Source organism: Equus caballus, chromosome 19, assembly GCF_041296265.1.
Source record: "Equus caballus isolate H_3958 breed thoroughbred chromosome 19, TB-T2T, whole genome shotgun sequence".
Lineage (NCBI taxonomy): Eukaryota > Metazoa > Chordata > Mammalia > Perissodactyla > Equidae > Equus > Equus caballus.
The window spans coordinates 40,988,247-41,053,358 of record NC_091702.1 but is presented as its reverse complement, the minus strand read 5'-3'; the positions used below and the strand labels follow the sequence as shown (position 1 = coordinate 41,053,358).

Here is a 65,112-nt window from a genome sequence, read left to right as displayed (position 1 = left end):
ATTTCATGGTGACTCTCTGGGTAACCCCAGGACCAGCCTTCTCCCTTCTCCATCTCGGTTTCCTCTCCTGAGCAGGATGATGACTAGGATTGGAGAACCTTGCCTCTAGGAGGGTAGGGATTCCTCTCTGCTTTGTTTTCTGCTCACTTCCTAGAGCTACAACAGTGCCTGGCACAGACTGGGTGCGTGCTGACTGACTGAATGAAAGTAGGAAGTGAAATGGCAAATTCGAGTTTTCCTTTCTAGGTGAGTATTAGACTCATCAAGGTATCAGGACTTGGGGTCTCTAGAGATGGTAGGATGCCTCAGACTATGAAGCTAAGACTCAGAATGCAGGAATGACTTCCCTGAGGTCTCTCAGGGGTGTTGATGGCAGAACCAGGACCACCTCCAGTTTCTTCATTCCTACAACCAAAGAACACCATCCAGAAAAAAGACTGCTACAAATTAGCATCTGCTCTTGGTAATGTCTGCCGCAAAGCAGTCTGGCCTTGGCACCCTCCTTCTTCCCCTTGACCTGTCTTCAGAGTGTGGGATGACATTTCCTGCTCCCGTGAGGCAGAAGGGCTGAGGAAGAATGGGATCAAGAGGGACTCACTCAGAACCAAGGGCTCAGCGGTTTCCAACGACCTTCAGACAGAAGGGCCTTGCTCCGGCATGAATCCCCAGGCGGAGGCCCTGTCATCTGCCCTGGCCTCCTGGCCCCAGGGCGCTAGCCTGGAGAAGCTGGAGTCCAGCCCTGAGGCCGTGAGGAGCCAGCAGGCAGTGATCAGCAGCCAGAAAACAGCCTCTAAATCATTCCTGCTTGGGTGGGAGGGGCCTCGAGGCAGTGCAGGGGATTTTCATAGATTATATTGAAAGAATTACAATGGGGAGGGAAAGGAGCTGAGTTCCCAGAGTGTCCGGTCACTCCTGTGGGGGGCTGTGGGAGCCCGGCCCGGCTGCCTTTTTCTCTCTGGGCAGCAGCACACACAGTTTTTAATAATTAAGTAACTTTAATTGTCCTGGGAAAGCTGAGCTTGCCTTGGGGCATGCCGCACAAACTCATAATTAATGTTACCAAGAGAGATTAGCAAAGGAGAACTGAGAAATGATTCACTTTTTAAAAAGCACCTCACTGTGAAGCCTTATTATCCTAAGTTTAGAACCTCATTTATCTGCTTTGAGGGGGGGAAAAGAAAAAAAGACCTGAGACCCAGAAATGAATGCATGTGAAATGAAAACTCCATGTCTTTGTAATCTGGCTTAAAAACATCAGACGGGAAAATGTTGCCATTTATTGATTCCATTCTGGTGACTGAGGGAAAATTTAAGACAGAGGAAGATAATTAATAAATAATAATGCCTTAGTAAAAACTCAAAGCTTTTTACTGCTATCCCTGTTCCTCAGAAATTACTTCATTTCAGGATTTTTTTGGAACAGCTTTTTTCTCTCTGGCTGTCTATGAAAGACATACCAAATTCTGTGTCATTTTTCTATGATTATTCGTATCAAATGGTCTAGTGGAGTGTCTGGCATTTCAGTGTTTGGTACATATTTGATGAATTAATGAGTGAGTGAGCACGTTAATGAAAGATGGGAGGACCCCAAAAAGGAGAGCTCTGTGCACAGACATCCTTAGTCAATATGAAGGGCAAGCTCAGCCCGTGCCTGGGGAAGACGTTTGTGATGGTGACGAAAGGAGGGTGCACGGAGAAAGAGGGGACAATGTGGCTGTGATGCAACAGCTGGGGTGAGAGGGGGAGGAGAGAGAAGCCATGAAAGTTGGGATGGGTGTAAGAGCAAGGACATAGGACTAAGTGGGGCAGAGAACTCGGGGCCTCATGTGGTCCTCATGCATAATCAGTAGTCCATAGATAGTTCGTGACCGAGGGCCCTAGAGTAGTGAGTGTGAATCCTTCCAAAGTCCTAGTGTCGCCACAGCACTGCCCTGCTTTCTTCTTCCATTCAGACAACAAACATTTGTGTTATAAATGATGGGGGTCCCACCCTTTCACAGCGCCATTGTGGGTTTTTCTTCCATTTAGTCAATTAACAGTGACCGAATGTCTGCTGTGTCCCAGGCACCATTTTACGTGGACATAGATGGAAATGGGTGGAAGGCAGGTGGGGGCCTTTGGCTCTAAAACTAGATATATGATTCCCTTCTTCTCTCTGAGCCTCAGTTTCCTCATCCACAAGATGGGAACAATAGTAGGGGCTGCCTTGAGGCTCTCCTGAGAGTGTGGATGGCAGCTCCTTGCGGGGTGGGAAGATGATCCTAGCAATTCTTGGAGCCACTCTTCCAGGAACTGTGGAGGAGTTTCCCTGATGGGTGCTTCTTTCCTTCTGGCTTCTCGGCAGCCTTGGTCCTACCCCGGGGTACTGTTCCCACCACATGCCCACCAGATCGGGCTCCCATGGCCCCTCCTCCCTTGTCCTAGAGTGGAGCTGCAGGTGATTCGTCCCATGGGGCCACCTGCGAGGGCGCTCGGGCTGTCTCCTGGATGTCAGTTAATCCCCACCAAGAGGCTGGTGGGTAGATAATGAGATGGTGGCTGATTCTGCTCAAGGTGTGACTCGTCTCAAGGTTTCTCCATGTGACCAGACAACTTACAAAAAATGAAAGCTTTTCAGACATGAAGGAAGGAAGCCATTCTCTTCCTGGTGCTACCCCTTTGTGACCTCAGGCAAATTGTGACTGGGCCTGGGTTCCCTGAGGGGAATGGGTAGAAGGGGCATCAAAGAGGCCCCCCCAGAGCTTTTCCTGAGCACATAGAAACTCAGGCACCAGGTGCTGAGGTGGCAGAGGCTGGGGAGGGCATTCAGACCTGTAGGTGGAGAGGAGAGGCGTAGGGGGAACAGGGTTTGCCAGGCTCGGTGGCCGTGAATAGAAGTCATTCTTGGAAACTTGACTAATTAAGGGCGCTGATCGGAGAAAGTACACTCTGAAAATAATTAGTATTTCTAACGATGAGCACGATCCCTCAACCTGTTCCGAACATTAGACATTGTGACGTGCTTTCCCATCCTTATCTCATCTGATCCACACACAAATTCCAGGAAGGAGATATTGCTCATGTTGCAGATGAGGAAGCTGAGGTTTCTGAGGTTTTAGTTGACCAAGAACTTGAGCCCAGGTTCTCAGACGCCTACCACTCTGCCTGTCATGAAGCTGCCATGATAATCCTAACACTTCCTTCCAGCTCTTAAGTACTGTGACACATTCCTGGTCTTTTCCAAAATGTGATGCCATATGTTTCATCATTACCTTGGAGCTCAGGAAATTTTTGTTCATTTGCTCATCTTCCAATCACCGATTCATTGTTCATTCAGCTTCTATTTCTTGAGAACCTACTGTGTGTTGTAGCTAATCAGGATCCCTGATGCCCAGTCTTGGGCTGGGTGCGATTTTTGGATTTTACATAGGTCACACGGGTCCATGTTAACCGATCCAAATTGTAAGAGAAAAAAGGAAAAAGTAAGCCCCTCCCCTCTTATTCTTGATTCCCTGTCCCTCAGGGCTTCTCCTGACACAACCACCATTGCCAGTTTCCTGTGCATCCTTAAGAAGTAGTCTATGCGTGTGCAAGCACACACACATGCGTGTGTGTGTGTCTTTCCCTTCTTCCAAAATAGCAGCGAGCTGTCTGTACTGTTCCTACATCTTGTTTTCTTGCTTGTAAAACTATGTGAGGGAGATAGCTCCATATCAGAACACGTGCCAAGCATTCTAAATGGTGGATTAGCATTTCATTTTGTTTAACCGACATTTCGTTTTCTAAACTACGTATTTGCCTACTGGTGGACATTTGGGTGGTTTTCATTGTTTTGCCATTCACGTTTGCTTAATCCAAGCCTTCACGTTATCTTGGAGTAATTTGGTGTAGTAGAAGTTGCTAGGGATGGAGAATTGAGAGAGAAGAGTTCTATCCTGAGTCTTTATTAATTAGCTCTTTGACTTTTGGCAAGTCCACTGTCTCCCTGGGCCTCAGTTTTACCATCTGTCAAATGAGGACATGGGGCTCTAGCTAGTATCTAGCATCCTTCCCAGCCTGTCTGTCTCTGAGCCCTTGAGTCTCCCCAAACTCCAGAAGCAGCAGAGCGTCCCACCGAGGGTCAGCCCCTGTGGCTTTGGGTGGGGTCTGCTGGGCCTGGTGACCTGGGAGCCTCTCCCGTAGCTGATCCCGGTGATGCAATATTGAACTTGGGCAAGTTCGGCCCTGCTCTCCCCTGGATCCGGCGTGATTCAGGGCCTGTAGCGTGGCTTCCTCACCAGCAAATGAGCTGCGAGACACCTTTCTTGGCAATGGGCTTAACGCCGGCTCTGGGAATGTCTGATTACTCATCTGTTGCAGCAGCAAACTCCCGGCTGAGAAGAGCAGGCAGCAGCGTGGCTTCCTTCCTGAATTAGTGACTTAAGCGCTATGGATGACTAATCAGTTCAACACCAAGGAGAACTGGGTGGTCGAGGCGGGGCTGGGGGTGGCAGCGAGGCAGATGGTGCCGCGTGATGAGTGGGATTTCGCCTCTCCAGCCCTCCACTGGAATGCCTTTGGGTCTCCACGCTCTCCTTCTAGTGGGCAGAAGAGGGGTCAGAAGAGGGGTCAGACTGCCTCCCCAGACGCCAGTCTCCACCGTCTCCTAGAGCCTGTTTACCTGGGACGTCGTTGCTATCAGCCGGTGACAAGCTTCCCCTCCAGCCTCAGCTTTGGTCCTGCAGAGGGAAAGCTAACTGCTTACAGAGACACCCAGTAGTGAAATCCAAAATGGATCATTTTGTATGATGTATTCTACTGTGTACAAGAAGGATTTTTTCTTTTCTTTTTTTTTTTTGAAATTAATCTGCTACTGGAAGAAGGCCTGAAGGTGGTGGGGAGTGTTCTTTTTGCCACATGTCTGGGGCGAGAACCACAGATGGAGAAATACTTCCCTGGCTGGTTCCCTGGCCTCTCTTATCTCAGGCAGTAGGATCTAGATTAATGGGGACACAAGGGGCTATTTCTCCTGTAAAGCGAGGTCCCCAGCTTCACAGTCCACCCCTCCTTTCTTTCTTCAAGTTTCTCCCGTCAGGCATGCCCGGGCCCAGCCCTCTGCTTTCCAGCAGGGATTAGGCAACCTCCCTTTGCGGTGGCCCGAGGGCATGCCTGGACTGTCGCTGTGCAGCACAATCCAGGTGGCACCTCCTGCCCTGGCCTCACTTGGTCCAGTCCCAGAAGTGCTGACATAAGCTCCTTGGGTCTGGGCACTGTGTCCTGCCGGGAGTCTCTCTCTTCTTCTCCCAGGCCAGGTTGAGCTCTCTCCATCAGCCCCCTGACTCCTTGGAGAAGAGGGGTCCTTTCCTTCTGGCTCCTCCCCTTTGACTTTATTTTGAAATTGCTGTCCTGACTGATACACAAGACGCGTGGCCTCAGTCTATGCCCTTTTGGGCCCAGGCCACGGGAAATCTCCGAGCCTGTGTGTGTTGGGCCACCTGTCTCCAGCAACATGTGCTGGGCCCTGACTCTGGGGTTTGTATTCAGATGTTTCTCCTCGCCCTTCCACAGTCGACCAACTCATTGGGGGTTCTCTAAATTTCCTGTTCTTCCCACCCTCTCTTCTTTCCTGGGCTTGGTGGGCCCACATGCCCTCTTGAGGTTGAAAGGAATCACCATTTAACACAGAGCTCTGCCCAACGTAGATGCTCAATTGTTGAATGACTAGATGGGTGGGTAGTTGTTATCCTGGGCAGAGACACATTTCCTTTGCCTTCAAAACTCTAAAATTGCCTTTTGCTACATGTACCTGGACCAAGCGCTTAGTCCTCCATCACTTTCTTGGGTACAACTCCACCTTCCTTGTAACAATGGCATCAAAGTTCATCACGTTAGAGCGGCCCTGTTGCTTACAAGTCCATCACCTTCGCAACCCAAGTGAGAGGAGTTGGGCTTCGTGGAAATCATCTTCAGCGAAAATCTTTAATAATTTAGGATGAGTCACTCTACTTGCCCTTTTTCTAGAAATCCCCCCACGAAGTCACTTTATATGCTCCGAGTAGGCCACAGAGGACCTCCCCAAGAGGGAGGCACATCCTGGAGAAGTAGGACTTCACAAATGTGAGGTGAATTTTATCCTTTCTCACCGCAATTCAGAGCCTTTTAACATGTGGATAAGCCTAAAGCTTAGTGTAAAAATGCCCCCGGGAGTGCTCCCTCTCACTCCTTCCTCTGCCCAGTGCCTCTGGGCTCCAGGCCTTGGGTTTCCACCCCTTCTTCCATGGATTGCTCGTCAGTCGTCCCCAGCCCCTTTCCAGACCCTGGTCCTCAGCAAAGAGGTAAATGCCTAGGGATGAAACACACACCCACGCTGGGAAGGGGCAGAAACCGACGTGTGTATTTCCTGAGACCAGAGACGAAAGCTCACACATTGCCTGCTTTCAGATTAACAAGCTATTTGACTAAAGAGATTCTTTTCTTTCTGTTCTTCACCCTATCCCCATCCTTTCGGGTACTTTTCACACCAGAACACTGAAATCAGAGGGTATGGGAGGTATTTTTCTCTTTAGAAATCCTTTTTCAGGCAGCTATGTCAAGAATGTTTTCATACTTTGGGTTGGATGGGGAGGAAGGGGAAAAAAAAGTCTTAATCCCTCGAGATGGGTATTTCTCTGAAAACAGACATGCAAATGTTGGGCTTGTCAAACCATAAAATGTTTTCTTTATTCTTGAGAATTATGGTGTGCTGCCTGCTGAGCCTGGGTGATGTGACAAGTGAAGGAGGGAGTGCTGGTGGCAGAGCAGGCAAAGTGTGGGAAAGGGCTGGTGGCAGAGGCACGCGCCAGATAAGCGGGGACCAGGGGCAACTGCCCTGCACATGAGGCCATCCCTCCCCGGCCCCTTGGGCGCTGTTAGATTGGAGCTCGCCTTCTAGGAAACTGGAGAAAGCCAGATGCATGCTCTCAGACATCCTCATGCTGCTCTGCAGGTGGGGGCTAGCTGGTGTCACCTGTGTCCCGGCCAGCTGGCTGAAGCTCATATCTGCCAACCTGAGGGTAACAATACAGGCTTTGAGAGAAATTGTCATGCCTGGGTAGCCACCAGAGGCTTCTGGTAAGGAATCTCTCTAGATTCGCCACCACCAAAAGACCTCGGGCTGGGAGAGGGACAGATTTAGCAAATGCTTCCTGTGGGCACCTAAATGATTGCAAAGCACCTCAGGAGAACTTGCTGTCCCTGGGTGATGAGTTCACAGCTCTGCGGGAGAGAGAGACAAGAAAGCATGCATGCTAAAGCAAGGCAGCCTGGGCAGAATGCAAAAAAGCAGGGTGTAACCTTCCCCCCCACACAAATATGGTAAAACATTTATACCAGGTGAGAAAATGACTTTAAAATATTCCACTGCATCTGTAGCTCTAGAAAAGAGCCATTCTCATTTTTTTTAGGTTTTCCTTTCTCGCTCCCCAAGCCTTTGCCTCATGAAAGCATGGAAACAGGGCAGAAGGGGGCCTACTCTCCGTGGTGGGGTGCTTGGTGTAGGCACAGTCTCACTGAGGCTGCAGGGAGAACCGAGCAGTGGGCTGCCATCTGACCTACCTCTCCGGGTTATCGTTCTGAGGATCAAATGTGGTAATGGCTATGATTTCGTTTTATATATTATAAATCAGTAAATAACTGAAATGTAGTATTATTTCCTTGAGAATGACAGCTCTGAAGGCCCTAATGATGCCTACAATTTATTGAGCATCCACTATGTTCTAGGCACTATCTAGGGGCTTAACACATGTTTCAACCAATAGAATGTATTGTGATGAGGGTCAGGACTTGGCCTTGCTCCCTGCTGTAGTCCCAGGGCCTAGCAGAGAGCTGGGCACAGAGAAATTCTTCAACAGACACTTTTTAGAGGCTGAAAAAGTGATTTCTAATCCTGACAGCCCCCTAGGGCATTGGCTCTGCTCTGCAGAGGTTGAGTGGCCTGCTCTAGGTCCCATCGCTAGTTAATTGCTGCATTGGGACTGGAGCTCAGCCCATCTGTCTACGTCTACAGAGGTCAGGCCCTTTCCTTGATGCTCAGGCCTGCTCTGGGGCCCTTCATTGGGCTTAACTGTCCTCGGCAAAGCAGGCTGCTGTGCCAGGAAGATGTGGGATCCTAGGGACAACGTCAGGGACAGGCAGGCTCTCCTCTCCTGGTTCTAAGGACCATGCAGAAAGTCTGTCCCAACTAACTTCATAAATGCCCCGAGCTCTTCTTTTCAGAAAGAGGTGAAACAGTATCTGTGGTAGGCAGAAAAATGGTCCCCCAAAGATGTCCACGACCTGATCTCTGGAACCTGTGAATATGTTGTGTTACATGTCAAAGGGGAATTAAGGTTGCCAACCAGCTGACCTTGAGATGCAGAAAGTGCCCTGGCTTATCCGGGTGGCCCCAATGTAATCATGGGGGGGTCCTTATAACGTGGAAGAGGGAGCTCGGAGAGTCATTATCAGAATGATGTGATGTGAGAAAGGCTGGCCATGGCTGGCTTCAAAGATGGAGGAGGGGGCCACAAACCAAGGAGTGCAGACACCTTCTAGAAGCTGGAAAAAGCAGGAAAACAGATTCCCTTCTAGAGCTTCTAGAAAGGAAACAGCCTGGCCAACCCGTTGCTTGGGCCCAGTGAGACCCATCTGGGACTTCTGAGCTCCAGTGTGTCGGGTAACACATTTTCATTGTTCTAAGGCATTAAGTTTGTGTGATTTGTTGCAGCAGCATGAGGAAACTAACACAGTATCTTAGCGAGGAGCAGGCCTCAGGTGGGTTTAGCCTCTGCCTTGGACTCCAGGGGCAGACATAGTAGAAGCAGATACAGCTCTCCAAGGCTTTCCAGAAGACTCCTCTTCAGGCCCCCTCTTACTCCAGCCGTGGTGTGGTCCCCAGGTGCTCACAGGCTTTGAGCAGCTTCATGGAGCTGGTCCTGCTGCGTCTCCCCCTGGGCCACCTCACGTCCCTCTTGTTTCCTGTCCTGGGACTCTCTGCCAAGTGGCATTGACACTAACCAGTGTGCACCCTGGAAGTTCATGGGACCACCCCTGACCAACAGTGGACAGGAACCTATGGTCAATGCGTCCCCCTTTCTACTCTCAGGCGGGCAGTTCTGAGATGCTTTCCACAAAGCTCTTTAGGAGTCCCGAGGAACTGAGCCTCATTTCCCAGGGGGAGGCTGCCTCAGTAACGCAGCCTTGCATTGGCTCTCCCCTCTTCTCCGTTTCCCTCTCAACTGAACCTCACTCTTGTCCCCTGGCATCATCACCCGAATGAACCTTTGTTTCCAGCCCTGCTTTTGGAGAAAACTGCTAAGACAATATGCCTGAACAGAACAGCTGCTCGCCTGGTATTTGCTCAGAAGTATATCCCCTGCGCAGCCTCACAGAGCTGTGGGGAGCTCGGGAGGGCGAGGGGTTGGGGGTGGCCGCGAGCCCTGGGACTGGCAGAGAGCAGCACAGCTGTGGATGAGCCCGTCCTGGCGTCTTGGCTGAGGGTACTTCCTGCTCTAGAGATGGGTGAAATCTGGAGAGAGAGTTTCCAGGCTCCTGGGGACTAAAAGGGCCCTGCTGGTTTAGCCACCCAAGTCCCCTGACTCTGGTGGGCTTCCCTCAGAGCATAACTACTGTGCCTATCATTCAGAGCAGATGTTTTTCTGATGAACTTAACTGCATCATTAGCAACTGACCTACAAGATGGGTGATTTGAGAGTGATTGGGACACTGGGAGCCTCCTGGCCCCACGGCTGGGCAGCTGTTCCCAGGGCTGGCGGAGCATGCCTTTGCAGCAGGCTCCTTCCTTGCCCCCACCCAAGGCTGCCTCTGTCACGCTCATCGGCCATGCTGCCCATGTGGATCCCCAGGCTTTCCCACCAGCCATGTCCAGAACAGGTGGAAATGGATCTTCTGGGCATCTCCAGCTGATGCAGATTTCACAGCGGGCGGAAGAGAATGAGGGGGAGCAGACGACCCAGCCCCTTCCCACGGCCACTTCGGAGGCCACACTGGTTGTTCAGCTGTCCACCCTCACTCCTTGCGAAAGAGGTGGGGCTTGAAATTGGGAGATACTTTTCAGTGGAGGTGAGCCGAGAAGCTAGGGATACAAAATAACCCAGTTCCTTATGGTATTAAACCTGAGCTTCAAGGAGCCATGGAGAGTGGGGACCCCTTTCCATCACTGCTTCAGCCAGAGCAGTTTCTTTCCAGCCTCATTGGATAGCACCATTGCCTAGAAGGCTAGACTGGTCGCTAGTCCCCACATGCCCCCTCTCCGCCCACTTCCTGCCTTGTAGCTTCTGCTCTTTGCTCCCATCCCAATCCCCTTTCTGCACAAGCACATCCACCTTATCCCTCTAGATCTGGCTCAGATGCCGCTTTCCCCAGGAAGCAATCCCCTGCCCTCTTCCCTCCCCGCTAGTTTTAGCAGTAATCCCTCGCTCTTTCCTCTGAAGTCACCAAGGCTCCATCCACATCACTCCGATTAAACTGATCACTCTATGCCCGGGATCGTGATTACTTCTGTACTTGGTCATTTCTCCTACTGGACTGGGTCTTCTTCAGAGCGGGGAACAGCTCTTTCTTGGCTCTGTCGTCCCCATGGGAGATACTTGGTAGAATGTCTTTTTTGTTTGTTCGTTTTGTTTTGTTTTTATTTTTAATGAAAAAGCTGGTGTCAAAAGCTGCTCTTCCCAAAGACCCTGTCTTATTCTCAGCTGGCTGCTATAACAACATACCATAGACCCAGTGGCTTAAACCATAATGGTTTATTGCTCACAGTTCTGAAGGCCGGGAAGTCCAAGATCAAGGTGCCCCGAGACGCGGTGTCTGGCGAGAGCTCTCTTCCTAGTTTGCAGGCTGCCGCCTTCTTCATGTTCTCACGTGGTGGAGAGAACGAGAGGGCTCTGGTCTCTTGCTGTGACAAGGACATTAATCCCATCATGGGGGTCCTGCTCTCATGACCTCGTCTAAACTAATCACCTCCAGATACCACCACACTGGGGATTAGGGCTTCAACATATGATTTTGGAGTGGAGGAGGGGAGAATGCACAAACATTTAGTCCATAGCCTATCTTGTAATAACAGCCTCTGAATTCAATATCAGGAATTCTGTTCACAACAACTTTCTTCGGAGTATCTGCTGGGATGGGCACTGGGTTTGGAAGGAGGTAGTCAGTGGTGGGTGAGACCCAGTCCCTGCCCTCCAGGAGCTCACAGGCCAGCGGAGTTGCCATTGCACATTCGGACACCCACGCATCTTGTCTTCAGTGCTGGGATGGTTGGGGAGGGGAGGTTGAGTCGGGGGGTCAGTGTGTGCCTGGGGCCTGGGAGGGAGAAGAGACATCCTGGTGGGTCATGCTACCTGTCAGCTGTCTCAGGATGGGCTCTGCTGCCAACTCTGGCCAGGTTCTAATGGACTTTGAAAATACAGTCCCAGGTAAACGCCAAATGAGAGTTAAGAAGCCTTCTCCTCCTTTTAGTTGGTCTGTTTATTGCCTTATTCAGGTTTCTCAAGGCTTTACAAGTCCCCAAATACTTGAAGTTTTATAATGTTTTTGGATGAGTAGAGTTGTGCTATCCAACACAGTAGCTACCAGACACATATGGCTATTTAAATTTATTTAAATAAATGCAATAAAATTTAAAATTTGTTTTTTTAGTCACCTTATCCACATTTCAAGTGCTTGGTAGCCAGATGTGGCTGGTTGCTACCATATTGGACGGCACAGAGTGGAACTGCCCCATCATCACAGAACATCCTATTGGATAGCCCTGGTACAAGAAGTTGCTTTTTAGCCACTAGCTTTTAGTGTTTTATTTTACTTTTTGTCTTCTCCTTCTACCTTTCTTCTTAAATGATCTCTCCCTTTGGCCTCTTCCCGAATAATTTTTTGGGGACTCAAATTGGGAGTGCTCATGTTGATACCCTGGAGGTCCAGTCTCACCTCCATTGTTATTCGTTTCACTGGAGCAAATAGCTTTGCTTTTCTGTGCCTAGTTTTTGCTGGGCTGGTAATACTGTCCCCCTCAAGCCACTGTGAGAACAAATGAAAAGGGCTTGAAGCCAGCCGGAAGAGAAAGTAGCCAAGAGGCCAAAGTGATAATGATCTTTTTGTACCTGGGGAGAACCTGCCCTTACTCAGGGTGGGTCACACCGACCTGGTGCCTCCCTTCAGCGGGGGTTGGGATGGAAGCCAGATGGTCTGGGAGCCAGCTTTTCTTAAGTTCAGCCAGAATGCTTTAAAACCCTGCCCCTATCCGATGAGCTGAAGAGAACAAGACAAGCTTCATTGGAGTTATAAACGTGCTACGGTGATAATACATTTATATTATATTTTCCGCCAGGCCAGTGTAATCTCTTTCACATATATTACTATGTTTATACTTTGGATATTCCAAGAGGAAAAGGAGGCATCTTTGGTGTAACAGCCAATGCCATGTCCAGAGCATTTTGCAGCCTGCTGGGAGCCCAGGCGTTTGTAACACCCCTGCGCTACATGCAGAGAGTGTCACTCACTGCGGGGGATCAGGAGGCCACACTGATAGGTTTTCCAGGGCAATCACTATACAGACAAGCCCCTATGCCAGGGACAGAGTTGGCAGACTGAAGAGGAAAACTTCAGTGGGCGACATCATTCACTCATTCCTTCCCACAAACTTCACTGGTTTGTGTACCCCATCACTGTGTTAGTAGTGGGCAGAGAGATGATAGAACCAGATTCTTGTCCTCCGGATGTAAAACTAGTTACCTAGAACTTAGTGAAGTGACTAGCTTTGCTGAAGTAAAAAACTCAGTTTCACGTGGAAGTGATTCCCTGAGGTCTCCACCACCACCCAGCTTCCTTCTTCCAGCTGTGGCTTTAAATTCAGGTGTTGGCTTATTAAGGATTTATTGAGTACCTCCTGCATGCCGAGCCCTGGGCTTGGAGCTGAGAGGGATGCAGAGATCATCAGTGAGGGCCATGGGGTAGGGTGCTCACAGTCCACAGTGGAGATGCAAGATCCTGCTTGCATTGAAGCAGACGGTGGCCAGCCCTCTAAGTGGGGCCCCACAGACAAGAGCCTCTGAGAAAGAACACAGACTCACGGAAGAGCCCTCTGCGTCAGAGCTGGCAAAGTGCCCTTAGAGCTCTCCTCTTCAGTGGGTTGGTGCCACCTTCTCCCAGCGTCCTTACCTCAAGGCTCCCTATGGGTTTGAGTAGCCTCGGTAGCTGGTGTTTGACAGGCATGGGTGGGGAGGCCCACTCCTGCTCTCCCAGTATTCCGTGCGCCTCTGTTTCCGTGGCAGTGTCAGGAGACAGAAGCCATTTCTCAAGCCCTCAGTGAATGTTAGCCCTGGAAAAGGCTCCAACGAGGGTTTATACCAATTTCCCTCATTTGGGGAAACTGGGGCCCCAAGAAGGGAAGCAGCTTCCTTTGGCCTCCACGAAGGAAAGCAGTGACTCAGCCTGTCCTGGCGACCTCGATGTTTGCATTGTTGCTCTTAAGGTACCTGAAGACGGACACAAAGCAGGAGGGATGTCCTGCTGCCTACAACACGTTCACAGAGATAATCTGTCAAGAGAATGAGGGGCAAAAACAACAGCGAACAAGCCGTCTATTCTTGTCTGTGCCATTTTCCCATGTCAGCAGCAGACTGTGCTGAGAAATTTAGGTTTCTCCTTTCATGTTTCTTTTCACTGCGCCCCAGACAAAATGCCTTTCTTTCCCCCCTTGTCTTTGGCAGGATCCTGATCAAGGCTGTAGAAAAAGAATCTTTTAAGAACACATATATCTATCTATCGATATACATTCAGCCCCTGACAGCGACACGGAACTGTAGGGCCTCTTAATTACCCAGGAAGTGACAAGGTCAAGAGGTGTCTGAGAGCTGCCTTGTGGTTCTGGGCATTGATTTCTCACCATTGTCGCCGCTTCACAAGCTGGAGTGTGGGCCATGGCGCCTGTTTTTGTCCACCGTTTGGATTTCTTCCTCTCTTCTTAACCTCGCTTTTTTTTTTTAATTATTAATTTGTAAAGAAACTTCTGGCATTTTGGGTATTGGTTGGAAATTCATAAAAGCAGGAGTCGTTTTGGGTTGGATGACTAATCATAATGGCTGCTTGGGCGCTTGGGGAGGAGGTCAACTTCTTATAGAGGCACCTTCTCCTGATGCCCCCATTCTCTGGCTATTCTCTCCCACATTTTTCCTATTAGTTTTGGACTTTCCAGGAGAAAATGACAAAGAAAATTTTTTTGTGTGTGTGAGGAAGATTGGCCCTGAGCTAACATCTGTGCCAATCCTCCTCTATTTTGTATGTGGGACACCACAACAGCATGGCTTGATGAGTGGTGTGTAGGTCTGCACCCGGGATCTGGGCCTGCAAACCCTGGGCTGCTATAGCAGAGTATGTGACCTTAACCACTACACCACCGGGCCAGCCCAGACAAAGAAAATTTAAATGCCCATGAGGAGTCACTGGCTGTATTTATAATGCATAGATAAGTTGTGCCCTTTGTTCTTTCTTCTTCTTCTTCTTCTCCCCAAAGCCCCCCAGTACATAGTTGTACATTCTAGCTGTAGATCCCTCCAGTTGTGGCATGTGGGATGCTGCCTCAGCATGGCCTGAGGAGCGGTGCCATGTCCACGCCCAGGATTCCAACCAGTGAAACCCTGGGCTGCCAAAGCAGACTTAATCACTTGGCCACAGGGCTGGCCCCACCCTTTGTTCTTCATGCAGAGTTTTGAGGCAGATAGTGGTATTTTTAAAGGAAGGGAGCTGAGATTTTGAATCATGGTTATCAAGAAATTATATTACACTAGAAAAATAGAACTGAAGGTGTTTCTGGAAACTTTGGTTCAAAGTTTTAGAAATTCCTGGGAAGTATTGTGTTATATTTTGGGATAGAGAAGCCAGAGTCTTCTCGAGGGAAGTCAGAGAAATCAGCAATGCACAGAGGCTTATCTGAGTATTTTGTTCTTCAATAAAAACTGTGCATGAGCCAGCTCTGATGGTCTAGTGGTTACAGTTCCATGCTCTCTGCTTTGAGGGCCCAGGTTCGTTTCCCAGTCACAGAACCACACCACTCGTCTGTCAGTGCCATGCTGTGGTGGTGGCTCACACAGAAGAACTAGAAGGACTTATAACTAGGATACAACCATGCCCTGGTGCTTTGGGGAGAAGAGAGAAAAAAAGAGAAGACGATTGGCAACAGATATTAGCTCAGGGCGAATCCTTCCTGGCAAGAAAAAAAAAACTGTGGAAAGTGATTACATTGCCAGAGCAAAAAAATGGTTAATTCTTGGTTTGATAATAGAGGAGTTAAAAATGTTGCCAAGTCCTAGTGGATGTTAGAATTTCTACTAAGAAGAAAAGTCGGAGCCTACAGCATACAGGTCTCCAGTCTTTCATTTTCCACGTCAGACAGGAGCTGACCACATGAACACAACTCCAGGATCCTCCAAAGCTCTCAGGAAGGAGTTGGGCATAGCATTTTTCTCTTCAGTGTACAAATGACGCCTTAGAAAGTTAAGGCCCCAAATCTAATAGGGTTAGACATAGAAAGAATCTATAATGAAGGAAATCTTACCTCTCTTTGGAGAAGTCTTGGATTTTCTTCCCAAACCTCCCTGCTTTTCATCAAGGTTTGAGGCATTCCTAGAATGGATAAGCCAGCTGTTTGGCTTTAAGTTTTTAGCTACAAAGGACAGAGTGAGGAGCTGGGGGTCAAGGTAGAGTTTAGTCTTGCTCTGTATCTGATCTTGTACGAGCCACTTCCTCTCTCCAGATCTTGGTTTCCTCACCTGAAAAATGAGCACTTGGACTGGTTGACCTCACATTCAGCTGGGACCCAAAGAGCAGAAATAAGAAATATATTGACGTCTACTTTAGAAAGCTGGTAACTCACCAGGCTTCAGGTTAGGGACAAATTAAAATATATCTGGCCCTTTGTCATCTGTGAATATTGACTGCACAGGACCTGGGATCCACCCTGAATTAAATATTCCCAATGCCTGTTCCTGAGATCAGAAATAGATTGTGGATAGACAGACAAGACATAGAAGCTGTTGAATAAAAGCTGAACAAGTAAATATTTTAACATGATGCAGACACCGAGACATGAGTGTGTTTCGTAGGTCTAGGAAATGTCCCTGGCCTGTTATCTATCTATCCCCTCAATGATTCATATACATTCTCTGCATCCATCCATGCATCCATCCGTGTATCCATTCACCCATCCACCCATCCACTCACCAGTCTGCCCATCTATACATCTCATTCATCCGTACACTATGTGGGAGATGGGGAGAAGTGCCGTTAACAAGGAGGTTTAGAAAAGTGCCAAGGGGTCAGGTGAAGGGAAAGAGCCCTTCTAGCTGGAGACTTTAGAGAAGGCTTCATGGAGGAGCTGGCGTTTGAGCTGAGTTTTGAAGGATGGGTAATGTGTGAAGAAGGGAGTGTGGGAGGGACGTCGTGAGCAAAGGCACAGAGAGAGGAAAGTACTATGCTTGTCTGAGGCACTTCGAGTAGCCAAAAAGAAGGTCAAATAAGAAAGAGGACTGAAGAACATGAACTTTGGGGTTCAAGGCAATTCAGGAGAGTAGCCAGCAGTATTTGGAGGACCTCGGACCTGGCTGTTTTCACAGTAGAGAGAGTGCCAATGAGAATGAAGTTAACGAGGTGGGAGCGGGGGAGTGGGACTAGACAATGGCTAGCACATTTTGTTATGGGAAACGGTGTGTGAAGAAAATATGGAAAGGCAAAAGGAAACCCTGTGTATTGTGTGAAGTTTTACAAGTGCTTCACATTCAGTCTCCAAGAGTTCTACAAGCAACTCTTTATAAAACTTTGAAAAGTCAAGGAGACTTTACGTTCCTAAGAGACTCATTAAGGAGCGGGAGTTAGGAGGGTGTGAAAGGAATTTTACTGTTTTTGTGTGAGACAAGAGCCTTTCCACCTTCCTGCACCTGGCCCTCTTGTGCTATTTTTCTGGAACTGCAGAAATGGAAGCTCGAGTGGGAGTGGGTGGAGTCCACTGCTGTGCCCTGAGCCAGATGGTTTTCCAGCCTGGAAGCACTATGTGCATTGAGGACTGGAAGAGGAGCAGAGACCTGGCTGGAATCCTGTCCTCCTCTTTCAGTGCATGACTTGGGAGAGTGCACAACCTCTTTAAAATGGTATCATTAAAATGTTGATAGTAAGGATTAATTACAATGACATAGGAAAAATGCAACTAACCCTGAACTTGAAATCCCCCTAACATGCTGGCTCTTTCACAGGTTATCTCATTTATCCTTAAGATAGCCCACAGAGGTAGCAACTGTTTCCCCTTTTTTGCAAATAAGAAAATTGAGGCCAGAGAGTTTGAGCAATGTTCTCAGGATCACACAGCTAGTTAAGTGGTGGCAGAATGATGTTCCAAACTCAACACACTGGATGACCTTTGACGAGTTAGCTATTTAATGATTTTTGTTCTTCAGTTCTGGTAGAACTCTCGGAGATAGGGGTTCCTGACTGCTGTGGGCTATTACATAATTAGCATATATCTCTAGAAGCATCTTTAAGTAGAAGACGGATGGAAGGTTGCAGATGGGAGACAGTGAGTGCTGGAGGAAAATATGAGGGCGAGGAGAGAATTGGGAGGCAAAGTAACTTTGCAAGTTCCTTAAATGGATTCCTTATGCATTTAAGGGGTGGAGGAAAGATGAGCTGAGCTGTGGGGATGACTAGGCCAGACGACCTCAGTGCCCTCGGGCTGCCAGCCCATACTCTGCCCTGTGGCTGAGGGACCTAGTAACCACAGTGGGTGGCAAAGCAAATAATGCTTTGTTGGCTTTGCTAAAAGAAAATAAGAGAAACACAGTTTACTCCCTGAGGCCCGTACGCTGAGCCAGCTGTTTCATAGCCCCCATGCTGGGCCCCTGTTCCTAAGTTACCTTGAATGTTCAAGTGAAGGGAAATCCAGGCTTTTTAGCTGTGGTGCCTTTTTCTTTTCTTATAATTTATAAACAGTGAAATGCTTAGATCTTAAGTGTTGCATTTTCAACGCTACATATCAAGGCTCAGAACATTTCTATCACCCCAGAAAGTTTGCTCAGGGTCCTTCCCAGTCAATTCCCACCTCCCCCAGCAACCTCGATCTGATTTCTATCACCATTGGTTTGTTTTGACTATTCTAGAATTTCATAGAAATGCAATCATGCAGGATATTCTTCTCACATTTGTCTTCTTTCACATAGCATGATATTTTTGAGATTCATCTGTGTGGTTGCTTGTCTCAATAGATGGTTCATTTTTATCAATAAGTAGTATTCCATTGTATGACTATAGTGCAACTTATTTGTCTTTGCTGTTATAATGGGCATCTGGGTTGTTTCCAATTTTGGCCTATAATGAGAAAAGCTGTTGCAAACATTCTTTTGAGACTTTTTGTAGATGTATGTTTTCATTTCTCTTAGGTGAATACCTAAGAATAGAATCACGGAGTAGATGCAACGGTGTGCTGGAGTGGACTAGTATGAGTTAGCAAAAGACAATTGTGCTCATCTCTTCCCAACTCTGCTTTCAATGATGTCATATTGGCACCTTGAAATTGGCCATGGTGGGATATTCACACCAGGGAAATCAGCAAATGCCACAAGCCAGGCTGAGTTTTCTTCCAGGGAGCCAGTTGCTAAAGATTTACCGGTATACCACTGGGTAGATGTATGTTTAACTTTTTAAGAAACTATGAGTTTTTCAAGGTGGCTGCAGCATTTAACATTCCTACTAGTGACGGATTAGAGTTCCAATTGCGCCACATCCTCTCCATGATCTGGTGGTGTCAGCTTTTAATTTTAGCCATTCTGGTAGGCGTGTAGTGGTATCTCATTGTTTTAATTTGCATTTTTCTGCTGACTGATGATGTTGAGGGCTTTCACACATGCTTATTGTGTCATTTGTGTATCTTTCTTAAAGTGTCTCTTTTAGTGTTTGGCCATTCTTTAAAAATTGGGTTATTTGTCTTTTTATTATTGAGTGCCAAAAGTTCTTTACATATTCTGCATGTAAGTCCTTTGTCAAATATATGTCTTGTGAATATTTTCTCTTGGTCTGTGCTTTGCCTGTTTATTTTCTTGATGGTATATTCTTTTTCTGTGAGCAGACATTTTAAATTTTAATGCTGTACAATTTATCATGTTTTCATTTATGGTTTATATTTTCCATGTCATCTCTAAGATATGTCATGTTTCCTCTGCCTGGATTGGCCCCTGTTGCCTCTGTCTGGAGAACCACTCATTTTTCAGGGCCCAACATAAAGGGCACCTCTCTAGTGAACCCTTCCTGGGCTTCAACTGGCAGCATTCTCGCCTCTGTGCCCTCAGTTCATACCTCCCTGACCATGCCGTGATGTAATTGTCTCTTTATGGGTCTTTGTAACCTATCTGATTGGGAGCCCCAACTCAGGACTGTGGGTCATATTCTCCTTTGTACCTTCTCTTCCTCCTCTTCTGCTCCTCGTCCCCTCTCTCATCTCCATCAGCACCCTGCTAGGAGTCTGGCCTATAGTAGGTTTATACTGAATGCTAATGGATTGAGTAAATTAACCTGAAGGTACCCAGGACGCCATGAATCTCCATGGTTGACCTCTTTGTCTTCTCATTGTGTTGTAATGGTTGAGAATATATTGATTGTGGATCAGACGATGGGGGTAGTTTGTCCCACAGAGCAAAAATGAGCTTGAAAAATTCTACCAGGTTCTACCAAAGTCAGAGCCATTGAAGATCCTCACTGAGGATCCACTGAGGATCAAGTGTGATTCTGCTCTGACAAGGTTAAGGGTGGTAGGCATGAGTGTGCTATGAGAAGGTTGGGGGAGAGAGTGTGTGCATGGAATGTAATCTGAACTGCATCTAAACTTTGAGACCCAGCTGACAAAGCACTGGGCTGGTGGTTAGACAAACCTGGGGTCAAGCACATTTATAGCCATATGACCTCAGGCAAGAGGTCTCACCTCTTTAAGTCTCAGTTTCTTTAGGTATAAACCAGGGGCAATGACACCACCCATCTCCCTAGTAGTCGTTGGGAAGAAAGGTAATGTACATGAGACAACTCTGGAAATGGTGCAGCTTCCAAAACACTGCCTGACCCTAGGGTCTGGGCAGCTCCTTTGGGGGACACTTGGTGGGTTCCTTATTCTGTGGGTTTTACTTGAGTGAAAGCTCCAGAGGTGTCTGCCCTGGGCAGTTAGATATGTACCAGAGGAAACAGAATCAGAGGGGTCGTCAGGAGTCCACACAGAAGGGAAGCAGAATACAGAGACCTTGCCATCCCATAGGAACGAATGTCCACCTCAGAATCAGAGGGCCCATTTTTTGAGGAGTTTTCTAATTATTTCTGCAGCTCTCAAATGGTTGCCAGAGGGGACTGTGATCAAGGCTTTCACAGGCCATTGATGAATAGGGTCTCAGACAGAGATTGGCAGACCCCTTATTACAAACTCAGAGGCGGAGGATGCGCATGCTGGAGAGTGACCCCAGGCCACATCCCTTTGGCAGATCCCATCTGAATCTAGAGGCGAGAGGGGAGCTGCCCCAGCAAGTCACTTCTCCCGGAGTCCAGTTTTCCTGGGGATGCCACTAACCCCCTCCCGCACTCTTCAGGGACTTTTCACGAATGTCAGAGAGAGGGGGAGTCAGAGCTTTGGAAATTGCAAATAACTGTACAGAGACGTCGCGTGTGCACGCCAGGAGGGGCTCCCTTTAGCGTTCCTTCTTTCCTTCATTCATTTATCCATTCTGCATTTCTTCAACAGCCTGGTGAGCCACACTCTGGGATTCAAAACCCCTAGGCGCAGTTGTGTCCAGACGCCCAGGGGTTAAGCGGGCGCCACCCCCGCGTCCCCGTGCGCGGCCAGAGTCGGGACCTGCTCGGCGGCGCCCGCGCTGCCTTGACTCGCGGCCAGGCCTGGCGCGGCCGCCGGCGGTGGAATGTGCGAGCGCCATGTGTCACCGCCCCAGACTGTGGGAAAAGGCTGCTCCGCTCACCTCCCAGCAGCTGCCCGGCCGCCCGCCCGCCCAGCCGGGAAACAGGAGCCGCGGCCACCCGGCCCGGGCACTGCCGAGCGCGCGCCACCGCCCCGGCCGCCGGGCCCTCGCCGCAGGGCCCTTTGCCTGCCCTCCGTATTCTGCTGGGCTCATCTCGTCTCTCTCGGTTTAATCCGGTCTCGTTCGTCCCCACAGAGAGGCCCTGTTGGGTGCAGGGAATGAAGGGGTCGGAGGCGCTGTGATTTAGAAGCTGGAGGGACGCCCAGCCACTGGGGGTGTCCGAGCCAGCACCTTCTTGGTCCCCTGCCAGGGGCCCTGGGGTGGGGCTCAGTGATGAGAGAGCTCTGAGCAGGAGGCCCCGCTGTACCTGCTTCCCGCAGATCAGAAACCACCGCCTGCAGGGGCTGGGCAGGAGATCTGCACCTCCCCGAGGGGTCCCGCCCCGACTCTCGGGAGGACCCCCAACTCTAGCCCGGCGCCTGGTGTGAGTGCCATCCCGTGGTGCTCAGAAATCCCCCGAGGCCACGACCTTCCGACTCCAGTCATCGCGGGAAACTTATTCAAGGTCACCCTGCTGGGTGGCAGCAGAGCTGCTTCTAGAATCCTAGTCCAGCGCCCCTTTTGCCGCTCCTCCACGCTCCCCTCCTAGGCATGTGCCCCTTCTCAGCAGCCTAGTGCCCCTAACTGAGGTCCCTGACTTAACTAGAGAAGTTGGGAGTGGGACACACGGGGACGGGGGTAAACCATGTGTCCTAGGACCCCAGCAGCTTTGCTTAACGTCAGCCTCATGCTGCCAGAGGTCCCACTCCTGTTACCTCAGCCCGTCTTCCTGGGGGTACATCGCCCTACAAGTCTTCCATCCTGGTTAGTGAATCCGCCACTGCATCCCAGCACTCTACCACCACCTTTCCATTTCTGCGCCTTGTTCCTGCTTGTCCTTCAATGTCCCATCCCGAGGTCACCTCCTCTGTGGAGCCTTCCCAGATATCCCCAATCAGGGCTCAACCAGTCCCTGTCCTGAACTCCTTTAACACTTGATTCCTGTCCTTTCTTATGGCATTTGTAGCCCCCTATAACTCATGATCTACATGTCCTTTCCTCCTTTCTACAATTTCTCTTTTCTTTTTTTTAAAGATTGGCACCTGAGCGAACAACTTTTTTTTTTTTTTCTGCTTTTTCTCCCCCAAATCCTCCCAGTATATAGTTGTACATTTCTTAGTTGTGGGTCCTCCTAGTTGTGGCAGGTGGGATGCCGCCTCACTGTGGCCTGACCAGTGCTGCCCTGTGTGCACCCAGGATCCAAAGTGGTGAAACCCTGGACCACCGAAGCGGAGTGCGTGATCTTAACCACTCGGCCACGGGGCCAGGCCCTACAGAGACTGCTGCCCTCCTTTTTATATCCCCCACAAACAGCAGTCTGGGGCGGTCTGCTTTTGGAATCTGCTCCGTTTGTGGCTGAATGAACTAACAAATGGATGCTTTTCAAATGCAATCTATCCCTGGCTCACATTTCACTTACCAAGCGTGTGACCTTGGGCAAGTTGCTTAACTTCCTTAAGTCTCAGTTTTCTCACCTGTAAAATGGAGATAAGTTCATTGGTATTGGGTGTGAAGCGGATCTGTGTGGCTGGCACACAGCAGGTGCTGAATAAAATATATGTACCTATATATGAAACTGCTAAAATATTTAGTATATAAATGCTTTTCAGTATACACATGGAATATGCAAATAAATGACATATTTTCAATGTCTATTTCAGTATGGTACCTCTATCTCTGTTAGCTACCCTGGTGGTTGGGGAAACTCCTTGTTGTGTCAGCGTGCATCATCTTTAGTGTGCTTGCCCCTTCCTAGGGTCCTGCTGGGGGCTTTGGTGACACAGCCAAGATTGGACACAGAGAAGCCAATGTCTGGGTGAGGGAAAGTGTGTGCCTCTGAAGGTGTCCCTCAGCCACACTGGGAAGACTCTGCCCTTAAGGACCACTGATCCTCCTCCATCAGTGCATGAGTTTTAACCAGCTGGGCATGTCAGGAGCATCTGCTGGGTGCAATGCTTTGTGCTGGGCCTGTGGGTGATACAGACCCTCACACTCCCACCTGCAAAGAGCTTCTCTGCTTATGCAGGAGCAAAATGGGTGCACACAGGGGAAATTACTGTCAGCAAGATAGAGCAACATTAATTTAGCGCTGTCATGTGAGGGGCAGGTGACTAGTGACACTGGGTTCCGAGGAAGGAGAGAGCAGTGATGGTGGGTGTGTTATCTCCTGGGGCTGCCATAATGAAATACCATAGACCAGTGGCTTCAACAACAGAGATTTATTTTCTCACAGTTCTGGAGGCTGGGAAGTCTAAGATCAATGTGCCGGCCAATTTGGAGTGTGGTGAGAGCTCTCTTCCTGGCTTGCAGTCGGCTACCTTCTTCCTGTGTCCTCACATGGGGAGGTAGGGGAGAGAAAGAGAGAGTGAAAGAGCACGAGAGAAAGCTAGCAAAGGCACGCTCTCAGGTGTCTTTTCTTCTAAGGACACTAATGCTATCGGATTAGAGTCCTACTCTTATAACTTCATTTAACCTTAACTACTTCCTTAAAGGCCCTGACCCCAAATACAGTTCATGTTAAGGGAGTTAGGGTGTCAACAGGTGAGTTTTTGGGGGGACATGGTTCAGTCCACAGCAGTGGGGCAAGGGTGTGACTCAGTGTAGAGAGAGACCTCCCTGGACAGGTTGGTGGAGGGCATGCCTGGGGCTGGGAACAGCTTGTGCAGAAATGCAGAGGCAGGAGCGAGCGAGCCGGGAGGAGCCTGGCTTGCCTGGTACCAAAAGCATGTGCTGGGTGGGAAGTAAGTTTGAGAAGCTTAGGATACGGCCAGATTATGGAAAGTTTTGAAAGCTGGGTGTTTGGAGGGTTTTGAATGCTGAGTTTGTGCTTGATGTGCCTAGAAATAGCTGAAGAGGTTTAGGAGTGGAAGAGTCAATGTTTATTAAACGACACAGCAACAATAAGGCTTTGAAAATGCTTCTCATGGGCCCAAGATATGAGACACCTGATCCCAGTTTTCAGTGGAGGGCACCGAGGCTGAGAAAGGTCAGGTGAGCAGACGCAGGTGAAAAGCAGGTTGGTGGGGTGGCAGGATGGGCTATGCCGCTTGGCTGGCTCCACAGTGGACCCACATCCCATTGTCCACCTTGGCCCCTGAGTGCCAGGTGGGGAGAGCGTCTCAGGAAGGTCCACATTGCTGGGCTTGTGACAAGTGCATTAGGGGGAGGTAAGAGGCAAAAGCAGCTGGAACCTCTAGCAGCGTTCTAGATGAGAGCCACCCGCCCGGCTAGGGCAGCCTCAGCCCACACGAGACTCTTACGCAGCAGTGGAGAGTGGATTTGAGTTGAGTCTTGAGGAATGAGGAGGATTCGGAAAGGATGGGTAGGAAGACAGAAGGGCATTTTATATCTGTTGGGATGTTTTGGCTGCTGTGATTGTAGCTGTTTAAGACGGCGCTCTGAACCACACATTTAAGTTAATGTTTTAACTGGAACACGCCAGATTGGACCCAAATCTAAACAATATGACAGTACAGACAGAACGGCAGAAACATCTGTAAGATATTAAGTGTCTGTGAGCAGTGGTGTTTCTGGTAAGTCAAAATCCATGGGGCTGACTTATAGGGAAACTAACCATTTTCTAGATGAAGAAACTGAGGCTCAGAAATAATAAAAGCTGCCGAAAGCCACACAGACAGTAAGTGTCAGGGCTGCTTGACCCAAGATCCATCTGGCTCCAATATCTGTCCTCTTTCCACCCTCATGATGCTGACACTGGGTCTGTTTGACTCTTGGATATCAGGTATCCATGTGGTAAGTATATTTTCCAAACCCCAAATAGGGACACATGGTCTGACAAGTGTGAAGTCACTTATGGGGACCAGAGGCTAGAATGTTTTAAATTAGGACCATCCCAGCAAATCCAGGACATCTGGTCATCATAGATATCTAGGGGCTGCCCACACCCTTGGCACGAGTCTGGCTTTTGCCATTTAATACTCTTTCCCATCCTGAATGCCCACGGTCTATTTTTTGGTCAGAGCATATGCCACAGACAAGTGAGGGACATTTAAAAAAGATCAAACAGCTGGAGAGAGATCGCAATGGACATTCTTTTGAGGGCAGCCTAAGAAGAGAGAGAGCAGGAGAGGGCAGGGAAGTGGCAGAAGGTCAGAGGAAGAACCCCCAGATTCTGAATCCCAGGAGGAGGAAGGCACTGCCAGCCCAGAGCAGGTTACCGCTGGAGGACCTTTCACCAGGATCAGGAATGTGGCCCCTCCTCCTCTCCCTGCCTCTTTGCCCGTCTCTTTCCCTTACTCTTCTCGTTTTTTGAACATCAACTGCGCCCTTCCTGCCTCCCACTTGGAAAAGAAGGGTCTGCAGCTGTGGCGGCGGCACCTAAGGGTGGAGGCTGAGGGCTTCTGTGGAGTGGAGACAACTTACTAGCTAGCTATGTGACTGCTTCGAACCCTTGTCTATAAAAAGGGCCCAAGAGTAACACGTTATTGTAGACTTTACCATTCTCCATGGGATCATATGTGAAACTGTCCTGTCAACTGTAAAGAATTGGACACATGTGGCGCTCAGTTTTGTAGTCAGTGGGAGTTGAGGTCAATGCCATGTTGATATTGTTAGAGAAAATGCTAGTCTTAGGAGCATTCGTCTGGAGAGGCCTAACAACAGTAATGTGAGGTTTGTGTGTAAAGGAGAAGTGAGGTGGGAGGGGGTATGTGTGTGCGTGTGTGCATGTATGTGGGTGTGTGTGTGTGGAGAGAGAGAGAGATTTGGCCTTTGCTAGAAAACACATAATCATAGAGTATTAGGAACAGGCCTCAAAGAATGTATGACCATCCTCTTCACTTTACAGATGGGCACGCTAAAGTCCAGGCAGAAGAAGTTAATTTTCGAGGTCATTAGCTAGTCAGTGGTCACAACACGCATGGTCTCTAGGTCTTCCTGTCCAAGGATAAGGCTCCCCATGCCAGGCCCTGTTCGGCCCGTACCATACAGACAGCCCGAGGCTAGGAGCAGTGGGGGAGGCCGAGGGGAGAGCAGAGGGGCCCTCTAGTCTCAGGGTCTCACAGACTCATTGGGAAGGCCATGACCCAGCCGGAGAACAGCTCCAAACGGAACTGGCTGGGGTGCGGGACCCAGGGGACTGTGAGAATTAGATACAATAGCCGCCCAGGCTGGGGTGGCTGGGGAGATGAGGGAATAGCTGGCGGAGTGGACGCGGACAGTTGGAATGCTGTAGCGTTTCCTTCAATGATACTTTTTGGTCCACCACTTGTCTAGAGGTAGCTAGTGACTTTTTACCAGCATCTCTATTTTGAATTGAAATGTACCAGTACTTTGCTTTCCCCGAAAAGCTTATTAAATTACACATGGACGGCTCCTACAACCTCTCTGCAAAGGGCTATATATCTGTGACAGAGACAGAGAGGCTCACCAGTTAATGTCTGCTTCTTAATCAGCACAATGTGCCGAAGGAAGGCGGCTCGTGAGTGGTTGGCAAAGCTCATTTGGCATTGCGGTGTTTTAACCTATTGTGCTTTTAAAGCGTTATTCTTCCAAAGCATTTCAAAAGTCTCTCTAGCTTCTTTCTCTGGGGGAGAACCAATTAGCAAGCAGTCTTTACGTGCAATGAGTCATCATTAAAGTTACTCATCTAGTTTTTCTTTCTGTCTGGAAACTTGGTTGGGAACCTCTGGAAGAAGGGGACCCTGGCTGGTTCCTCTCTACACCCTCCGTGGTACCTCCCGTGAGTTCTTGCCAAGGGTCGGCTCTGAGAGAGCTTTTGTTCCATTACACTGATGATCAGAGCTGGTGGCATGCTCCGGTTACCCCCAACCCTCCTGACCCCCAAGCCTCGAGTTGTGAGCAACTAGCTTTACGAGCTGTGAACCTGTGGTTGTAGTAATACCTCCCATGAATTCCCACTGTCAGCAATGTCACCTGATGGCGAGTGTCTTGAGGAAGGGACTGACTCCTACTCATCTTGGTATCTTTATGCTTAGCCCAGTACCTGGTACATAGGCAGTGCTCAATAAATGTTTATTGGATTAGACAGAAATGAAACACATTTTCTTTCTTTTTTTAAAGGCAATCTTTTTATAAGAGTGTCAAGCTTCTTTTTCTTTTTTTTTTAGTGCTTTTTTTGGTGAGGAAGATTGGCCCTGAGCTAACATTTGTTGCCAGTCTTCCTCTTTTTTTTTTTCTCTCCCCAAATCCCAGTACATAGTTGTATTTCCTAGTTGCAAGTCATTCTAGTTCCTCCATGTGGGATGCTGCCACAGCATGGCCTGATGAGCCGTGTGTCGTCCACACCCAGGACCTGAACTGGCGAACCCCAAGATGCCAAAGCAGAGCGTGCAAACTTAACCACTTGGTCACAGGGCCAGCCCCCAAATTGCATTTTCATTAAGCTACTTCTTTCCCCAGACTTGGACTATGTATCATTACAGGTAAAAGACATTTTAAAAAAAGATCATTTCCTTCTTTGGAAACTGTACTATTAACATTTTTTCTCAAGGTTAGCATTTCTGATCTGATCCCTATAGTTCACACAAGAAGTGATAACTTCCCTATTAAAGTCCCTTTCTCTTACCTAGACTGATTTTTTTAATTTTAATTTTTGTTGCTGAGGAAGATTTGCCCTGAGCTAACATCTGTGCCAATCTTCCTCTATTTTATATGTGGGTTGCCACCACAGCATGGCTGCCAACGAGTGGTGTAGGTCTGCACCCAGGAACTGAACCCTGGCTGCTGAAGCAGAACGCACTAAAATTAACCACTAGGCCACGAGGCCAACCCCGAATTTTAATTTTTTTCAAGCACAGACCCATCTTTGTTCTATGCAGGACAATGTATCTGGATTGACAAGATATTTCCTCCCAGTTCCCTCATTTAAGCAAGCTTTATCAGTTCGTTTCTGCCTTGTTCTAGTCCTGAAATGATTTTTTTTTTGGACCCAGAGTTTATCACAGAAATTCACATTAGAGAACATTTCTGCATCCTTCTGGGATTTTCATCTTTAGATTGTTAGGATAAATCCACCCCCACTCCCCATTCTTTGGATGATAACTTGATTAAGAACATGATCTTGGGCCGCATATTCATTCATGTGACTATTAACTGATCCAGATGAACTTTCCAGGAATGTAAATACTGTAGCTGGAAGGCAAGATCAAAACCATTCCCTGTACAGAAATGTTCATCTTTCTATTGCAAGGGTAAACAGCAGTTCTACATATAAGGCGATTTCATGCATTGTTACATCAAGTAGACTCTTGTGTCCGTTCTGTATGGTCAAGATTGTTTACAAGAAACAGGTAGAGGCCCAAGGGCCACAGAATCACCTGATGTTCCCGTGTGAATGTCAGTCCCACCAGAGATGTTCGGAGAAATCTCTGCTCTGACCGCAATTATCAACTCATACTGCCTAGTAGTATTTCATCCACCTGAACTATGTCACCAGAGGTTGAATAAAAAACTGTGTGTCCATTTATGCATATGTGCGTGTGTGTGTCTGATGTGGTGGTGGACTGGTGGGTCCTGTAGGTTTGTGCAAAATAGCAAGAGAGAAGCTTAAGCTTAATGAATAGTCAAACTATACCAGCGTTTTGTTTGTTTTTTTTTTGAGGAAGATTAGCCCTGAGCTAACATCTGCTGCCAATCCTCCTCTTTTTGCTGAGGAAGACTGGCCCTGAGCTAACATCCTAGCCCATCTTCCTCTACTTTATATGTAGGGTGCCTGCCACAGCATGGCTTGACAAGCAGTGCATAGGTCCGCACCCGGGATCTGAACCAGTGAACGCCTGGCTGCCAAAGTGGAACGTGTGAACTTAACCGCTGCGCCACCAGGCTGGCCCCCAGACTTTTTTTTAATGAAACAAACTCTCTAGGTTTCTTCTGTGTGTCAAGAAATCAGTAGATCCTTCCGTAAAGAAAAAGTAAGTCTTTTTTGACTTGTAAGAATGTTTGAACTTTCTCCGGGTACTTATGTCATTGGGTCACATTTAGATGGAGAGCTTTGGAAAATTTGCCCCCCTCTAATAGACCCCAAATTGAGAGACTAAGAGTACATAAAATAGTGTAGGGCCTTTTGGGATTCAAATGGCTCTGGGCTGACCTTTCATCCAGGCTTCCATACGTCAACTAACTCCAGCTCAGGCCGGTGTCTTAGGCCAGGTCTAAAATAGGCTGTTTTCAAAGAATGGGTATTACCCTTGGGTTAAATAAATATTTTGTGTGATTCTTTTTCACCTGGCCAATCGATTATTGGATCAGATGGACCTAGAACCTTCTGGTTATTGTAACACTCTTCCATGTCTACCCCCGAAGAAAACGTCATCTATTATCTCAACAACGCACACACACACATTTACAGCATTTTGAAGCTGTGGTGAGATGGCTTAACTTCTTTAAGCAAATTACACAAATAAAGTAAAAAGCTCACATCTGTTTTGAGATCGACTCTGGTAGCAGTAGCGTTATGGGATTTTATAGAAAGGCATTCCAGTCACAGCAACTACTTTCATAAAAGCACAACAGGGGTGCATGAAATTGGAGGAGTTCACTAGGTTAGATCAGTATTCAATCCGGGCTGCACATTCACCCGGGGAGCTTCTGAAAAATCCCAATGCCTGGGCCACCCGTCAGGCCAATTATATCAGAATCTCTGGGCGTGTGGCCTGAGCATCTGTATCTTTAAAAGCTCTTCCAGAAGATTCGCATGTGCAGCCAGTGTTGAGAACTCCAGAGTGAGATAAATGGAACTAGGGAGTCAGGAAAGTAGTCATGAAAAGGATGCCATGTCCAACAACAGCCTGAAGAGTCTGAGCTTTTATTTAGGATACATCTTCCGATGCCAGAGCTTGACAGGCCTTTAGAGATAATGTATCATTTCAGAGAGGGGGACCTGAGGCTCAGACGCTTACTAAGTTTGGATGGCAAGATAATATAGTCAGCACCAGCTCTAGAAACCTTTCAATGTGTGCCTCCTGCCCTAAAAGTTATACTGAAAATTCAGAGAAAAGATCAGATACAACTCTACATTCTTAACCATCGTCTTACTTAGAAATACTGGAGGCCGATACTATGGATCTTCCACCTTTCTAGAAACATGAAATATCAGAATTATTCTCTTATTCACTGTCATAGCTGCAGCATTTATAGCTTATGTTTCACCACGAGGCCAAATATCCTGAGAGGCAACAGTCATTACAAATCTCCTTTCAGCTCTTCCCTGCATTGGTACCAACCTCGCTGAAGGAATCTGCTGCGTATGCCCTCTGAGCATGTCTTCTAATCTGTAGAATAGGAATTAAGAATAACTACGCCCTAACATTCTCACAAATGAGATGACAAGTCAAACGCGTAGTATGTGCTCAGTAAACTAAATGGTAATTGTAACTATTAACTGCACTTCAAAAACATCTTGGGCTTTGTGTAGAAATAGCTGCAGAGGGGATAGAAAGATGTCTTGGTCTTTCTTTGCTTGAAATATCTTAATCTTGCAAAGGTTGTTTTGGTTTCCATTGATTGAAAACACAAATAAACCCCAACCAAAGCACTTCTTATGAAGGAATGAATGGATTTCCAATCTGTTTTCTTGTTTACGATGGAAAGTATGCAATCCAAGGAAAACACAGGTGGTTAGACCGTTCAGTGCCTCTATTTTTATCGTATGTAGAGGTCTCTAAGTATACAAATGCAGATATTTTAAGTAATAGAAAATGAAGACTAACTTCTCAAGGTTAAACGGCTTCAGGTTTCCTATGACACATTTAGGTTTTTCTCTTTTTGCCATTTATTGGGAAAAAAAAATCCAGATCCGAGACAGGCTGAATTCCAAAACCTTTTTTTTCTTTTCTTTTTTTAAAAAAGCTCACAATTATCATTTTCAAAGAAGCATTACTTTTCCCTTAAGGTCGTTTTGTTTTGCATCCCTTTTGTTTTGCAAAAGTCATATCTGCTTTGGCAGAGGAAAGCCATGTTCCCCGGTTGCACGGTTGCGAAATGAGGATGGGAACAGAGACTTGGCAGGTCCCCGGAGAAGGTGGCCCGACCCCGCGGCCCCCAGCCCTGCGCCCCCCGCCCGGGCTTGTGCGGACGTGTCTCGGGCGTGACCTCCCAGCAGCTGCGCCACCGGCTCAGCCTGCGGCGGGAGAAACCCGAGCTCCCAACCAAACAGTTCCATCTTTGGCAAGTCCTCTGGTATTTCAGGCGCTGCCGGTGGGAGGGAGGCCGCGTGCCTCGGAGGCTCTGGGAACGCACAAGCCTTCGCTTCCCCGGGTTTTACATTTCTGAAGGGTCTGAACATCTGCGTTGGAACTTCGAGTGAGGGCAGGGGTGGGGGCTGGGGCGAAAGCAGCAAACAGCAAACGGATCTTCAAGGAGGCTCCAGGGAACCTGGTGCATTCTCCTCCGTGGGGCTGATTTTTCTTTTCTTTTCCCCTTCTCCGCTGATAGAATGTGGCCAACAAGGGCTGAGATATTTAAGCCTTTGCAAGAGGAAATCTTTCTAGTATCATTCTCCTTTCCCAAAATGGATAGAAGTTTTTACAAGACTGAGCCGCCTCTCCCTGCCTGAAGGACTGAGGTGCAGAGTTGCCATGGACAAAAAAGAATGGATTCTTTCCAGGAAAGAAGTTTCGAGGCCACGTAATAGTGTATAGTTAACATTTATCGAGTACTTACTCTGTGCTAAGCACTTTAATAGGATAACTCATTTAATTCTCACAACAACCCTATGAATCTTCTGCAGTAGGATTTTTTTTTTTTTTTTGAGGAAGATTAGCCCTGAGCTAACTGCTGCCAATCCTCCTCTTTTTGCTGAGGAAGACTGGCCCTGAGCTAACATCTGTGCCCATCTTCCTCTACTTTATATGTGGGACGCCTGCCACAGCGTGGCTTGCCAAGCAGTGCCATGTCCGCATCCAGGATCCAAACCAGCGAACCCAGGGCTGCTGAAGCAGAACGTGGGCACTTAACCGTGGTGCCACCGGGCTGGCCCCTAAAGTAGGAATTCTTACTATCCCCATTTTACAGGCAACAAAACAGGCACAGAAAGGCTGAACAACTTGCTCAGGGTCACACAGCTAGTAAACGGCAGGGCTGGGGTTTAAATTTAGGCAATCTTGTTGCAGAGCCTGTGTTTGTAACCTGCCATGCTGACGAGATGAAAGATGCTGTCTTCCCGAATTCCTCTCCTAGCATGACAGATCTCAACCAGGCGGACAAAGAAGCTCTGGAAAGTTTAGAAGTCAGACAGCAAGTCAGGACCTTCCTAAACGACCTGATTTGGTGAGAAGGAGCTGGGTACCGTGGGGTGGTGTATCCAACACCCTCTAGGCATTGTGTACGTGCTGTTTGTTTCAGACGTGTTGGTGGTCTGTTGATGCTCACGCTGTCGTGCTCAGGAAGGGCTCCCCGGCAGTGTGACCTATTCGGAAGGGCTGGGCCAGGCAGTGACAGCAGGTGAGGCTGCAGTGGGTCTGCTACGGGCGTTGGTCCGAAAAGAGAAGAAAGAGGTATGAGAACAATGTACCACCTGGCAGCCCAGCCAGGGCCTGACCTGAGAGTCAGCGGAGGGGCCTGGTCTCATCCTCCCTGCACCCCAGCAGTGTGCCAGGCCCTGGGAGGCCTCCTGCCCTGGAGCCTGAGTCTGCCAGGCCAGTTTATTGATGGACAAGGTTGGCTGGACTGTCGAGGCGTCAGAATTCGTGTCCCCATCTAGGACACCCCCTCCTGGTGTGGAGATATGAGGAGTGGATGGGGTCATGAGCGGTGCCTTTGAGGAGAGGGCAGTGAAATGGTTCGGGATGGTTTGGGGCTCATTTCCCCGGAGGGCAGAAGAACTAGGCTGCAGTCTTCCCCTGCACCCGCCGCAGCAAGCTCCCTTCCACCGGGCCCAACGTCTCTCCAGCCTGATCCGGCCTTGCGGATTCCGCTACCTTTGCGCCAACAGCTCCTAAGGTGCTGTGTTATACCAGCCACGCACCCAGCACGTTTGCCTTCAGTCCCGTGGAAGAGCCTTTCCCGCATGATCCCCTCTGCCGGCACGGCCCTTAGAGCCAGGGGCCTGGCACAGCAGAAGCAGAGAAAGTGCGTCCCCCTCCCCCACTCCATGGGACAGTGATGATAAGGGCACAGAGCGGTCCTGGGCCTGTCGTGTTCCCAGGCCAACCCTCAGAGTACAGTACTCCTTCAGGTGAGTGTGCTGCTGGGATGGGGCATGCATAGCTTTTGTGAGTTCCTATGTGGCTCTGTCACTGGCTTACTGTGTGACCTTGGGCAAGTTACTTAACTTTCCTGTGCTTCTGTCTTGTCATGAGCAAAATGGTGCGAATACTGATAACCAGTTCAAAGGGTTGTTGTAAGAATTAGAATGAGTTAATAAATGTAAAATGCCTGGCATATGGTAAGTGCTTAATAAATACTAGCTTCTGTTTTTACTACTACTGCTACTACGATTATCATTATTATGCAAAACTCAGCAGCTACCTTACCTCTCTGAATCTCATTGTCCTCATCTGTAGGATTGGTGTAATACTGTCTGTTTTATAGGCTTGTTGTGAGAATGAAATAGTGTTAATTACTATTGTAAAGTTTGCAGTAGTGACTAAATGTGTTGCTTTAGCCTAGCTTATCTCCCAGGGGGTGGCTTTATTTTCAAATATGAGCAGGTTTCTTGTCAGAGCTTCAAAATACTGACCACAGCCAGTGAGGGCGCTGGGACAGTCTGCCTAACCCCAGCTACATCCCTTTTCCCAGCTGTAAAATGGTCTGGTAATAACCACCCCTAGGTTTCTTGAGGATATTACGAGGGAAAAATAGACAACAATATACGAAGCACTTTGAGCTCCTGTGAAGAGAGACGCACATAAATGGAAGGGGGTGTTATAAGGCAGGGTAATCACTGGTTTCTGTCCCCCCCATTTTATTTAATTAGGAGAAAACTAGTAATTAGGAAGCATGGCCTTGTTAAAGCTGTGGCCTGGGAAATGGTTCTCTTGGCACCTAATCAGGACTTGTGACACGGCAAGTTTCTGCAAAGTGTGGGCAGCAGGGGACTTTCCCCCAGGCTCAGCGACAGGTCTGCAGATGGTGAGGAATCTGCTGTCTGAGGGCCACGGCCTGAGGGAGCTGACGCAGAGCTGGTGGGGGAGCCTGCCTGGTCGCCTGCTCCCCAGGAGGTCTCCCTGCGGGTCAGCGTCAGCGAGGAGACTCCACCCAGTAGCCTTCATCCCTGGGGGCTTGAAGTCACCCTTATCTGCAGGTTTCAGCTTGCTGCAGACCTGGATCCAAGCTTTTCCGTCACGGGGCATTCTTGGCCCCACTGGCTCCAGGGCTCTGAGAGCACCTCCCAGCTGGGCTTTTCTCTCTAGTTCAGTACTGGGAGGAAGACATCTGCCTGCTCTCCTTTAAATGGGCCAGAACAGAGCAGAGAAGGTGCCCGGGGCCCTGCGCCCGCCCCTCACTGTGCCCTCGTTCCTGAAGCAGCCTCCAGCTGGAAAGACTCGCTCCTCTCTGCAAGTCCTAGTCTGCCCGTTCTCCTGGCTTCCACTGGAAGGCTGCCTCTGCCAGGAGGCCTTCCCTGGTCTTCCCAGTTACTATTACAGTCACGTGTTGCTTAATGATGGGGATACATTCTGAGAAACGTGTCATTAGGCTATTTCGTCATTGTGTCAACCTCATAGAGTGTACTTACACAAATCTAGATTGTATAGCCTGCCACACACCAAGGCTGTGTGATGTTAATCTGATGAGACCACTATCATGTATGCAGTCTGTTGTTGACTGAAACGTCGTTATGTGGCACATGACTGTCCGCTCTTCCTCTTCTAGACTCTATTTGGTATCGTGTGGTTTTGTGTTAGTCCTTAACTTATCTCACCTTTGACTCTGAGCTCCTGGAAGGAAGGGAAAGAAAGTAAGGTAGAGAAATGAGGTATGCCTAGCCACATGTCATAGCCAGAATACCAGCAGAATTGATGGTGTTGATTTCCCCTCGTGGCATTGACAAAGCAAGCAGGAATCTTTCTGAAGAACCCTGAGATGAGCAGTTCTTTTTAAAATTATGAATTATCTTAAATATACAGAAAATATTATGAGGCACCCATGTATCCACCATTCAGATTACCAGGTGTTAATATTTTACCCTATTTGCCTTAAATATCTTCTTATATATTTTTTAAAAGAAATGAAACTTTTAGATACAGCTAAGCCTGTGCCTCTGCACTGGGATCACCACTTTCCCCTCCCTCCTTGGGGTCACCACTTCCCCTTGGCATTTCATAAGGGGCCCTTTTCCTGCAAGCTGCATCCATGGATGGGATTTAGGAGCTTGGTAAACTGTTCCATTGTATGTGAAGTCATATATACACATCTTTCTCACACACGGCAGCTATTCAGGAAATCCTCTTGACTCAACCTTCTCTTGGTCTCCACTGCTCCCACTGCTCCAAGCCACCATTGGACCATTTACTCCCTTCCACAGCCACGGACATTTTAGAGTCTTAGATCACGTTACACCTTTGCTCAAATCCACTAATGGCTCCTGATTTAATTCAAAGTCAAAGTCTTTGTGGCCTGTAAGGCCCTATGCAATATCCATCCCACCGCCTGCTCCTCCAGCCCCCACTCCAGCCCCCTCCCCCCCCTTCCTGCCTCTCTGACCTCGGTCTCCCGCTGAGAGCCATGCTCTTCTCACTTTTCCTGAGACACACCAGCATGGCCCCACCCTCAGGCTGCTCCCTCTGGCTGCCACACTTTCTGCAGATACTCCCATAGTGAAACCTCTTACCTTCTTCATTTCTTTGCTAATATTTCACTTCTCAATGGGGACAACCTGGCATACCCTATTTAAACACAACCTCATCCCCATCAATCTCCTCTTACCCTGCTTGAATTTTTCTTTTTCCATAGCACCAGCAAATTGTTTATTTAGTTATTTATTCAATTTGTTATTTATTGCCTATCTCTTTCTGCTAGAATGTAAGCTCCAGGAGAGTAAGGATTTTTGTCTATTTTTGTCGCTGATGTTTCCTTAGTTCCTGCAGTCATGCCCAGCAGATAGATGTTCCATAAATATTTGTTGAATGATTAAATAAATGGATGGATAAATGAATATGAGCATTTCTTGCTGGAGAGGGTCCTGAACTTCCATCAGATTTGCAAAGGTGTCTGTGACACAAAAAAATGATAGAAACCATTGACATGGTAAATCATCACAAAGTTTGCTGAAGGGGGCCAGCCCTGTGGCCGAGTGGTTAAGTTTGCACACTCCACTTTGGCTGCCTGGGTCTCCCAGGTTCGGATCCTGGACGTGGACCTATGCACTGCTCATCAAGCCATGCTGTGGCGGCATCCTATATAGAAGAACTAGAAGGACCTACAACTATGTACTGGGGCTTTAGGGAGAAAGGGGAGAAAAAAGAGAGAAAGATTGGCAACAGATGTTAGCTCAGGGCCAATCTTCCTTGAAACAAAACACAAAAAAGCTCGCTGGAAATTTTTGGCATGCCAGGTAGCCTGCCAAATGAAGCAGAAACTCGTGAGGGGTTTCTCTCTTTCTTCAACTTATGTCTCTCTGGAGAGCTACTGCTGGCAGCTACTGGGACATCCTTCCCCAGGGCTGGCTATGAGTCTCCCTGGATCAGCCTCAGCCTGACTGAGGTAGGGAGCTGGGGAGGCATCAATGGAGAGTGTGGGCAGGAGCTCGGGCAGTGGGTCAGTTCAAGAGAAGCTGTAATTTTCTTTACTCCTTCTGCGTCTGGGGGCAGAGGCTGAACGTGGCTGTAGCCTCCTGAGTTTCCTTAGGGGAGCTAGGCAAGATGCCCAGACCAACAGGAGCCACTTCCTGCCTTACAGCCTTCAAGCCTAGGCAAGGAGTAGGACCAGGAAGTCTCTTCAGAGCTCCAACTAGGGGAGACCAGACATTGGCCTGTGATGCAGAGAGAGATAATAGGTGAGTGGGGGGAAACCTGGAAAGCAAAATGATACCAAAGGCCATCTCGAGGTAATAGTGGGAGTGAATTGGAGGTGAGTCAGCCAGCTCTCGGGGCAGTTAAAAGACAAGTGGGTAATTGTGGATGCAGTCAGCAGGGCACACACAGAAAATGAGGAACAAGTGGGTAATTGGGCCCATAGGCCCAGGATCCTGCCTGTAATTAGCAAATGGCGGGGCTTTGATATTTGCTTTGGTAACAACTTGTGTAGTAAATTGCAGGGAGGACCAGTGAACCGCCAGCCTTGGAGGTGACCCTGTGTCTATACTCCCCGAACCATTTTCTCACAAACTCTCGCAGGCCGTGCACCCATGAATATAGGCCCAGAGTCGAGTGGGGGAGTGTGTACAACTTTCTGCAGGCTGACAGAAGCCTGTGACAGCTTCTGTGTTCCCTGTTACCTCTTGCTTAAGTTTTTGCCAACTTGGGGCTGAAGCTGATGAGTGTGTGTGCTCCCACTGTTCATACACTGATTCCCACCTTCCTTTAAGCCACAGCCCTGGGACAGAGCTCCTGTGGCCAGAGATATAACCTAGGAATGGCTATGGGGAATTCTCGTGCAAGTGCCAGAGTAGAAGAGGGGGCACAAGGGAGTTCTGCTACAGTCTTGTTGAAATTTTGTCCATGAGGATGGCCTGTGCTGGTCCCTGATCAGGGACTGGCCTTCACAGATTTCAGATCTGTGTTTGCCTTTGTAAGCTTCTGAGAGGTTCTAACCAAAGTGCAGACCAGAAGCATAGGAAAATTGCATTGGGATTGTCATGGCAAATATTATCAATTGCCACAGATGCAGAGAGACTAGTGAGCACAGGTACTGGACAGAGTGCCATGTGAAAGTGTCAGGAGACCTAGTTTGAATTTGGACTCTCTACTGACTCTTTTTTGGGTCTTGACCAGTGACTTAAACACTTGTGAGTCATCTCTGTCATTTATTGGTCTGTTTTTATTGACTGATTTTTCTCTTGGTTGTGGGTAAACATTTTCCTGTTTCTTTATATGTCTAGTAATTTTTTATTAGATAGTAGACATTGTGAAGCTATGTCATTAACTATTTGGACTTGACTGCCTTCTTTTAAAGAGTGTTAGACTTTGTTTTGGCAGGTGGTTAACTTACTCATGAAATTGTTTGATGCCTTTGAGTCCCTCTCTAAGCTTTGTTATGGAGGGTCCAGAGTAACCTTCACTCCAGGAATAGTTCAGCCACTTTACTCAGGTGTGACTCCTCTGGGCTCTCCATTGAATGCCCCAGAGGATCACCAGGGACTCTACCCTTTGACTGATTGGTGCACAACCATTTTCCCACCTTCTGAGAGCTCTGGGTTGCTCAGCTTACTACTCTCTGGTTATTTCTTTTGCCTCGTCTTGTTGAATTTCATGTCATACGCACATGGCCTAATACTCAGGACTCAAGAGGATACCTCAGCAGACTTATGGTGCTCCTTTTCTGTGTATCTCCGCTCCTTTCTGGAATTGTGATCCTCAACTCCTAGCCACTTCAGCTTCCCCAATCTCCAGTCTCTCTCTCCTCTGCTTAGTGAATCTGCCAGGCTGTGCTTGTGATTTCCAGACAGAAATTACCTCAAGCATAAATCCAGGGTTATTTTAAGCTCACCTCACTGATCCTTCCTCGGGGGGAATCACAGTTTTGCACCGCCTATTTCCCAATGTCTTAAAGCTGTTGTAATTCTGTCAAGACTAGAAGTTGAAGTCTTCTCAAGTTAATAAAATTTCAGTTTCCCCAAGTGTAGAAACAGAGCGTAATAATATTTTCTTCAAAAGTTAATTATGATAACTGAAATACATAATAGAAATGAAATACAATGATGCATAAAATAAGCCAAGAAGCATAAAATAAGAAGAGTTAATAAATACTGGTAAATTGGTATTCTGAGACTTAATTTGCAGCGTGTGGGTGGGAAGTTCCCCACACCTCCAACAGGCAATTCTCAGACATCAGCAGGGTGTCCAAGAATTCAACTTAATTATGACGTTATCTATCTGGAGATAGCATCAGATTCCACAGATTGAGAGCTCAGTCCTACAAGATTGCACAGCCACCCTTGCCCACTTCAGATGCCAGTCGCAAGCCCAGGCTCTTAGCTGTGCTTCTGACCGAATGGCTGTAGGCTGGAGGTTCCAACAACCTCTCCTTGGACTTCAGATGCTAGTTGCAAGTCCAGGCTGTTCCCTGTACTTCTGACTGACTGGCTATATGTCAGATGTTCCCATGACCCCCTCTCCTCAGGTTCGATTAATTTGCTAGAGTGGGTCACAGAATTCAGAGAAACATGTTACTTGTGAGATCACTAGTTTATTTTAAAAGGATATAACTCAGGAACAGCCAGATGGAAGAGATGCGTGGGGCAAGGTGTGTGGGAAGGGGTGCAGATTTTCCATGCCCTCTCTGGGCACGCCACTCTTCCACAGCTTGCAAGTGTTCACAACCTGGAAACTCTCTGAACCCTGTACTTTTAGGGTTTTATGGAGGCTTCATTGCATAGGCATGACTGATTAAATCATTGGCCATTGACGATTGAACTCAATCTCTACCGGTTCTCGCTTCCCTGGAGGTTGGGGGGGGGGGGGGGTGCGGTTTGGAAGGGAGTGGAGGGTGAGGGGGAGACTGAAAGTTCCAACACTCTAATCACATGATTTGTTCTCCTGGCAACTAGCTCCCATTCTTAGGTGCTTCCAAAAGTCACCTTATTCACATAACAACAGACACCTTTATCATTCCCAACACTTAGGAAATTCCAAGCGTTTTTGGGAGCTGTGAGCCAGGAACTGTGGATGAAGACCAAATATATAAGAGAAATACATTTTGGTCACCTGAATGACCAAATATATATTTCTTATAAATCCCAATATCATAACTAGTTCCATCTTTCTTTTCCTTGACGCCACTAGTATAAATGAATTTAGCGTTTTCCTGAAATTGTAGAATTTTAGAGCTGCAGGGGATTTACCTCAGAGAAGATGAGTTTGTCCAAGAGCCTCATTTTACAGTTGAACAGACTGAGGCTTAATGAGGGGAAGTGATTTTCCCAAGACTTCATGGCCAGTAAGTAGGAAAATGAGGCTGGCATTTGGGTGTCCTTGCTTTCAGCCTAGGAGGCATCCATTCATTCAACTCACACTTATTGAATATTTACTAAGTTCAGAGCACTGAACTAACTGTTGTGTTGCCTGTATATAAAGTTCTGGATTGCAGAAATGTTTAAAAATTGATTTTGGAACATATTAGTAGATTTAATAAATCAGCGTATAATTTTGGGCTTCTCAAGAGTGAGCAGATCTGACTGGCGTTAATTGGGGCAGCCTCTGTTGTCCAAGGCAGAAATGCAAAGTGCTTCCGGCGTGCAGCAACATGAGCTATTCCATTATCATGCTTCAGACATATGAACATTTCAGGTAATTACTGTGGTTTTATGCCTCCGTCCATCACGGTTATAGAGAAACTAAGGATTTGCTTTGCACGCGGCCATTCCAGGCACTCAATGCAGAAATGGATGATGAAACTTTAAGGAAAGTGATCAGGATATTGCAAGATGTGAAAAGAGCAATATAAGGTGTCAGGAAGCCTGGGTTCTAGACCTAGTTTGTTACTGCTCTTCTCTGGGCCGAGATTTTCCTGCCTGTAAAATGAGTGCAATAGACTAGATGACCTGCAATGTCCATTCCAGCCTGGAGACTCTTTACATCTGGAGCTCTACGCTGAGCTCTCCCTAGTGAGAGGCACCATGAGGCTTGGCCGGGGGGAGGGTAGGAGCCAAGTATGGAGGACGTGGAAAGGCATTCTAAAGCAAAGGGGCAACAAGAGTCAAGGTGATGGAGCAGAGATATGGTTAAAATGGAATTTGTGATCTGATGCACAGCTGGAATGTAGAGAAGAACTGGAGGACCCAGGAGCAAGCATCCCTGCCCCCTCAGATGTTCTGTAAACCCTGTTTGAGAAACTCTGCATTATAGGTTAAGAGCTGTCACCTGAGGGGCTGGCCTATTCACATAGCGGTTAAGTTCATGCACTCCGCTTCAGTGGCCTGGGGCTGGCCAGTTTGGATCCTGGGCATGGACCTACACACTGCTTATCAAGCCATGCTGTGGTGGCATCCCACATAGAAGAACTAGAAGGGCTTACAACTAGGATATACAGTATGTACTGGGGCTTTGGGGAGAAAAAAAAAAAGAGGAAGATTGGCAACAGATGTTAGCTCAGGGCCAGTCTTCCTCACCAAAAGGGCATACCAAAAAAGCAAAAAAAAAAAAAAGAACCTATGAATTAAAAAAACAGAAAAGATGTCACTTGAGTTGTCCCTTTGACATCAGAGGTTGCAAACACAAGTATGAGTAGTACAGAGATTGAATAGTGAGGCAGGATTGAGCAGAAGGTAGATATTTTATGTATGTATATATATAATTTAGATTACGGCTGAAACAAAGACAGAAAATTTCAAAATATCATGTAGAACTCCTGTCTTCTCCCAGAACAATGCTCAGATCTTTTTGGACTCTGGTTTGCAAAGCAGTGGTGAAAGGGATAGTGGTAGATGAGATGGGAACTGTTGGTCAGGAGGACATTCTAGAAAGCCTTGAATACCAGGCTTAAGGATTGGTAATTTATTCTGTAGGTTGTAGGGAGTGATTGGAACTTTATGGGCAAAAGACTTATGTGTTCAGGTCTGTGTTCCTGCTTTCTCTGGTTATAGTGTGGAGGATGGACAGGAGTGGATTGAGACAGAAGGACCCACCGGCCGGGGGACTGGCACAATAGTCCAGGAGAGAAAGGATGAAGGATGACGAAAGAATGAGGCCCCTGACATAGAGTGAGTGGTGGAAGGATGCTGAGGTTGAAGAACGACTGGAGCCTGCCTGCTGACTGACACGGAGGTGAGGGAGGAGCCCACCTTGCTTCCAAGGGCCCCCGCCCCTGTGATGGAGCAGCAGGTCACTGTGGAATCACCTCTGAGCCTGAGCAACGATAGAAAGGGGTTTAGGAAATAGACAAATCTGGGTGTTTACTTGATTCATTCTGAATTTCTTCCATGGGAAATAAGGATAAGTGCACCCATTCCTTGGAGTTTTTGTAAGGACTGATGAATTAGTATATACGAAAGTGCTAGGACATGTTAGCCACATAGTAAATTCCCAGTAAATGGTACTTTATTCCATCCATCTATTTATTAAATCCATGCAAGTTTGGAGGGAAATAATTAGTAGAGTTAGACCATAGCAAACATTTTAAACCTATTTTGAGTAGAGAGATCAGGGCTGAGGGGGTCTCTGTAGTGTCAGACCATCCCAGCCACGAGGCTGGGCCACTATTCAAGGCCAGAAAGTTGTTTCCAGCAGCATCAGGTCTGTTTCTTTCCCCTCCTTTCATTACCAACCCCCCCGCTGTGATCCATTTCTAGGTCTCTAATGTAGTAAACGACAAAAAAAGAAAGAAAGGAAGGAAGGAAAGGAAGGAAGAAAGGGAGGAAGGAAAGAAGGAAAACACAAACATTAAATTGATCCGTTTATTTTCTCCTTGATCTTTTCTGAGGACACACCTGTGCCAGGCACTCATCCCCAGGTGTGTAGGAGGCCGTGCTGTTCTCCTCTGCTCCATGATCAGACAGTAACATCAGGTCTGACGCCCGCGTGGTGGCCTTGCCTTGGGAGAGGCAGGCTTCGGTGGCGGTGCTCCATGGAGCCTAACCTCAGTTGCAGGTCTCCCATGTAATGAGCAACTCTGGGCATTATTTCTCAGGCTCCTGATCCCTGCTTGATTTGCCCATTGTTCAGATCAGACACACCCTTCCACGCTGGCCTCCTCCCCTCTTCTCAGTTCCAGGGGCCCAGTGTCTGGAGCAGGAGAAACCCTTCACTCAGCTCTTTAGTCAGGACTGCAGCCCTGGGTGCAGAGCTGTCTGCCAGCCAAGCACAAGCGGGAGCAGGGAGCACTGTCAGGAGAGCAGAGATTTAGCCACGTCAGATCCCTCCTTCCCAGTTCCCTCCCTGCCTGTGCCCTAGGTCACAAATCCCCAGGCAAAGCAGCTGCAGCTATGATCTCAGACTCAGAGAAAGCCTGCAGGCTCGCACCTCCCCTCTTAGCTTCTAACCCAAATTGGAAGTTGCACTTTACACAGCCTACCATTGAGGGGTTGGGTTTGAGTCCCTTCCCCTTGAATCTGGGTGTGTTTGTGACTGCTTTGACGTGTAGTATGGCAGAGGTGACCCTATATGACTCCAAAGCTAGGTCATAAAAAGCCACGTAGCTTCCACTTTGTTCACAGGAGACTTGGTTCTCTGATCAACAGTGCCCACTGAGCCCAACCTTCCAGCAAGGTCCACCCGTGAGCCTGATGTGTGAGTGAAGCCATCTCAGACCCTTCCCACCAGCCCATCTGCCAGCTGAATACCTCTGAGTAACCGTCGTTCGTGCCACGGGGAACAGAATTGTTCAGCCAAGCCCGGCCTGCATTCCTGACCCATGCAAATCATGAAATATAATAAAATAGCTGTTTTAATCCACTAAGTTTTGCGATACTTTGATATGCGGCAATAGATAACTAGAACACTAGACATAAATAGAAGAAACTTTGCTGATGGCTTCTGATAAATTTAGGCTGATTTCATGTGATTCACCCCATCCATCTGCTCCGGACCATGATAATTCTATCTTGCTTATACTTGGATCAAGTTACCTCTTAGCTGAGCCAAAACTTCACCTGGGTTCACAGACAGCTCCCGGAGCCACAGCAGAGCTTTCAAGCTTCCCAACTCTGGTTGGGTTGTCAGTAAACTTCCATATCCAGCCACACATTCCACTTAGTTCAACACCATGGTTGTGTGCTACCTTAATCCAAATGATTTGCAAAAAATGCTACAAAATGAAGTGTGACCGCAAAAGTCATTTTCTGTGGATCCGGATAAACAATGTAGAGACAGCATTTCCTTAGCATCGCCACATACAGAAAGGACATCTTTCTATTTCTTGGCTTTCACCTCCCCTCACATGTTGAGTGCAGGATTTCCACATGGCAGTTTTTCTCCCCTGTTAGCATGATTCTTGTCCTTACTTCACAGGGAGTGCTGGAATGGAGACATTTTAAAGGAATAAAAAGTCAATGAGAACTAAGCGAAACCAAATCATCAGCCTAGATTTCAGCTTTGATTTGGGGAACGTTCCCAGTTTCCTGAGTGGGGTGAGTGTGGCAGTAGAGGTGGGCTGTGTCCCCATGATCAAGCAGTATGCTTATGTGAGCACTTCTCTCAGCACGCTAACAGGACAGGCACGGACTTAGAGTTAGAGGATGTGGGTTCAGACCTGAGCTCTACCACATGCTCACCATGTGGTCTTAGACAAGTTATTTAATCTCTTTGAGTCTTCTCATTAGTCAAAAGGATACAGTTTTAACCCATCTCAACTGTCTTAGTTTGGGTTTGGCCAGAAGCAGATGCTGAGACAAGGATGTGAACGCAAATGGTCTACTTGGAAGGAGGAGGGAGCACAGGGAGAGGTGTGGGCAGTGATAGAGGGAAGGGAAGGCAACCAGTAAAGGGTTCGTTATCAAGCCAGTTACCCCTGTGGGCAACTGCAGCTTAATCTCAATGAGGCTCCCAGAAAGGTGTAAACCACGTGTCTCAAAATTCTCCTCTTTGAGGGGTGAGGGAGCTGGGGTATTTACACACTAGCTCCTCTCAGCCATTGGCTGAAGGCTGGTCCCCAGAGGGAGTTAATTTCTCAGAGAGTGCTAATTTCGTAGCTCATCTGGACTGCTCCCATTCTGGAAGAAGCTCTCAGGCCCAGAGACTCAGATACCAGTAGTTGGAAAATTTGGAGCATACTAAAAGGATGAATTTGGAGGCTCCCAGGCAGTGCTCTGATAGCATCTGTTAGAAAGAATTGAACAAGATGTGTGTAAAAAGCTAGGATACAGCGGGCACCCAACGAACGCCAGCTCATTTCTCTTCTCCCCTTTCTTGATTGCCGCAGGCCACAGTGACCTCTGCCTTCTCTTGTCCTTATTAAATACCCAGCACTTGGTACGTACTGTTTTACCCACTGAGAGCTTGTCCCCCCGATAAACAGTAAATGCATCAAGGGTCAGCTTCTCCCATTTCTTACACTTTGCGGCACCTCCCACAGTACCCGGCTTAGCAGGAAATATATGGTAGTAGTAAATACCAGCCAGACAACACGAGCCAAAGAACCTGGTTTGTAATGGGAAGAGTTTGTATAGGTCTGGTGGGGTGATACATGTAAAAGTGAGTTGACATATATAAAGTACTGTACTAATGTGGGGGGACGATTAATTATCCAGTTGATCGTTCTTCTTTTATTTGTGGTAGCCTAGATCATGAGGTTAAAGACAGCAATAACACTTTGAGGATACAATGACTCTCAAAGTGAAAAAGAAAGAATTTCTTCTGGGAAATCAGTTTTCCAGTCTCCCTTTTACTTTTCCCAATTATTGGGAAAAAAACTAATTCTCTGTTATCCTCTGCTTCATTTGCATGGTACTTAATATTTAGCCATTGGCATTGGCCATGTGGTATGTAGATTATGAGGCAACGAAGGATAGCAGAAGTTATTGACTGCAGGCATTCTCTAATGATTTTGTTGTTAGTGCTGTTGTGTCGATTTCAACTCCCAGCAACTCTGTGGACAGCAGAGCACAAGGCTGCCAGGACCTTTTGCGCCATTCTCTCACCTTCTGGTGCTCTATCAGACAATGCTTTGCTGTTATTCATACGGTTTTCATGGCCAAGTTTTTCAGAAGTGAGTGGCCAGGTCCGTCTTCCTAGTCTGTCTTAGTCTGGAAGCTCCACTGAAACCTGTCCACCATGGGTGACCCTGCTGGTATTTGAAATACTGGTGACATAGCTTTCAGCATCACAGCAACACGCAGCCGCCACAGTGTGACAACGGACAGATGGGTGGAGTGGTTCCCTGACTGGATATGTATTAATTCTCATAATAACTCTATGAAGGCAATTCTGTTATTTCTATTTTATAGATGAGGAAATGAAGGTACAGAGAGATATTAGGCAACCTGCCCAAGGTCACACAGCTATTAAGTGGCAGAGCCAGGATTTAACCAGCTTGCCTGCTCCAGTGGTCGTAATTATGCATGCACATAACACTTTTTTCTAAATTAACTATAGAGCAGCATAGTGTTGGTGTCCTGAATCATTTTTTCCCTTCCAGCACCAGTGCACAATAAAGCAATATGTATACGGTTATTGGGAAATTGGTCCTGACGAATCTCATATTGTTGCTTTCTGTCTACTTTCTCGTATATTGCTAATAGGTCCATTGTGATCAGAAGTTCGCCGAAGTGCCTAGCTGGATAGAGACTGACTTCCCAGTGTCATATGTGCTCTGAAGAGTCTGCTTCTTGGGGAGCAGAGGGTGTAAGTGAGCGAGCCAGAGCCTGCATGGGGAGTCAGGAGGCGCGGGCTCCTGTGAGGCTGGACACTCGCTGAGGGGACGAGATGGTCTGAGCTCACGCTAAGGTGACCAACTGTCACCGTTTGCTCGGGACTGAGGGGATCCCTGGGATGTGGGACTTTTAGTGCTAAAATGAGCATAGTTCTGGGGAAATCGAGATGATTGGTCACTCAAACTCATATGCCAAAGTATTCAATAAGGATGTTGTTTTTAACCGGAAAACAAGAAGGAACAGCTCTGTGGTTTTTCAAAGTGCTGAGAAGAAAGCTCCTAGCTGTATCTCAAAAGTCAAGTTTCTGAGACAATAAGAAAGTTGCAGTGGGAGGAAATTTGAGCCAGAAGACCTGAAGTCCCATTTATGGACTTTGTACTGTGTTACTTAGGAAATCATTCTAACCTCTCTGACCCTTGGTTCGCTTACCTGAGAAATGGAGATGATAGCCCAGCCTGTCTTACTCACATAGGTTGTGGCTGCCATCAAGGGACATAATGAAATTGGAAAGTTTATGCATTATGCATTACGCATTTGGAAAGTTATGCATTTATGCTCACCACGTTACTACAGGATGACTAAGACCTGCTGCCAACAACCATCATGGCAGACAGTAAGTTCAGGTCATCTTGATGAATAAGGGGGAGGTCAGCCCCACGGGGAAACACAACATCTCCATACATACCTCTAATACGATGTGGAAAGAGTCATAGGATCCTGTCAACTGAATAGACCAACCCAGGTTCAGCCAGCATTTGAGAATGCATCAATTCCTTCTGAGGTCTCCAAGAGTCAAGATTTGTCCCTAGAAACTCAGAGGAAAGTATATATTGATGATAATGAAATATCCAAGACATTAGAACTCTTATATCCCAAGAATCTGTAATGACTTGCTCGTCTCTCCCTCTGCCTCCCGCTAACATTGCTCCTGTGACCTGGGTAAGCTGCCTGGAAACCTAGACTCTGATGTCCCCTGAGCCCACATCCCTCCCTTCAGAGCATAGAGGCCGTATTTCTTACTTCAGTCTCATGCATCAGCTGTGTTTCCTTGTGTTAACGTCTGCTGTGGTCTCAACTCAGGTCAAGACTTGGCTCTGGACCCGGCCTCTCCCATCTGCCTTTTCCACAATTAAATCTATGGATGTGGGACCTTGGAAGCTGGGGCCACAGGACTGGGGCTCCAACAGATTTCTGTGTACTCGAGTCTCCTCTTTTGAGGGGTCCAGGGTTTGGCTGCTGAAGGACGTACAGAGAGAAGTTTTCCATGACTCTTCTGCAGTACATCGTGGAGCTTCCAGATTAGTGGTTCTCAAACTTCAGCACGCGGAAGAACGCCCTAAAGTGCCTGTTAAAATGCAGTTTCTGGGCCCTGTCTCCCAGAGTTCCTGATTCAGTACATCACAAGAATCCGGGCTTTTCAATAAGCTGCTGGGCTGCTTCTGAGACATGCGCTCTGTGAGTTGTACTGTGTAGAACTTCTGCTGGGAATTGGGGCGCTCTAGTTAAAGGGAGATTCAAGCTAAGCTAGAAAGATGTATCAAGAACTTTTAGAAACTGAGAATCTGATATTTAAAAAATAACTTAGTCTTTGGTGCTGTGCCTCAGGGCACTATTATTGGCCGAGGTAGTCATCGGTTAGAATTGAAGCAAGTTTTGGGGTCTTTTTCATTTTCTGATTGTTTGGATGTTGGTGAAATAAAAAACTGACCCGAGATCTTGAATACTTTTGCAAATCTTACCTCTTCTGTCCTCCTGATGTTTGGGAAAGCGAGAACATAGATTATTGTCTCTGTTAGAAGGAGAACTCGGCCAAATTATTTGACTTTAAAAAAACCCATAACTGCATTATTTTACTATTTCCATGCATTTGTACATGCATTCCCTCACTCGACCCTCACAGGAAACTGCGTTGCAGCTGATATCATTGTCTCTATTTCCCAGGGGAGGGAATTGAGGCTCAGAGAAGTTATGGGACCTGCTCAAGGTCACAGAGTGAATAAGTGATGACACCAGGACCGAACTGGCTGCTCTGGCTCCTGATATCACACTCTTTTCAATACCTTCAACGGCCTCTCTAGAGAAGACAGCTGCACAGCTGATACTGGAACCAGGAGACCCTGATTGTTGGGGAAGGAAATGGTTTTTCCAGGCCCATGGACACCTCTGCTCCCAAGATTTAAGATCCACTGTGACAGTTTGCTAGACATGCCCATCACATCACCTCCCAAGCAGGGGAAAATGAAAAGGAGCCAGCTCCAGATGGTTCCTTTAGGACTTTCTAGATAAAAAAAGGACAGATGGCAACTTAATTTAAAAGAAATGGAGGAAAAAATGGGAGATAACAGTGACAAATGGACATGGATGTGTTCCTACAGACATGACCTTCTGGCTGCGTACTTGCCTCTTGTCACAGCTCTTTCTGTGTCTAGCACCTTTGTCTCACCCCTCGGGGCACCTGGGGAGGTGAGGTGGTGAGCACCGACAGTTGCTGGAATTTATGGGACCAGCGCAGCCCCTCTTCCCACCCTCGTGGTAGGAAGGGGAAGCATGATCCATTTCCTCCCGGGTAAACAGTTTCACAGGAAGCATTTATCAAATGTCACAGGGGCAGTGGCGGGGTCTGGGATCAGTCAGACAGGATCTGCGCCTCTCCGACTCTCCCAGGCAAAGGCTATGGGTTTTCTCCTGCACAGTCCCACCCTCTCTGTCTCGTCTCCCATCTTCTCCCAACCCGCTGAGCCAAGGGAGAAGAGGACAGACCTGGAGCCCTCCAAGTCCACTCCACCCCTTGGAGTAAACAGAGTTTCTGTCAGGCTGGGCACCTATAATATAGCTGAATGCCAAGATCCTTCCAGAAGAAAAGCTGATAAGGAAATGTCTGGAAAAGCCTCCAGCAAATACAGCTCCATTACTCCTCATGGCTGGACTTCGACTCTGAAACCATCCCCCCTACTCTGAGGGGAACCTGAGACTCATACTTGACTCTTCTTAGGCTGGGGAAGGTTGGCCATGCAGGACGGCTGCTTTAGGGTTCTCTCCTGCATTTTCAGGCTCCAGCCCCCTTGTACCAAAGCCAAGGAAAGAAGCCTTCCCTCACCTCGCCTGCTTTGCCCTCACAGGGCCCACAACTTGGCGTCTTTTCTTTGATGAGAAGCAGTGTGAAGTGGTAGTTAAGCCAGAGGCGTTTCAATCTCAACTCTGCTGGCTGTGAACTGCATGACCTTAGGCGAGTTACTGCACCTTCCTGGGCCCAGCTTCCTCGTATGTCATTTCCTTTTATACATTTCCTGAGCCTCATCTCTGTCTTAGGCACTGTGCTAGGTGCTGGATAAAAATGGTACCTCTGTGGATGTGAAGGTGATCTGGCCACGAAATCTGCTACCCATGGGTCGCCAGGGTTGATTTGGCTGATCTGGCTGGCTCAGCGGGTGTCCCCCTCCTCCCTTCCCTGCTCCCTGTGCATCCCTCCAGAAGCTGCGGCTCAGTGTGAGAGGATGGCCTTCCCAGATAGAGGAGGGCCATTCTTTGTTCTTCCGTCATGGGTATCCGAGTAGCTGTGCTCGGCTGCTAGACCCTCCAAACAAGCTCTCAAGGTCCATTTGTAGGAGAACGAAGGGTAGTCAAGCTTCCAAGATTCTAGACATATCCAAATGAGGTGCTGCGTGGGGCAGTCTGCCTTTCTTAAAAAAAAAAGCAAAAGCAAAAGTTACCTCCTTATAGATTTGTTGTGAAGATTAAGTGAGACAATTCAGTCAAACACTTAGCAAATCATCATAGGATAGGTACTCAATAGCTGTTAGCAAGAGTTATTCTCACTATTATGATTTCTATGTCTTTGCAGAAGAGTAGAATTTGCAAGGCCATTTGCAGCCTTGCATGCCTCTGACCCTCTCCAGCCATCCCAGAGAACCTTTCTGCCCTTGTCATTGAGTGAGGGCTGCCGTCTCCCTGAACTTCTCTGTGGAACCACAGCCCATTTACTCACTCACTCTGTTATTTCAATCAGTCAGTAAAAATGTATGCGAGTGTGTCCTCTGTGCTGGCCTGTAGGTTAAGCGTAATGGAAGATGCCAAGAGGAAGATGAAAGACTACAGCCCAGCAGCCCCTGGCGGACGAGGACATAACCAACTGCAACTGAATCAAAGACAGAAAGAGGAGAGACTCCAGAAGAGCCGGAAAGTGGCAGTCCTTCGGGCAAAGAAGAGGATGTTTCCAGCTGGGGGTCTGAAGAAAGGCTTGGAATGGCTTCACGGAGGAGGTGGCATTTGGGCTGTGCTTCGAAGAAGGGAGAGGATTTGGTGGGTCCTGTGGAGGTGGGAAGAAGGGGCATGCCCGAGCTGGGAGGCCTGTTGCCTGGGCAAAGGAAACCACGTTAGCTCGAGAAAATGAAGCCCCTGGTCTCCAGGCTGTCAGATAATTGTGCAGACATTCTAAAGCTTCCATTGTACTGTCAATAATACTTATGGGCCATTTTTCACATACATTATATTGTTTGAATTTCACAAAAATTGAGTGAGTCAGGTAGAGCAAGAATTATTACGCCCACTTTCCAGATGAGGAAATTGTGACTCAGAGAGGTGAAGGGATTTGACTAAGTCCACGAAGGTGGCCAGCAGGAATGTGGTCACTGAGCTCAGGTCTCCTGGCTCCAAATCCAGAGCACTTTTGGTGGCATAAAGCTACTACCTTCCTCTGCCCCAGTCCCTCCACCCCAGGCTGGTAATGCTGGTCTTTGGAGCCTCGAGAAGAGCTTCGAGCTGGTCCTTCAGCCTCAGTTGACGTCCCATCAGCACTTGCCACGACTCTGCGATCGCATCCTTAGACGTCTCCCTCCTCCCTTCGGATGGCCTCCAATCCGTTTTCTATAATCACATCTGCTACACTGAGTACCCTTTCTAAAGCTAGATCTGATCATGCTATGCTCTTGCTTAAGACCTCCAGGAGCTCTCCTGCCCCTTGCAGGACCAACCCACACTCCTTGCCCTGTTCCTGTAGGTCCTTCAGGATCCATCCTGTCCTTTCGGCCTCCCCAGCCTCCTTCCTTTGCTGGCTTCCCCTGTGCTTCCTGTGTGTGAGACACTGAATTTCTTGCAGTTCCCCAAATGCTCCAAGCTGTCCCATCATAGCTTTGTGCCCACATGGGCTCCAGAGCCAGATTTCCTGGGTTTAAAACTCAGACCCACCACTTAAATAGCTGTGAGATTGAGAACAAGCTCCTTAACTTCACTGTGTCTGAGCTTCCTTATCTGTAAAATGGGCATAATGATAGGCCCCATCTTGTGGGGGTGCTGTGCAGACTCACTGACTTAATATACATAAAGATTAGTCCAAGGCCTGGCGCATAGTAGGTGCTTAATACTGTTGTGCAGGAACGACTTTCCCTGGCTGTGTGAATTTTCTTGGCAAGCCCAGCCCTCTCAGGCTCCCTTCTCCTGGTGTCCCCTTTGGGAAGCCTGCCGTCACTGCCTGGGGTGAATACCTCTCTCCCACGTTCACAGACGCCCCGCACACGTCTTTCCCGCGCTCCGCACACTGTGCACACTGTAATGACCTGCCTAAGTCAGCCTCCTCACCACTGTTGGAGGTCCTTGAGGGCAGGGTCTTGTCATTTTTGAGAGCTGGGGCCTCTCTGAGTCACTGTGGTGCTTGCCACACCCAGCCACGGGTCTGTGGAGGGAGTGAGTGGTGTGCAGGGCTGGCACTGAGGGACTCGTGGTGGCATGGCCACTGACATGTTGGGTGACTGACCACGCATATCTCCACTCCTTTGCCTCCCCGGAAATAAAATGGATGGCTGGCCTCCCTGGTCTGACAGGTGTCCCAAAGATGGCAGTACCTACAGGACCACAGAGGCCCAGCTGTGGAGGGTACAAGATTTGGAAATGAAATGCTCAGTTAGCGTGTCACCCAGAGTGGATTTACAGGGAGGAAATGGAGCTATGAGTCAGGGCCTCTCACATGCCCGGGCCCCCTCCAAGGCCCTGTGCTTCGTGTTGTACTTGTCATTTTGTGTTCTTTTTCTTAAAGACGGCCCCCACCTTGTACAAGCTTCAGAACCCCCAGGTCCCAGTGGCCCCTGGACTTCATCCTTCCCAGCGAGCTTCCTCATCTTCTGTGCCTCTGGGACTCCGAGTCAGGGAGGAGGACCTGGCCCCGGGCTCCTGTCACGCTCTGCCCTCTCCTGCCTTCCCCACACTCACCAGTGCCTGAAAAGCAGCTGTGGGAGTTGCCCAAATCCATGCAGAGCACCTCCCATCGCCCGCACCCACTGTTCCTCCCACGGGGTTTCTTGGGTCCTCAAAACCTCCTTGTTGGTTTTGGCTCTGAATCATGCCCCACCCTTCCCCACATGTCTCCCCCACCCCATTTTGGGCCAGCCTCCTTGAGTGAAGGCTTGCTTGGACTTTGGGCGTTGAAGCCTCTCCCTTCCAGGGCATGGCCTCCAGCTCGACAAACCACAGCTGTGGAAAACAGCCCCTGCCCCCAACCTGCACTGCAGGCCTGCGGGCCAGTGAGGCCCGCCTGTCCCTTGGCCAGTTCCCATGTGTGGGAGGAGGGAGTGGGGGAGATGGCGAGGCGACGTTAGACACATTCAAACCATTTCCTTCTGGAGGAAATGTCATTTTCATAAAGACGCTATTTGAAGGTTACCTATACACACCCTATGGGGCGCAGTTCTCAGTCCTGGTTGTGCTTTTGATTTACTTGGGGAGCTTAAAAGAATCCACCGATGCCTGGGTCCCACTCCAGAGATTCTGTTTTAATTGGGGTGGGATACAGCCCGGCTACAAGGAATTTTTAAAGCTGTCCAGATGATTCTAATGTGTGGCCAAGATTGAGTACCACTGCTTTAGGACAACATTCTGTAAATGTGAAGGCTGACAAAAAGTGAGGGTTTGGAGCAAAATGAGTTTTTGTGTAAATGACATAACCACGCTTGATCCCTTTGCCTCCCTGGTTTGACTGGAAGAGATACACTTTTGCCTCCCGGTCCTCCAGCCCAGGGGATAGGAAGCAGGCCCAAAACTCTGTGCGGTGGGTGAGGGTCACACTGGCTCAGCTCCCCCTGCCCAGGAGGGTGTGAATTTTAGGACAGAAACAGTGACTTTTAGGGGAGCAGGGCCAAATCGTCTTCATTTTGGCATGCCCTAGGCCTGAGTCAGAGGTCACCGGCTTGCCAGGAGCTTGAGACAAGGGTTCAGTGTTCGTATTCCAGCCCAGCCCCTGGGGCCGCCCCAGGCCTGCTCCTCCTTTTGGCTCCTCAGCTCAGAAAATTGCACCATTATTGCCTGAGCTGTTTAGTCTCCAAAACTCACCCTAGACTCTGCCTCTACCCCTCTCCAAACCCAGTCCATCGCCACGTTCTGTGCACACATCCACTGGCCATTCTCTACGCCATCCTTCCTCTCCAGTCCCACTGCCCAGGCCCTCCTCACGACCCTGCTCCCTACTTCTACTAGAAGCCCCTGCATTAGCTCCAGGCTGCTCCGGACTTTCCATGCTCTCCCTCCACACCAGATCAACGTTCCTGTCTTACTAAAGTCTCTCTCAAACACAGCCTACAAGTGATCCAAGAGCCAAAACTTTCAGTGATTTCTCTTTGCTTACACAGTGGTTCTTAAAGTGTCTTCTAAGGACCAGCAGCATCAACGTTATTTGGGAACTTGCTAGAAATGCAAGTTCTTGGGTCCCAGCCCAGAGTCACTGAGTCAGAGACTCCGAGGGTGGGGGCCCGCACTCTGCTTTAACCAGCCCTTCAGGTGATTCTGCTGTGCAGCCTAGACAATTCCGTCTACACTCCTGAGTGTGGAATTCAAGGCCTCCCCGTCTCCGGTCCCGGTCTACCTGTTGGCCCAATCCTCAGCTGTTACATCTCTCAGATCTCTGCCTATGGGACTCTGCTCATTGTTCCCTCCCTTTTTACCACTTCCAAGTGTCTAAAGCCATTTCTCCTTCAAGATCCAGCTCCAACATAATTTATTTTGATAGATTCCAAGATACCTCCTATAGGAAAATTTGTCCCTTGCCGACCTCCGTAGCATTATTGTCTTCCTCTCTCTTTCTCTCGGTTTTACCTTTAAAGCAGGGCTTCTCTCAATCATGGCAACTTATTAGAATCACTCAAGGAACTTTAAAATGTATGTATGCCCAGGCCATACTCCAGAGCAATTAAATCAGAATTTCAGGATGAAATCCGCCATTATATATTTTTAAAGTTCCCCAGATAATTTTAACGTGCACCTGAGATTAAGACTCTCTCCCCTAAAATAGCGAGAAGGGAAACCATGTTGGGAAGAGAGAGGAATTTAAAGCTAGGAGACCCAGGGTCCTATCAGGGCTCTCTCCCCACTGGCAAGTCACAGTGGCACGCCACTCTCCTTCTCCTGTTTCCAAACTGCCAGATGGGGCGCTGTGTTAGATCAGTGGCTCTCAAAGTTAGCAGATGCCCGGATCCCACCCCTAAAGATTTCCATTTAATTGGTCTGGGGGTGTGGATTCTAATGTGCAGCCAGAGTTGAGAACTACTCTCTTAGATCTTATCCAAGGGCCCATGAAACTGCGGCCAGTGGTTTACTTTTGGGAGCAAGGATGTCTGTCTCTTCAAATACTTGAACTTCTCCACCCTGGCGCCTATTAACCTTTCGTCCCAGGAGGATGAATCCTCCCACCTGGTGTCAGTGATGAAGGGCGGTGAAGTTTCCTTATCTGATGGCAGGAGAGCCAGAGGTATTTTGAACCTACCACAGGCAGCCACATTGGGTATGTTTGGCTGTCGTGGCAGGAGGTGGATTAAGGACCAGATGAAAATCCTCACCAGAGGCCTGGTGGAGGGTCAGTGAAGGGGCTCATTCTTCAGCCCCCTCATGGCCTCACATCCTGTTTCTCTGCTCTAAAACAACCTTGTCACACCAGCACAGACAGGGAGACAAGCTTTCCTGCACGGTCAGTTCAGGCTAGGGTCTTCTTTAAAGGCAGGTGTGAAAAGAGAACTCATAAGTAGCAGAAGGCAGGATGCACCGAGGGCAGCTGAGGTCTGACGTGGGCTGAGTAGGCAGGCTGCAGCCTGAGGTAGGCAAAGTGACCAGCCACGAGGGGCAGCGGAAACAGCCTGCTTACTTAAGGGAGGGGGCGGGGAAGGGAAGCGAGTGCTTACATACACGCCTCTCTGATGACGGTGTTGCTGATCCCCAGAGACACCCCACAGCCTCCAGCGGGCCCCTCTGTTTATCTGCCCAGCAGGCTCTTCCCTCGCAAAAGGAAGCGGCCCACGTGCGGGGGAGCCCAGAGCAGAGACCCTCACCTCGGTGCCAGGAGAGCGGGGAAGGTGAACACGAGAGAGACAGTCCCCGAAACCTTCTTCCCCAGGCCACTCACCCCATGTACAACGGACCTTCTTCTTACTCTCTGCTGTCTTCTTCCACCCCCTACCCCGCAATGATCCCCTCTCCTGAAGATGGCCGGCTCCTGCGGAGGAGGGAGGGGCTGTGTTTTACAGAGAGAGGCGATGCCGGCTTAGGGAGGCCCGAGTTGTTCTGCAGATGAGAAAACAGTCCTGGAGGTGTGGTGTCTGGCCCAGGCCAGACCAGGCCGCCAGGACAGAGGTCAAGCTGTCTGTCTGGAGCTTGGAGCACTAGACCATGCTTCCTGATGACTTTACAGTCAGCCATTGAGGAAGAAAACGCACATGGAAAAGGAGCTTTGTTTTGACTCCTTGACGCTGGCTGGGACCGGCTCTCCCGCTGGGGGATGAAGGTGTCACAGGCAGTGGGTGTGACGCGTTCCACTCCAGCCCCCTCCCTGCGAGGTGTCTGGTGAAGGCTGAGGTGGGTAGTTCCCCAAGGTTAAGATTCCTGGGGTTGCTCCAGGTAAAAGTTTTTGGGCTTGAATGTTGGTCAAATAAAGCTTTCTGGTCCCAAGGAGGGAGAGAAGTCTTAAAAGTTATCCCCCCCCCCCCCACCCCCCGTGGAAGGCTCATCAAGGGTTTGGAGGCATTGAATCCCCTTTGCAAGGCCAGTTCTTGGTTGCCTTTGAGGTAGATGGATCTGAATGGTCTGAATTTCATTTCCTTGGCATGGGCTGGGGTCCGGGAGAAGGGGGCACGTGGGGAAGAGTGGGCGTGGTGCGGGGCGCGGGGAGGGGGGGGCAGCTGGGAGCTGCATTTTCGGTTTGTATCCCTTCCCCGGCCCCTGCCCCCTGCACTCTATGCAAATAGGAAAAGGCATAGGGGGCATTTTCAGACCCTTAAATTGTAAAGTCATCGGAGAATCCCCAAACTTGGAAGGGAGCTTAGATCAATTCAGTCCCGTCTGCTTCAGATGGCCCGCCTGCTGGTTTTCCAGCTGACGAGTGAGACTGATGCCTGGGGCTGAGTTCTCCAGGCAGCTGTAAGCAGAGTTGGGCCCAGGCTCCCTCCTTGGCTCCCTGGACGCTTTCAGCCTCAGGACTTGTCTGTGCCCTTTGGTCTGCTCTCAGTATCCCTGTACTCTGGGAGGGCCATCCCCAGCTCTGTGATTTTTGGCAAATCTCTTAACCCACGCTGTCACTCAGTCCAACCCAGATGGGAAGCCAGACACGACCCAGGCACCTGGGAAACCAGCTGTGGCATCCACTTGGCCCTTCTCTGCCAAATCCTTCACAGCCTTGGAGAGAAGTCCTGGTTGGGCAGGAAGGTTGGGGAAAGTGTGACACAGCTTAGCAACACCTCGACAAAGGCTTGGCCTATGCAATGCACCCCCTCAAAAAAAAAAAAAAAAAAAAAAACCCTAGAAAGAATGTAAAGAAGAACTACCCTAAACAACAAGCCTTTACAAGGATATCTTCATTGGTTTCTTCCCACACTAATCCACAGGAGTTTTTTTTAAGAAAAAAACAAAAAGGAGGAAAAGGATTGAAATGAGGCCAGACATGGTGACTGCTTTCAGAGAGAACAGGCCAAGAAGCAACCGCCAACTGCATCAATTAAGCTGCTCACGGAAACCCACTGAAGGACCCACAGTTCACAATGTTACTATTTTTTCTCCAGAGAATTTTAGAACTGCCAGACCCCTAAGGTCTATCCCACCCAAAAAGGGGAAAACATAGATTCAGAGCAGGGAAGGATGTTGTGCAAGCTCCAGCAGCAGGATGATGGTGGCAGGGTCAAGAGAAACCCCAGCTCTTTCCTGCCTGTGTAGGGCTGAACTCCATCACAAGGGCTGTTTGCACAGGCGAAGATCAGGCTGCATCTCCGTGTTGCTCAAACAGCCACTGATGGCCACCTGCCAGGTGAAAGCATGGGCGAGACCCCTGGCCTGATGCTGGGCTAATCTTGAACGTCTGTGACGGATCACGCTCCCTTTGGAGCTCCTCTAGGCACGTTAGGGGAAGTCATAGGTCCTGAGATGTGGGTAGAAGAGCTTCCTGAAGGGAAGTGATCAAAGAGCCGAGAGTGTTCATTCGTACTGTTAGCCTTGACACTTGAGGCTCCCTTTAGCATCCCAGAGACACACCCCTTCAACAATGGAGCTGAGGCAGCTGGGGAGCAGACCTCGGCAGAGCCCCTGAGAACTGACAGATGCATCAGGATGGGCTGCACACTGTGGAGAAACCTGAAAATCTACTGGAGAGAAAGAGCGGGGTGTAGTGAGTGCGTAGAAGTGACAGGGCCACTCTGCGGCTGGTCAGCATGGGGGTGGTTCCAGAAAGATGGACAGGAGGGGGGCCGCAGATGCTCTAAGAAGTGTACAGGGGGGCATTCCGCTGGCCCCACCCAGTAAGTGACCCGTGTTGTCAGAGCCACAGAGCTTAGAGATTAAGAATACAGGCTCCACAGTCGGACAGAAGGTCCTGACTCCGCCTCTTTCTAGCTGCGTGAGCCTGAGCCAGTTAGTTACCTTCTTTGAGCCTTCGTTTCCTCATTAGTAGGATGGGGCTTAGAATACCTATCTCATAGGTCATTGTGAGAATTCAGTACAACCACGAATGGCAATGTTTATCATAGGGCCTGGCAGTCAATATAAAATTATAATTATTACTTTTTCTTTCAGGGCTTGTTTCCAGATTCCACGAAGCCGCTGGCTTATAGAACAGCAGTCTTTCATCTGGCACCGAGGAGAGAGAGTATAGAGGGAGAACAGAGGCTAGAGTGCTCCTGTCTGGTGCTTTTTACTTCCAATGGAGCATGTGGGGGCAGCAAGGTGAGGAGGTCTCCTCGGTGGCCTGCAGCTGCACGAACTCTTTAAATGCTTCTGAAGCACAAAGAGGGGCTGCTTCCTTCTTAGGACATGGGCTGGAGAGGAGGTCCCTCCGTCTCCTGCTCTCACTCAAGCCACTCTTACCCAAGTTCCTTCTCACACCGTGACATGCCTGTCAGGTTTCTCACAATGTGGCCTGGGCTCAGACAGCTAATTCAGTTCTGGTCGACTGGGTGTGACCTGCCACCTCTGGGAACTACCACGGTCTCGGCCTCCCCAGCTAGAATCAGGTGTCCTCTGTGGCCTCCCTCTCTCTGAGGGCATGGGCTTGCTGGGCCTATGTGGTTCTTCTGCGAGATTCTTTGTCTCAGAGGTACCTCCTCACAGGGGGCCGGAGGACCCTCCCGCAGCCTTTGGGCTGCATGGCACTCAAGGGCTCTTATTTGCACGAGGATTAGGAAAATGTTGCATTTTCAGGGAGCCCTGAGAGGGACTGGGAATCTTCATCAGATCTGGAGGCAGCTCAGGAACCAGAGCAAGGGTTTGGGCAGAAATTGCTCAGGGCAAGATACAGCTCTCTTCTTCCCTACTACCATACAGATCTTAGTTTCTTCTCAAGATAAACTTTGAACAAATATTTAAAGAGTTGAAGGGGAAGGAGCAAATTATTAATCTGCCTAGGGTATGAACCTGACTCCATATCAGTCCTTAATCCAACAAACTGTGGCAGAGACTGCCAGTAGCCAAGAAAACCTTGTTCTCTTCTTCCTGGTCACCAGCTAGACAGACTACATTTCCCAGACTCCCTTGCAGCAAGGCATGGCCATGTGACTGAGTTCTAGCCAATGGCATGTGAGCAGGAGTGATAAGTGCTACTTCCATGTCTGGCCCATCTAAACATCTCAGGTGCTCTCCTACATATTCTGTTCCCCTTTTGGCTGAATGAGGATAATGCCTGGGTGCCCTTGTAAGCCACATGTTGTAATGGCAGAGTCCATCTAGCCTGGATTCCTACAGAGCTGAGTGGAAGAGGGTCCCTGGGCTGACCTATTCACCAGTTCAAAACTCATATGTGAATAAGAAAAAAGCAGCCATTGCATTTGAACTCTAAGAATATTGGGGTCTGTTTGCTAGAGCAGTACACTGTCTCATATAGGAACAAACATTTGAGCCAGACAGGCAGCCTTTAGTCTTTGTGATCTATAAGCCTAGACAGTCTGTTCTTGTTATTTGTAGCAACTGTGTTTTATAGTTTCTGTGAATACTGAATTAGCAAATACGGAGCCATTGCTCATAGGAGAAATTCAGGATTATCATCCTGTGAGAAGACACTTCTATTTAAAGACACCTTATTTAACTATGTTATTGATTCATTAACAATGAACTCACAGCCAACAGTACTATAACTCATGCCTGAAGAAACTTATCTAACACACATATTATTTGCTCTATAAGGCACATCATAGCCTTCTTGTGCTAAGGAACAGCACTTTAGCACTATGCTTAGGGCCAATTTTAAACAATGAAATTACAAAAAAAAAAAAAACCCACAAAAATGCAAAAAATGTGGCACTAACTAGACTGGGAAAAGGACACTTGTTTACAGTATGAGAGCTGAAACAAGAAGCCAGAGCACGGACCTCAGCTGAGAATGTGTCAAGGGACTAAAGTTTTTTGCCTCTCCGTGAATATCCATGAATGATGGCCAAAGGGCCATGAATATTGACTTTGGGGTTTCAAGTAAGTGAAATATTTACAAATATGGAATTGGCAAGTGATGAGGATAGATTATAACTGGATATCACCAGAGTCCTCTGTCTTGATGTCTTGCTGTCTTGATGTGCACATCCTGGCTGGTAAGGAGGATTGGGACTACATGGATTGAGGGAGGGCTTAGGCGAGTACAGGGAGCGTGGGGAAGAGCACAGAGACCATGTGTGTGGCTCTCAAAGACCTGATGGGTCAGTACCTGTTGCCTCTACTTGCCCTGCTCATGGAGGATGCCTGTAGGCTGAAGATGGCACCAGGGTCTGGTCATCAGGCTGCAATTAATTGAAAAGGGATGGTAGAATCCCTGGCAGGATCCACAGTAACCACACTCTCAGTGGCTGCTTTTTAAGATAGGACCAAACCATGGGACCGTTTTTGGTTGCCTGAAAGCACCATGGTCTTTGTCCTGTAAGTCTTTGCACATATTGCTCTGTCTGTGTGGAGCTCTACACTCTCCCTCTTCTTTTTCTTCTTCCCCTCACATTGCCTGTCTAATGCTTATCCACCCATCAAATCTTGGCCAATTCTTTCAAGTTGGGATCCCAAATTTAGGCCAGGTGGCCCAGCTCTCTGCCTCCTAATACCCTCTACTTCCTTCAGCTTAGTGCTCCTTATGTTCTGCACTTTTCTCTCTCCTTGGCTGGATAAACTCCATGAGGGCAGGAAACTTATCTATTGTAATCCCAAATCAAACTGCCTTAAATAACAAAGATGTGTATTGACTCTTAGAAAAAAGATATTCTAGATGGTAGGCCTCAACACTGCTTTAATTCAGTGGCTCAGGGATATAACCAAGGACCCAGTTTCTTTTGCCCTCTCTGCTCTGCCTTCTTTGTGTTAGCTTCATCCTAAGATAGGGTCCCATTCTGGTTATATAGTATCTGCTAAGAGTTCCCAGGATACCTGCTTCTCTGTCCACATGCAGAGAAAGAAACAAAGCACAGATTGTTGGCCTTCAATCGTCAAGCCAAAGTCCTGGTCTTTCATCTGACTGAATGATCTGAAGTCGTAGGCCCGCTCCTGAACTGTGGAAAGAGGAAGAGGATTACTATGATTGATTTAGATCTTTAGCTAGAGTGGGACCAGTTGTACTAGACTGAATGACTGTTAGAAAGTGGGCAAAGGGTGGATTGGGTGGTAGGGAGGCCAACTGTAGTGTCCAGGAGAGTAAGGACTGGTGGCAGGAAGGTCCCTGAGAGAGCGAGTCCTAGATGAGCTGGTTACTGGACATGTTATTAGAGAAGAGCCTCAGACTCATATGGACCCAGAGTGGAACCACTGCCTTCTTACTGAAGTAGGGGGATTTTCAGCAAGGCAAGCACCACTTTCAGAATGAAAACCCATTAGGACCAAAGCTAGAATGCAGTGATCCAAGAGGAGGAGATCATGGTGAGAGGAGGTTGGAGAGCTGGGGCGGGGCCAGATCGTGCAGAGTGGTGCAGGCCATTTTAAGCTTTGCGAGATTAAGCATGAGCAGGTCATGTTTCCCCAGCTTCCCCAGAGAGGACTGTCAGACATACCACCACTGGAGAAGCTTCCCCTTTGCATCGAGTCATAGGAATGTTGCTCACCTATCAAAAACCTTTCTTGGTGACAACTGAAAATAAAATAGGGCAGCTGTCCAAACGTGTCTCCAGCATGGTTGGCCAGATCTTTGCTTCTCCAAGAGAAGAGACTGTTTGGGACTACGTTCCTCAAACTGAGGTACACAGTTTCCCTTTGGGGTGGTGACCAGAGAATTACCTTAATCCACAGGGTAAACTTGGTATATCCTCATGGGATATAAGTTCATTTAGTGGTAAGTAATTTGAAATATTTTTAGAGTAAAACAGAGATATAGTATGGAATAGTAGGGTGCAAATTCTGCATGGATTTCTAAACTTAACCACAGGCTTCAGGGAAAATTTGGGCTTGAGTGTAGTTGGGAGGGAGGTTGCGGGTGAGAATATAAAATACCCAGGGCCCTTGTTGGCAATCCTCTGGGGCTATGATTTCATTTTCCTCTCCTATTTGGGATACTTTTGGGAGAAACAAGAAGCACTGGCTTCAAATGGCAGAGCCACTAATGCCTTTGCTTCAGGGCTGGGCACTAACATCACTCTTAGGACACCATAATACTACAGAGCTGGATTAGGGGGCAGGCCCCTCCCCTCCCCATCACATTATAACAAGATCCTTCGGGAACTTTTGATAGGTAATGCCCCTTGGATTTATCCAAGACAGAAGACTGCATCAGAGTGAAATCTGTGCTCGATCCAGTTATCTTAACGTGAGGTTGGGGCTAGAGTCTGCTGGCCTCATACGTGATGCCATTCGAACTCCTGGCTGTGACCCAAGGAAGAAGCGGGGTGGGGATGGGGTGTGGGCACCTCATAGACATTCTGCCTGCCGTTCGCCTCAGTGCAGTAAAGGTTATGTTTGTTTGAGATCATTGCTTTTTGTCTTTTCTTTTTCATAAATCTCAGTTCTTGGCAACCAATTTCCTTTCTCCCAGCGCGCTTATTGCTCTCCGCATTTCTTCTGGACAATGGGTGCTAAGCTTTTAATCTTCGCGATTTTTCTCTGAGCGCCCACTCAGATCAGGAGGGCAGTGTCTCTTTGGTTACTCAATGAGTTTTTGTCCCTGAGAGCTATAAGGAGGTGAAAGGATTTGGAATTCTTTTTCTTTTTTATGAAGAACTTTCTCTGTTCGTCCATGGGCAGTTCTTGAATGATCAAGTCCTGGGGGCGATTAACCTCTTGATATCTGTGAGTGTTTGAAATTTCCTGTGTGTGCCTCAGCAACAGCCTCCCTGGAATGTGTTCCTGAAATTCTGCAGGGTGGCCTCCCTCCCACAAAGTGGGACCTGTTCTACATGGGCCGCGGAGAGGAAGGAAATGTCAGACAGGTGGAGTTATGAGAATTACACGGAGGAAACAGTCAAAATGTCACTCTATAACTAATTCAAGTGTAATAGAAATTTAATAACGTACAGTGACCCATTTTGCATTTACATACCATCTTTCATCTGACCTTGGAAAATATTAATCTTTTCAGCCCCATGGTCTGGTTTATGTGAGGAGTCCTGTCTGTGTTTTGGTTTTTTTCTTCCTCCCCAAGGTGAAGAAAGAGTAACTGACTTATTCAAGTTTGCACAATAGCTCCTCAGATTTGAGAGAAGTTGGTGTTGGTGTTATTTTCAGGCCCCAGGGACAGGAGGGGGGATGGAAAACAAAGATGGCTTTTCTCTGGCCAAATGGTCACCCAGTGAAATCCCTTCCTGATGGGCAGCTCTTTCAGGTGAGCACACTGATTCAGTTAAAAAATATGAAAACAAAACCAAACCAGACCAGTGTGGCCTGTACTTTTCACAAGTGTCTGGTGAGAGGCGCGGGTGGGGCATGGCCCTTTGCCTCTGAGATCTCTGACTCTCGATTTAGGAATTTGTCTGGTTTATTTCATGAATGCCGCTGAACACGTGGCCGGGCATATTTCAGGGTCCTAAGGCAGGTCTTTGAAGGCAGTGGTGTCAGAGTTTGGGGATAACATGAAAACATTAGCAACATCCAGGAAGAGGGGTGGGGCACGTTTTATTTTGTGATCTGATCCGCATTCTTCCCAATCCATGTCTGGGGAATAAATGAAATGCTTCTAGAAGCTAAATTTAGATGACTTATGGACCTCACTTGATACGATTTATGGAGATCACCTGATCTCCCTCCATCTCTATTTATTTATTTATGATTTCCATCTCATCTATTTCCACAAGAGATTTTAAGGGTCTTATTACAAATGTCTGAAATGAACATCAAGATCAAAAACAATGGAAAAGGGGAGGAAAAATGTACTTCAAGTCGTAAACTACTAGATTCACTATGATCAGGTAGCAGCTTTAACTCTGAACCAAAAGACATGTGGCTAGAAGAGAAACAGCAGGTTATGTGATTCGTTTTGTCTGGTAGAAAGAAAAATGACAGTTGGTCAGAAGAGAGGGCCTTTATCGAGCACTGTAGTGATTTCTAAAATAAATTCATGTAAAGATCTGTAAACAAGGCACTTTAGAAAACATGATGCTGTATTTTTAGCAGCACTTTTGCAACAGATGCAGCTGTGTATGTATGTGTGGGGCGCAATTGTGACATTTTATCAGACACTCCCAGGAATTCCCTTCTGTCCCTCACCCTTTGAGGATGGGGGTGGGGGGTGCTTAGGGGCGTTGCATCCAGGCAGGGGTCTCCATCACAGTTTTGGGTTACAGGCAGTAAACACCACTTCTGGTCAACTCAGCAGAAGAGGAAGCCTTTCAGAGGACGGGATAGTAGCACCAGTCTTGGTGACCCCCCCGCCCCCACCCCGGCATCTAGGTCCTGGTAGACCGTCCCTTTGGGGCTCAGCAGCTGAAGGGATGACATGCAGCTCTTCCTTCCGGTAGCACTGAGCTTGGGACAAAAATCCCAGAAGAGAGTCCAAGCAGCAATGTGTGGGTCATGTGGCAAGTCCTGGTTAGGGGATGTCAAGGAACTTTGACAACCTCACCAAAACTGCACACAATGAGGGGACAGGATGGTCCCCTAAAGGGAAGTGGAATGCGCTTATCAAAAGGAAGACTTGCTCCCAGCAGGTTCTTTACTCCATCCCACGCTGGCTTTGCTTAAGGAAATGTCCCTGATTCAAAAATAAGTTTTACTGTTTGCTATTATCTGAGCTTATCCTAGCAATGTTTTCAT

General features: G+C 48.2%; 2 long non-coding RNA genes across 2 annotated transcripts; one reads left to right on the top strand and one right to left on the bottom strand.

The window, feature by feature from the left end:
- Positions 1–31,106: 31,106 nt before the first annotated feature.
- On the top strand, positions 31,107–48,182 carry LOC138918985 (uncharacterized). Its single transcript, XR_011428802.1, has 2 exons — positions 31,107–33,234; positions 46,330–48,182. It is a non-coding gene; the product is annotated as an uncharacterized lncRNA (long non-coding RNA).
- On the bottom strand, positions 43,522–47,609 carry LOC138918984 (uncharacterized). Its single transcript, XR_011428801.1, has 3 exons — positions 47,482–47,609; positions 47,147–47,266; positions 43,522–44,107 (listed from the first exon to the last, which is right to left on the bottom strand). It is a non-coding gene; the product is annotated as an uncharacterized lncRNA (long non-coding RNA).
- Positions 48,183–65,112: the final 16,930 nt, after the last annotated feature.